This window comes from Benincasa hispida, chromosome 9, assembly GCF_027475165.1.
Source record: "Benincasa hispida cultivar pf3 chromosome 9, pf3_genome.v1.1, whole genome shotgun sequence".
Lineage (NCBI taxonomy): Eukaryota > Viridiplantae > Streptophyta > Magnoliopsida > Cucurbitales > Cucurbitaceae > Benincasa > Benincasa hispida.
Genome location: NC_143486.1, coordinates 25,810,513 through 25,882,601, shown reverse-complemented (window position 1 = coordinate 25,882,601; position 72,089 = coordinate 25,810,513). Strand labels below are relative to the sequence as shown.

The 72,089-nt window shown below is 32.6% G+C and overlaps 4 protein-coding genes across 8 annotated transcripts; 3 read left to right on the top strand and 1 right to left on the bottom strand.

Annotated features, from left to right (window-relative positions):
• Positions 1-2,106: 2,106 nt before the first annotated feature.
• Positions 2,107-9,074, top strand: NEK4 (NIMA-related kinase 4). The gene is made up of 15 exons (XM_039040639.2): positions 2,107-2,346; positions 3,080-3,232; positions 3,354-3,420; positions 3,603-3,668; positions 4,626-4,672; positions 4,991-5,036; positions 5,147-5,227; positions 5,353-5,395; positions 5,510-5,559; positions 5,704-5,785; positions 5,879-5,928; positions 6,033-6,106; positions 6,335-6,386; positions 6,513-6,974; positions 8,129-9,074. The coding sequence occupies exons 2-15, from the start codon at positions 3,147-3,149 to the stop codon at positions 8,765-8,767; spliced, it is 1,845 nt and encodes a 614-aa protein (XP_038896567.2). The 5' UTR covers positions 2,107-2,346; positions 3,080-3,146; the 3' UTR covers positions 8,768-9,074.
• Positions 9,075-33,238: 24,164 nt separating this feature from the next.
• Positions 33,239-39,104, top strand: LOC120085076 (Acyl-CoA N-acyltransferases (NAT) superfamily protein). Of its 2 annotated transcripts, none has more exons than XM_039040926.2 (6): positions 33,239-33,468; positions 33,546-33,698; positions 34,124-34,256; positions 34,444-34,513; positions 38,613-38,673; positions 38,760-39,104. In XM_039040926.2, exons 2-6 carry the CDS (start codon positions 33,563-33,565, stop codon positions 38,849-38,851), a joined length of 492 nt encoding a protein of 163 aa, XP_038896854.2. In that variant the 5' UTR covers positions 33,239-33,468; positions 33,546-33,562; the 3' UTR covers positions 38,852-39,104. The 2 variants fall into 2 exon arrangements, with proteins under 2 accessions (XP_038896854.2, XP_038896855.1); XM_039040927.2 differs by having other exon boundaries at positions 33,261-33,468; positions 33,608-33,698.
• Positions 39,105-42,293: 3,189 nt separating this feature from the next.
• On the top strand, positions 42,294-45,687 carry FAP1 (Chalcone-flavanone isomerase family protein). The gene is made up of 4 exons (XM_039041108.2): positions 42,294-42,915; positions 44,741-44,987; positions 45,090-45,181; positions 45,388-45,687. Exons 1-4 carry the CDS (start codon positions 42,531-42,533, stop codon positions 45,525-45,527), a joined length of 864 nt encoding a protein of 287 aa, XP_038897036.1. The 5' UTR covers positions 42,294-42,530; the 3' UTR covers positions 45,528-45,687.
• A 9,671-nt stretch (positions 45,688-55,358) lies between these two features.
• On the bottom strand, positions 55,359-61,355 carry LOC120085092 (protein TIME FOR COFFEE-like). Of its 4 annotated transcripts, none has more exons than XM_039040946.2 (12): positions 60,766-61,355; positions 60,316-60,675; positions 60,022-60,194; positions 59,630-59,939; positions 59,261-59,510; positions 59,130-59,181; positions 58,962-59,042; positions 58,648-58,864; positions 58,475-58,544; positions 58,284-58,350; positions 57,821-58,198; positions 55,359-57,716 (listed from the first exon to the last, which is right to left on the bottom strand). In XM_039040946.2, the coding sequence occupies exons 1-12, from the start codon at positions 60,869-60,871 to the stop codon at positions 56,001-56,003; spliced, it is 3,780 nt and encodes a 1,259-aa protein (XP_038896874.1). In that variant the 5' UTR covers positions 60,872-61,355; the 3' UTR covers positions 55,359-56,000. The 4 variants fall into 4 exon arrangements, with proteins under 4 accessions (XP_038896874.1, XP_038896875.1, XP_038896876.1 ...); XM_039040947.2 differs by having other exon boundaries at positions 55,359-57,713; XM_039040948.2 differs by having other exon boundaries at positions 60,022-60,158.
• Positions 61,356-72,089: the final 10,734 nt, after the last annotated feature.

Below are 72,089 nucleotides of genomic sequence, written 5' to 3'. Positions count from 1 at the left end.
ATTTAGGAGTTTAACTATTTCAGTTTATAAGTTCGACACGGTATTTTTGAGCGAAATATGAAGGGATGTTTCATAGACTTACGAAAATTCAAGATTTAAATTGATATAATTATTAGTTTGGGTTTATACAACCCAAAATTTAAAATTATAAACTGATATTTTAAACCAAAATAAGAATAGCTTTAAATGATTTATCCTATGCATTAGAGATCAAGACCCAAGGGTACTCTAATTTGAATTTTCTCCCAGATGTACTGACATAAAATAAAAGGAAAATGTTTACCGATAAAAGAAATGTCAAATTATTTACAGAAATAACAAAAAAAAAATGATTAACTTCTTTTATTAGTGATAGACTTCTATCAATTTCTAAAATTGATAGAAATAGACTTCTATCAATTTTTATCACGGATAGACTTCTATCCGTCTCTATAAAAAAAGATTAAAATTTTGCTGATAATTTTACTTATTTTTCTATTTTTAAAAATCTTTCGAAATAAAATGATATTTTCTTAAAATTTATGTATATTAATTAGAGAAATGAAAGGTGTAAAATGTAACGACGTCGTTTGAAGTGACGGCAGAAGAGCACCGTAAGACTTCGTACACAGCGGGGTACAGAATCGAATCCAGCCCTGGCCCTCCGTCCGTGCACTGGATTTCACTCACGCAACGTCCCTTTCAAGAATCCCAACAAAATCAAAATCTAAACATATACAAATAAAATAACAATTTTATTTTTTAATTAGAATTAGGTTATCATTATTGTTATTTTAACCAAAAAAATAATGAATTATTTTTGATCTCCCGATTTCACAATTTTAGTTTTTGTAATTTCAAATGTCTAACTCTAATTCATGTATGTTAAATAAATATTAAATTTAATCCTTTAAAATAAAAATATGATAAGTAGACATGTTTTCAAAATTTCAAGTCAAAATGCAATAACAATAAATAAAAAATAACATTAAACAAACTGTAAAAACTAAATTTAAGCTTTCTTGAAAATATAACAATTAAAATTGAATAAACTTAAAAAATACAAATATCAAAATGGTAATATAACCAAAATTTACTAAAAGTATGAAAAAATTTACTAAAAGTATGAAAAAATGTAGGAAGATAGATGGATGAAAATCCTAGGATTAAAATAACTTCTAACACTTATATAAACAAATAGATCTAAATTGATTCACTTATGATTATTTATAATTTAAATTGATATAATTATTAATTTCAAATTTTAATAGATACAATATAACTTTTTTTTCTTATTTTGCTAACTTTTTAATTTTATTTCGATGATTTCAATTTTCTTTATTTAGTTCTCATAGTATAAATATAAGTCAAAATGCCAAAATGCAAAAAAAAAAAAAAAAAGAAAAAAAAAGACATGTACTCTTTCTCTTTAGATAAATTTAAATCATCGTCCACTTGTTATACTTGAAAGAAAGGTAACTTCAATTTACCTTATTGTTTAAAAAGTTGTGATTTGATCTATATAGTTTCAATTTGATTCTTATACTTTAGTAGTAATTAAGTCTCACATATCTCTAAATTGTGTGTTACCTTATATAAAATTATACTCCTTTTTTATTTTTTTTACTTAACCTAAATTTTAATATAGGGAACTAACACAACTATTCAAATAGAAAATTATACCATGAAAAAAAAGTTGTTAAAATGATAACAATGCAAATAAACCGACAAAATTAGAAATAAATCCAAAACTAAATCCAAACCATATAAATGAAATCGTTTCAATTGGTGAAACTAAATTGAAATTCTTAAGATTAATAGATAGGACTTTTTAAAATATAGAAAAATAAATACAAATATTTATAAATATAACAAAATTTTATTGTCTATCCATCGTGATCGCAATCTATGATAGACAGGCGATAATATTTTACTATTATTTATAAATATTCTCAACAGCTCTGTTATTTAAAATAATATTCTTTAATAGATTATGATATCAAATCAAAACTCTTAGAATTATAAGGACTAAATTGAAATTTTGGATTTAAAGATCAAATTTGAAAATTTGCAAAAAGACCCCTGCCCTCCCCTCTCTCTACATCTCTTTCTCTCACTTGCAAATTTGAAACTTTGAATTTCTCTCTCTTTTGCTTTTTTCCAAATCCCCCTCTCTCTCTTTTCTCTCTCATTACAATAATGGATTTTACAATAAAAAATGGTTGAAGAGTGTCCATCCAACCCTCCTGTCAATTTCTCTCTGCATTTTTCCCACTCCAACCTTACTTCATATTCGCTTCTTCGCTTCTTCTTCTTCTTGTTCCATCGTTGTGTTGCTCGCCGGAGAATCGCTTCTCCTACCTCCAGGTTGCAACTCTCTCTGTACTTCATTTTTAGTTTCTTTCTGATTACGGAACTTGTTGGCGAAATTTTGATGCTATATGTCGTTTTTTTGCCCTAAACAGATAGCATAGTTCTTGTTTCTACTTGCATTTGGTTTCTTGTCTTGTTTCTGGTTGAAAAAGTCTCTCGTCGGTTGCGCGCTTCTTCTGATTTGCTGCGACTGTTTTCCTTCTTGCATTTGGTTAATCTGTGCTCCGAAATGTTTCTTATGCTTTACAAAACAGTTTATGTTGAGTGAATGGTGAGGATGAGTGAGAGGAGGACTAGAATGTTACTTCATTGTGACTTTGAGTTGAATGCTTTAGCGAAAGTGTAAAGGCTACGTTACGATCACGTGATTTTATGCCGTTTTGGTTCTGTGTTTAAATTCAAAACCACGTGCGTCCTGTTTGAATTTTTGGATCCAGTGGCACCGGATTTTCTCCGTAACCTAACCTAGTTTCCATTTGACAATCGAGCTCTGCCTAATTAATTTGAGCTTTAGGCATTTTAATTGTTAAGATGAATTTGGCTGCCGAAATATTTGAATTATGACATTTGGGTTGTGGGTGGCAAACCACGCTTTTCTTATCTTTATTGTCTTATGCCACCAAAAGTTTTATGCGCTTCAGTTGGAAATTTATGGATGTTTATAGTTCAGAGCCAAAGCGATGGTGATACTCTACATGTCTAATTTTATCTTTTTGATGAATGTCAGTTAGTGGCCTTGTTTTGGGTTCTCGCCTTTTTTGTTTATCAAAGGGCAACAGTGTAACGATATTAAAATGGAGCAGTATGAAATTCTAGAGCAAATTGGCAAGGGTTCGTTTGGCTCTGCTCTTCTTGTAAGGCATAGGCTTGAAAAGAAAAGGTATAATACTTCCCCGCTTATATGCAGTTTACGGATTATGGCTTTAGTTGAAATATAAGTAGGATGACAGAAATGGTTTAGTGACTATGGGAATTGTCATTTTACCTTTACATTTTCTTAGGTATGTTCTCAAGAAGATTCGTCTTGCTCGCCAAACTGATAGAACAAGAAGATCAGCTCATCAAGAGGTTTGTGGTAATCTAGCAGTATGGAAATTATTCTAGTTTTGGGAACCTATGTTTGAAAATGACGAACTTGATTAGTCTATTTAAAGCTTGTGTCTTCTAGTTGATGTTTACATGATTAATCTTGTAAAATACGTTATCAAATATCACATGGTTAGTGACATTTTTCTATTATTTTTCTTCAGATGGAGCTTATATCTAAAGCACGCAACCCTTTTATTGTGGAGTATAAAGATTCTTGGGTAGAAAAGGTTGTATATCTTAGATTACTGTATGCGTTTAAAACCATTTTATAATGTTGCTTCGGGGAGATTTATTTTAATGTCTATTTTCTTATGGGTCTTCTGAATCTGTGGTGTGGATTTGATTCCATTATCTTTAGAACTCATTTTTAAAATTTTAACATCCTTGCGGTATCTACGTATGAGATTTTAATAGAACCCAAACATTCGAGAGATAAAAGGTAACCAAACTACAAGATAAACCCAAATGTTAGCGGAGTTTTAAAAATCCCTCTCGGGCACGCAGTGCTTTGCTCACAAAACTAGGCATGCCTTTTTTGTGAATCTCCAAGTCTCCAAGCCCTAGGCCTCTAAGCCTCTAACCTTGGAGTTTCTTCATTATTTTTAAAAATTGTAATAATTAAGGTTTTTGCTTCATTATTAACTAAAAAAAATCAAATTTACTAAGCTAAATGCAAAATTTGTTTTTATTTTTGTTTTTTCCCCCATAATTTTCATTTGTTTTCTCTTCTTTATGTATCACTTTTATATATAATGTGCCTCACAAAAAAAAAAGTTTTTTTTTTGGGCGTCTTACGCGTAAACCTCATAAAACTATTACACTTTATTGCGCCTTGAGCTTTTCAAAACATTGAGTGTTAGAGATACTTGGACCCTCACAATCTTGAGAACACTCTCAAGTCCTAATTCATTTTTCAAAATATTGCTTGCCTATCTCCTTCTCCACTCCTTTTTTTTTTTATAACAAACAACCTATCAGATTTCAGTTACTCTGTTCATCATTGTCATTTTACTTGTAGCATTCCTCAGAATTGAATAATGTCAATTTTATTAACCTTGTTTCTCTTTTTCAGTTTTATTATTTGTTTCTATGTATGATATAGCCTTTTCTTTTCCTTCCTTTTTTTGGTTTTAAGGAGATCATTCTCTGCAGTGTGCCTGATTTGTTAAAAAATTCTCTTCCAGGGCTGTTTTGTGTGCATTGTGATAGGATATTGCGAAGGAGGAGACATGTAAGTTCTGCTGAAATTTATTCCATAATAGCTTATTTTTGTGGTAAGAACTAAGAAGCATCAATTTCATTGTTATCAAAAGAAATTTAGATGAGCTGTCCTCCTAGGCTGGCCAGAAGAATACAGAAAACCTTTCTGTAGTCATCTACTTGGATGGGGGAATAATTACAAAAAATTGTATCTAAACTCTGTAGAACCCTAAGAAGCTGTCTAAATTGAATTTAGTCACCAACTCTATGATATCTCGTTCAATTTCATCTTCAGTTTTATTCTTCTGTGGTATCTCTATAACTTCCCTGTATTCCTTATTTTTGACAGGGCTGAGGCCATAAAAAGAGCCAATGGTGTTTTTTTTCCTGAAGAGGTGCCCTTCTTGTTTGCCGGCTAGATTCTTCAGCTTCACCAATATTACTATTGTTTAACTGTTCAGCTGATCAACCTGGTTTGTTTAACAAATAACACTGTACTGTGCAGAAACTTTGTCGGTGGCTTGTTCAACTTCTTATGGCACTTGATTACCTTCATTGTAACCATATTCTTCACCGTGATGTCAAGGTTGATACCTCACTGCGTATGCCCTTGTTAGATGACATTATGCAATCCTTTGAGCTACTATATTTTTTAAAGTTTTTATTTATTTAATAATTAAATTGAATTAATTTTTTTCATGGTTGGTACAGTGTTCAAATATATTCTTGACAAAAGATCAAGACATACGCCTAGGTAACCCATATGCCTTAGTCTTGTTTCTCTCTATATAGTTTTTGTCTTGAACGTTCACACAATATTTTATTTTTAGTTTCAATAAATGAATATATGCCTGTATTGGCTGCGCAGGTGATTTTGGCCTTGCTAAAATGTTGACCTCGGATGACCTTGCTTCATCTGTGAGTACCATGGCTAAGAGTCTGGATACATTTATAGTGTGTTTTTTCAGCAATCATGTGTATCTTTTTCGTGTTTGGTGGTGTTGGTGTTAGCGAGCAAGAGAGATTGTTAGTTAGAGTTGTAATATTCTTGATGCACTGCAGGTTGTGGGTACTCCAAGTTACATGTGCCCTGAGCTTCTTGCTGACATACCTTATGGTTCAAAGTCAGATATATGGTCTCTTGGTAAACCACCTATTATTGATCCTTGTATTCCTATCTTATATCAGTTGTGATTTCTTGAATATCTATATGGCACCAACACCAACTTCTGTTCAGGATGTTGCATATATGAAATGGCTGCCCACAAGCCAGCATTTAAAGCCTTTGTAAGTTGCTTGTAGTTGCCATGCTTATCGATAGTCAAATTAGATAGCACAACAATGTGGTCCTGTTTTCTTGGGAAGACTAATTTGATATTTTTCCAAACCAGGATATGCAGTCCTTGATCAATAAAATTAACAAGTCGATTGTGGCTCCACTTCCAACCATTTATTCGGGTGCATTGTGAGTCCCAATTTAGTTTGTACAATTAACTAGTAGTTGCTGAAACCTTAACTTTCTTTTGTCTGATTTAAAACAATGATGTTATTTCCCCCCTTCCTGCATTTCCCTTAAGGACCAACCATTATTATAAATTATCAACTTATCCTATAATTTTATCATCATTTATCTAATATGGTCATTGAATATTGCACTCAAGTTTTCTGAAGTATTTCTTTGATCATTGTTCAGTCGAGGGCTCGTCAAAAGCATGCTGCGAAAAAATCCAGAGCTCCGACCAAGTGTATGTCTTTTCTTCATGTCTATATATTGTATAATATGCATGGAGTTCTATGGAGCATTGATAATTTTTTTTTTAATCATTTTGGTGGGTTTTTCTTGACGTTGCTCATTTGGTTTTACTTTGTAGGCTGCTGAATTACTCAATCATCCACATCTCCAGCCCTACATTCTTAAGGTTCACCTTAAGTTGAATAGCCCCAGGCGCAATACTTTTCCTCTTCAACGGTCTGATACAAACTATATCAAGAAAACAAGATTTGAAGAGCCAGGATCTGATAGCTCAAGAACTTTCAGAGAGAAGAGACTGTCTTTTAGCAACGACAGGGTAGTAAATCCAAGTGTCTCTGTAACCGAGGAAGAGTCGCAATGTTCCTCTCGAAGATCACTGCAGTTGCCTAGTTATTTGAATAAAAAGTTTGAGGAATTATCTGTTGGCAGTTGCGCTGAGAAAGAAAGTGATGTTAACCTGTCAAGAACCTCAAAGTTTCCAACAATTTCGAAAACGCCGAGGTTGACTAATGCTAAGGTTTCCGCTACACCCAAAAAGCAGACGATCTCATCAAAGTTTTCACCTGCAAACTTCAATCCTGTAAGTTTATAATAAATTTTGTGTATAGTGTTCCCGTTCCCCTGAGTCCCATCTGTTTGGGCATGTCTTTCTTTTTTTCCTTGACTGATTTATACCTTTATTTCTTGAAATGAGAAACAAAAGAATTTCATGGAAACAATGAAAAAAAGACTAATACTAAAAAATACAAAGCTCTGCCGGGGAGGAAAAAAACTATTCAAATAAAGTTAAACCTCCTCAAGAAAACCAACATAATAAACCAAACAAAACACCAAAAAAAAAAAAAAAAGGGCCAAGAATGTTGAGCTTTGGGCAAAAAGAGACACCGAAGGAAGCAGGAGCCAAAAGAAATGGAAGAACGGAGGACTTGGAAGTAAAAAAAATGCCCAACCGCAAAAAACTTCAGACTACCCAAATAAAAGGCTCCATAGATTTCCAAAAAAAGCTTCAACCGTAAAAACTTCGAATTTCAAAATGAAACTGAACAAGATATTTGAGACAATGCAAAAATAACAACCCCCAAAGCCTCTGAAATACCAAGAACTACACATTGCAGGACAATCATTACAGACTAGTGAATCACAATTAGATCTTAACTTATGGTGATTGAGGCATGATTTCTTTCATCGGTAGTAAACAAACCACAATTAAGAAATGAAATTTGGGAGGATTTAAAGGATGCTTAACTGCTGATGCTGCTGATTATGAAACTTCGACCAAATTCCTTGTATCCTCAACTGAAAAAAGACTTTTGAATGCTTCTGCAAAAGTATCTTTGTTAGGAGATTCATCCGTCTCTATATTTACTAAACGTGCTTTAGCTTCCCTAATATCATACTAACGTCAGATGTTTTATAGATCCTTAGTAGTAGAAGTGCTTAAGAAACCTTAGTATTATCAAAAGCAGTTTAGTGCCAACCGTTATCTTCATTAGGTTGAAGCTTCTAGATGAGTGGAGGATAATATCTCGTGAACCTGTGTTTAGCTCGCCTGTAGCAGAGATTTATTAGATGTTTTGCCATAACTGGCTAAGATACACTATTCAAGCTGAGCTTAAGTGTTTTCTAATATGTCTGATTCTTTTGTAATGTTTTAAAATTTATGCTTTTTAATCCTGAGGTCAAGTTAAACACCAACTATTGAAATTATTCATTTTCGGTCTGTTGATTTTGCAGATTCCAGCATCACATACTCCAGCTAGAAGATCTTCACATTCAAGTCGCCGAGCATCTCTTCCACTGTCAACAAAAGCTGCAGGCTTTGGCACCCCTTACAGGTCGAATACCGGGCTGCTTCACGGCATGAACTCTCCTGATATCTCTGTCAATGCCCCTAGAATCGATAAGATTGCAGAATTCCCCTTGGTTTCTTCCGAGGATCCTCTCCTTCACATCCGTGGAACATCATCAACATCTGCACAATGCTCTCTCAACTCACAAGATTTCACCAACTGCTCGATTACGAAGGACAAATGCACCGTCCAGGTTGTGGACAAAACCACGACAAAGAAAGCTGATCTTCTCAGTTCCAGCTTTAGAGTTCCTGGAAATGAAAGTGATTACTTTGATCACAATCCAGCAATCGCCTCTTCAAGCCGTTTATCCTTGGAGTCACGGCAGCGACGGTTCGACACCTCGTCGTACCAGCAACGAGCCGAGGCACTGGAAGGGCTTCTGGAGTTCAGCGCTAAATTACTACAGCAAGAGAGGTTTGAAGAGCTTGGGGTGTTGCTGAAGCCCTTTGGACCTGAGAAAGTTTCTCCCAGGGAAACTGCTATATGGTTGGCCAAGAGCTTCAAGGAGGCAACAGTGTAAGTTGAGTACTAATTCAAAGATCATTACCACTTGTACATTGCCTCAACTGTCACTCAACTTAATATAGGAGCTAGCTAGGCCTTTCTCTGCTTCATTTTTCCTTTTTTTTTTTTTTTTTTTTTTTTTTCTTTTCTTTTTGCCTCTCTTCTTCCTTTTAACATTTTCTGCAAATTTGAAGAAAAAGTTCTTCACCTGTTAGAATTTTAGGTTCAAGTAATTAACCAAAATGGGCTTGTGTGCAAGCCGTAAAAGGATGTTAGTTTTAGGTTGCTTTCAAATTATCAGATTAAAGTGTTGAAAGTTATTACGTCCCAACTGTTTTGAGTGTTCGGTAAGATAAATTGTGAATGAATTTGTGAAAATCATTTTTTTAACCACATGTTGAGTCTTTATTTTTAAAACTTTGTTCCCTTCAATTTTCAATTTTATTGTTTATAAATTTAAATTTATTTTGAATATTTAGTATATTTCATACCCAATTTCTATGTTCTAAAATTGCAAATTGATTAGTTGTGTTCAATCCCACCAATTTTTTCTTTAAATAACATCATACTTTTTAAAACAAAAAAATGCACTTATTTCTCGTATATTTAACAAGCATATATGATATAGCATTTTAAATAATTATTTAAAAATAAAAATTATCAACAAAAAAGTCGGACAAATTTAGACCGTGGGTCTATTTAGCCATTATTCTTAGTCATAACAATTTAACATTATTTATCCAACACTATAATTTACTTTTTTAGGTTTAAAGCTTAAAATTAACGAAACGTAATTTCTTTTATTTGCTAAATAATCTTTCTAAGAGCAAAGTTGCCGACAATCAATAAAGAGTTAGGCTTTGAAATGTTGTTATCGCTTTCATTATTTTGTTGGCGTTTTGTTATTAGCTTTCGATTGTTAGTAACATCGCTAGTACAGATTGAGGATCCATCCGAGTTCATTGAAGAGACCTTTGCTAGATAAATTTGAAAAATATGGTCTGTTAAATAAACACGGTAATTTTTAGTCGAATTTAAAAAATGAAAGTTTTTCTTTTAACTATTTTCTTTAGCTTTTAAAGATGGGTTTCGATTTTGAAAATACTCCTAAAATTTATACAACAAAAACACAAAAATCAATGGATGAAAATATACTTCTTTAAAAAATTAAAAATAAAAAATCACTCACATCGGAAAAGTTTAAGCAAATATGTGCTCCAAGCATTATAAGAGGAGCCTATGTCTTTGATTTCAAATCGTCCCAATTAGAAACATTTTTAAGTTTGAGTGTGTTAAGTTTAGTTAAACTTCCTTTTGTATTGTCTAGTTTAAGAGTGAAATTAAAGGTTACAAAAATTTTGAGAGAGTGCTTTTATAATTGAGGTGGTGAGAGAGAATTATTCTATGTGATTGTAGTAATTTTACACATAATGAATTTTTTTTTTGGTCCGTAGTTTTTTTCTCCACTTTGGAGTTTCTCCACGTTAATTCTCGTATTTCTAGTTTTATGCTTTCTTTTACTTTCTTTGTTATTTTTCTTTTTATCTTTACCTTAGTGGTGAGAGATGTTTTACAACAAGTGGCATCAGAACTTTAAATTCGTAGTTTCTCGAATTTATGAGTATGCTTTGTGGTTGAAACAGAAATTCCAAATCATAAAAGAATTTTTTAAATAGACTACGGTATTGTGAATAGTGTGGATTATTTATTATTTGCTGATTTCTAGGAAGTGAAGGAGATATGTCAAGTTTTACAAGTCCAATGAAATTTGATGTGAAAAAATTTGATGGAATTATCAATGTTGTGGCTATGCCAAATGCAAGTCAATGGTGTGTTAATATAATATGGATTACACAAGTGCAAGTTAAGCGGTGATGTGGTCCAGTAGAGTCTAGTGGCTGCTCTATCAAAGATTCTAAGAAGCAAATGTGGTCTTTCTCAGTAGGAGAGACGATGACTTCTTCTAAAGAAAACAAAATTCATCCTTTTGATATGTTCGTTTTAATATAATAAAGGATGTGATATTAATAATTCCACAAGTTTGCACAGGCATTGACGTGGCCGTTATTCAATATGTGTGGTGGAAGTTATGTTGTTGGCTGAAAAACTTCTAGGTGAGTTAAGTATGTGGAAGTTGCACCATAAATTTCAGCAAGGTTGATCAGTATGTGATGAAAAAGGAAATTGTGGATTCTTCACATATCTTGTCAAGACAATTTATTGAGTTATGACAAAATATTAGAAGTGCAGTTGTCTCACATTAAAGAAGTTCGAGGAAGTCATAGGCTCCAAACACTATAAAAGAATTTTAGTTTCAAATTGTTGAGTCAGAAACACTTTAAGTTTGGATTTGCTAACTCTATTTAAATTCTCTTTTATATTCTTTAGTTTGAGAGAGATTAAATGGTATTAGTAATACGAAATCTTTGAGTGCTCTTGTAATTGAGATTGAGGGAGAGAATTGTTCCGTGTTATTGTAATAACTTTCCACGTAGTGAAATTCTTTTGGTTTGTGATTCTTTTCTCCAGTTTGGAATTTTTTCAATTAATTCTTGTAGTTTTAGTGTTTTTTTTTCAATTTCTTTATAATTTTGTGATTGTTCCTACTATAGTATTTGGGAGGTTTTTCCCCAACAATATATGATTTGAGTTTATAAGATAAATGCTATATTTATTAAAGATTTTTCTCTTATCATTTTTCGTATAATTTCCTATTTTTACATTTTAATTTGGATTCATTAAAAATGTAAAGATGTTGATGATACAAAATTCAAAATACCCAAACACCAACACGTGATAACCAACTTTCTTTCAAATTCAAATTAGATAAACATAACCGTCAAAAGAATGTTTTAGATAATAGGTGGAATAGAAAAATCAATAATATTATTGTTGTTGTGAATTTGAGGAGTACGACGACGTACAATGAGAATAAAAATATAATTTAACAAAACAAAATAAATTAATAAAATATAAAATAAGAAAATTTTCTAAATTCTCCACTTTCTCCAATTTTTATGAACTTTACCTAATGTGTGTGTCTTCAAAAACCCACCAAATGGCACTATTTATAGACAATTTGGCAAGTAGAAGGTGGATTACATAGATACTAATAATGTGTAAGTTGAGACAATCCTCCACACCCTAGGATGATATAAGTTTTCCTCAGTGGGTTTTAACACATATAAGTTATATTCAAATTTAACAGAACATATTTGAACACTTCATTTATGTCAAAAGTAACTTTATACATATGTTCTAATAAACAGAAGACAAAGATTAAGTTCATTTTCATATTAGGGAAATAATATACATTTTTTTAGAAAAATGTAAGCTTCTCCAAAAAATAACTTGAGATCTCCCATTGCTTGAGCCGAAATGACTTTACCTGTTCCTACCTTAAAAGTCATCTCGTTCTCCATTCGCTGCCTCCAAGAACTAGTTTCTTGAAGGAAAGTGCAAATATGATTAGCGGCGCCTGAATCCATATCCAGGTTAAATGAGAACTTTCCACTAAACATGTTTCAATTATAAGTAAGTTAGATTTACCTGGGTTTTCTTTCTCAGCTTTCTTTTCTGCAAGATATTTTGGGCAATTTCGCTTCCAATGTCCATCTACGTTGCAGTGGAAACATTTTCCTTTTGCAACCTTCGTCTTGGTCTTTTTAGTGGAGCCTTCTTCTTTCCTTTTCTCTTTTTCTTCATTTGGACACCCTTATCATTTGAAGGACTAGACTTCTTTTCAAAAGGTTTCATGCCAGATATCGATCCTTTCTGAAACTTCTTTTAGGTAACAACATTTGCTTCCCCTTCTTGATTTTTATTTTTCATCAATGATTGGTAAGTCTGAAGTTCATCTAAAAGAGTTGTTAAATTATATTTGATTTTACTCATCACAAAATTTGTGCGAAAGATCAGAAAACTTTTCGGAAGAGATTCCAAGATCATATTGACTTGATTCTTTTCGTCTATGACAACACCATTTGCTTTTGCTATGTTGAAGTGGACCATCATATCCAAGACGTGTTCTCTAACAGGGGTCCATTCTTTCATGCGAGAATTATAAATATATTTAATAGCATCATGTCGTACTGATGAGGACGGTTGTCCAAACATCGTTTGTAACGACTTCATGATCTCCCTAGCGATGACCATGGTTTCATGCTTTTTAGTAAGCACGTCATATATGCTTGCTAAAATGTGGGCTTTGGCCTTTTTATTAGCCCTAACCCACCTGTCATAGGCATCTCGAATACTTTCGTTTGTATTTGAACTGGGAAGAGGAGGACATTCCTCTGTTAAAACGAACCTCATGTCATTAACAACTAATATCATATTTATGTTTGATTTCTAGCTTGAATAACCCTCGCCATTGAATTTATCGAAAGCTAAGAGTTGAATTATCGAGTTCAACATGTTGAAACATAAATAAATTCCATCAGAAAATTGTATCTAAATGAACGATCTCTTGACGAAGAGCATCCATAAGCGCGCTCGGATCTTTCCGATTTCATTGTGAACGAAATACATCATATACATTTTAATAGATGGTTATGCAAATTAACACTAATTAGCGACATGCTTTGATAAATAAAACACAAGGGAAAGAGTTCTCATACCAGTTGAAGACTCTCTTCAAACATCGAACTCAAAGCAGTGGAAGAACCTCTACACGAACTCTATCACCCAGCAAAACAGTCAGTTGCGATAGGACGATCGTCTACACGAACGATAACAAACACGAACAAGCACGAACAAGTAAGCAGCAGGGACGACACCACCAGTAGTAGCCCTTGGTATTGTCGGAGTGAGAATCCAAAGTGTGGTCTTTGGTGAATTTGGTAGAGGTAGGAGGAAAAGCTGATCGTGTAGACGATAAGTAAGTGGGAGAGATGAAGACAACTATCGCATAGCAGGGATGCTTATCATTTAGACAAAGCTACACGATCGTGTAGATTTTACTAAGCGATTATCTAGTAAAAAGTATACGATCATTTAGAAAACGCGGCACATTATGTGATCGTTTAGGGAAAGGCATGCGATCATTTAGACGCTGGTGTGCGATCATTTAGACGATGAGATACTATCGTATAGGCTCTAAAGCTAGGCGATCATTTACGTTTTCACACTGATTGCGAATTTTCGAACTTTGCAAAATGAAACCAATTTTCATTTTATTCATCGGTTACCATAACTGAATGCGACTGCTCCCACTAACGCACGATTGAGGAGAATAATACAGCCAATTATCTCATAATTAACCAATTTAATAAAAAATGAATATAATCATATTATAGTCTTACCCTATAGTTTAATATCACATATCTACTATAGTAATTTCTCCTCCATTGATATAAATCATATTTATATCTAATTTCCTTCAAAATATTGAATCTCATACATTTAGCCAATTATACCATATATATAATTAACCAATCCAATTATATCATATATAATCAAACTCACTCTTGTCAATTTGAACATTTCAAACTGACCCAAATACTGATTCTCGACTTTATCCAAGCTATCTAGGGGACCTAATGGACCTGTGGCTCGAAGCTCCAACGGTACGTGAATAGCTGACTAAACTCTTTAGCTACAAGATCCACCATCCGTTAACTGTCAGGTATTCCACTAAAGACCAACAGCTGAACTCTTCTTACCATAGATATATTTCTGTGTCCATCGTATATAACCAATCATGAGTACGATGACCTTTCATAGATGCTCGTAAGTGTAGTTGGGCCACTTTACTATTTTGCCCCTGTGGTTACATCTCACTCCTTAAGTACCATTGATTCCTCTAATGAAAAAAACAACATAGTCCAACTATGTGTGAACAACTCTCGGGCCAAGAGAAGGTGTGTGGCACCACATCGTTCAAGCCCTGGAATTAGTCTTTAAGGGACTTATCTATCTACTTACCCCTACTTCGGGGAAGGAGTGAATTCCTTCTTGTGTAGCTGAGCTCCTAGCTCCCAAATCAGACGAATCCCTAAAATGATAGGTTTGAATTGGCGACCTGGCCACTCGCAACCATACGAATCAAAGGACCGCCCTCAATTGCAGAAATTCCCAACTCACTCAGGATTGAGGTCATGTTACCTATGGTCATCTTAGTGAAGTGAAGTCTCTGTCATGAACGGTGATATATAATGAGACGTTAACACTTCGTGGTCAGGTCTTATACAAACTCTTTGTATAGGATGCCTCCGCTCGCATGTCCCCTACACGAATGATCAGGATCAGACCATCTATGACAAGTCACAACACTTGTGACCATTCCACAGGCCACATCCGTAGGGTTACCAGGATAAGGTTTCCCTCCTATATCCATATACAACAGACCATTTTGGTTATCACTTAAGACATGATCCACTTGTATGTGACCACATACATGCTTAAGTTACATACTAATAACCAGGGATTTTATATTTATTGGTTTTTGATAAAGAAAATAAAACATACAACTAAGCAAAATTAAGATGTGAAGTAAATATCATATATTCTACAACATGAGCGTTCGTACAAACAGTTTACAAACTACAAGACATGAGACTTTAGGGCATCAATCCCAACACTAAATCCAATTTTTAGCAAAAAAAAATAACGATGTACCCAAAATTCTTTATTTATTTGCAATGATACTTTAGTGAGTTAGAATAGATGCTATTGAGGGGCAGTCAAATTGTCACACCTCGTCCCAGACTACCCTCTGAGCCTAGGAAAGGACATGACTGCAACAGTTATCAACCCCTTTGTTGACACTTACTGCGTAATAACTCTTGCAAAAATAACTCTGATACTAATGAACTAATTTCAACAACCAACTGATTAAGTCAAGGAGCCAAACAACAATTGATTAAGTAGGCCCATTTTATACAACAACAATGAAACGTTTATACAACTCCACGACTTAACTACAAAGTTTACAACAATAACTGTAAAACCCTCCGGAAGTGTAACTGTGGTTTGTGGCAGACCTTGACCTTAGCAACACCCTGGAACTCCTCACCTTTCGCTACCTGGGAAGAAAACATGAAATAACAGAATGAGCTTCACAAAGCTTAGTGAGTGGTAAGCAACTTCTAGAGTCTATTTCAACTCATAAATAACAAGCATATCATAAATACGAGGTTACATTCAAACCTTCGCCTTGAGTGAGTCTGGTCTCAACTTTATCTACGCGCACGGTAGATAGCTAAACTGATAACTACTTAGAATGAGTATGTTGTCAACCTACACACACGGTAGATAGATAACTGTTACTAAATACAACGCTTACTTTTTACGTTTCTTTTGTCTCCTATGTCTCCTATGTGCACATAGCTCCCCACTCATGGGCTCAGAAGCTAGGCCCGTCAGCCCTCTGACCATCCCATACGAGGATCCTCCCACAGGTTCAGGAACTAGACCTCTCGGTCCCCTGACCATCCCGTGAGGTTTTGCTTATAGGCTCAGGAACTAGGTCTATTGACCCCCTAATCATCCCGATCACATAATCTCACTCTCATGCTAGGTACTCATTCATAACATAAGCATATACAATTTACTCTAAAAGATATACTTTAAGACTTAAAGGAAAGTACCACTCACCTTGGTCGTTTAGGAACCTTCCTCTCCAGAAGTTCCTTGATCATCTCGGACTCCCCTTGAACCCTAAATTCCAGATTCAATTTAAAGATCAGGTTACCCATAGTTCTAAGCTTTATCTCGAGTTTCTTCCTGGTACAAATATGCTCTAAAATGTCTCAGGAAGCTTATCTCAAAATCTTAGCTCATAATTACTCGTGGTTTGGCTGGAAACATCAAAACATCAAGACTGGCCCAGCTTACCCGACAGCTTGACCCCTCTATCTTGTCCTCACTTTCCAGCCTAATTCCTTGAATCTTCTTCTCCGGCAGCCCTACTCTGAAAACTAGACTTTCATAGCTTTCAGATGGCTTTGAAATCACTTCAAACGCATAAGTATTCTGAGAGAACTCCTTGTCCCAATTTGATGCTACTTTCTGTCCTTTCTGTCCGACAACATCTCCCCTCTTGGAACCTCTTAACCAACGCATGGTCTTGCTACCAACGCATAGTCTCCTCCCAATACACTCTTCTTTATGCACTTTGAAGAGAATTTGAGCTCTCATCTGAAGTCCTTGGCCCTATTTATAAACGTCCAAGAAATCTCTAAAGTCGATACCTCCTACTTGGTCGCATGTTCAAGTGTCTCTTCCCCAAACTATCAATACAATCTTACATCAGCGCAACCCAAGGTGTCTTGCTCCCCTTTTACCAACGCATAGCCCTCAACTTTGCATGTCTTCTTATGCATCCACTTCTTTTACTTAAGGCTTAAGAATTCCTTCTAACAAGCCACATGTCCGGATGATGTTCTTGAATGCGTCCATCCTTCATATGCATTCATCCAACTTCATATGCATTCAACTAGGATAATGACCAACACTCCTTCAACGCATACTACTAGTTTGTCCTATGCGCCCACATGCCCTTGGATGTCCAATGCATAACACATGTCCGACGCATAGCACATCACCAACGCATAGTGTAGCACTGCCGCATCGCGTCCACCGCATCCATCGCTACTTACCATCGCATAGCACTGCCGTGTCCATCGCGTCCATCGCAGCATACCATCGCATAGCACTGCCACTTCCAACGTCGCATGCCTCGCACCGCATCATAGCATGCCCTCCCTTCACCGCATGCCCTCTCATGCCTTCGGCTGCTTACCATCGCATCCATCGTGTCCAACGTATCCATCACACCTGCCTTCATCGCCGCATGACTCTATCCATCGCATCCATCGTGTCCAACGTCCGGCACCCTTGGATGCGCAACTTGAGGCTGCCGCATGCTTTGTTCTTACCTCTCATTGCATGTGTTTCTCTTCGCCACACTTCAGCCTTTCTCCATGCCCATGTAACCTCTCAAGAATTCATGGTCAACGCATGGCACCACATCAATGCATAGTCCAACACTTAGTCATTTTTCTCCTTGGCTTCCAACGCATGACAACTCTTGGCAATGCCTCTTGCCAATACTTCTGCCAATCATGCGTCCAACCTTACAAATGCATGGTTTCCTTCTCAACGTACGTGTTAATGTCTCCTAACTCTTAAAGCATGGGTCCTTTTTAACCTTACACCTAGCCAAATTTCATCAATTAAAGCTTAACTCACAACTACTCAAGGAAAATCTACTCAACACTTAGAAATTTTCTTCACTTCAACATAGGATTTAACTTTCACTTAGTTAATTCCTTTTAACACCTGCTTAAGTAGGAATAATGGAAATCCGGGTTTCATATAAATACTCCTTCACTGAAATAAAACATTCTTGACTAAATACTAATTTAAGAATAACTCTTTATTCTATTAGTTATTTAGCTATTGTTTTCGGTCAAGAACTTACTAACACTTGGTAACTCTCGTAAGTGTGACCCTCCTTTTTTAGATTTCAAAGAACAGTATCAACAACTCCTCCCCTCCAAATTGGAAAACAATGTTGAAAATGTTACTAAGAAACCCTATTCTCCCACTGAAGTGTTCTGATTGTTTGGGTATATGCTTTTACTTAGGTATATCCTAGCTAAAAATATCCTAAGTCTATGTGGATTACCCTAGTATAACATTTATATTTGGATTTTAATCTATGTTGTCTAAGTGATAAAATCGTTTTATTACCTCACATCGCTCACACATGCTCATAAAACTGGGTTAACAATGTTCAAATCTTTGGCTATAATCCCTAGGTAGTAGGTGGTCCGTAAACCATCAACTTAAGTACCTCTATCCTTATACAAGATTATAAAATTTGTTGAGTTTGTAACCTCAGTTTTACAAGATAACGACCTATTTCAACTATTAAAACAAGTTGTTATTTATTAACCCTAGGTGAGCATGCATCTTATCTTTGTTATAGAATTTAAATGTCTAATCCATTTTATAACTTTTTATAAAACTGTAGACATGTTATAACATACATCAAGCATTCCATACTTTAATATAACAATTATATTAAACTTATGAAACCCAAAACATGCATATTATACGTTATAACTATTTATATCATACTCTCAATGCATGATACATGCTTTCTTATGGTGGGTTTAAATTTACATGGCATACAATATGTACATACATGATTTAATTTAATTAAACATACATTCATAATGCATAAATAATTAAACACACACTAGAATGGACTGGTTTTGGCATCCTAAACAAGCAAACAAACTAATTAGTACATTAATAAATAAAAAAACAACTACCTAAAGCCTTTGGACTACTACAACTGAACCGAACCAGACTCTAACTGCCTAAACTGGACTTCCATGGCTTCAAAAAGGGTTGAACCGGTCAAAATCAAACTGAACCGACCTCCAAGACCTGAATCGGTCAAATCGATTCAGTTGAATCGTTGGACATTTGGTGCACGCGCGAACTGGGCTGTGATGAATAGCATCGCAATGCTTCATCCCAGTGTTACAATGCCTCAAGATTTCTTCTTCATTCTGGGTTGGTTGAAGAACAACGTTGCGACGCTGTGAGGGGAGCGTTGCAATGCTGTCTCACAGAGGCTTCAATTTTGAACATCTATTATTGAGCTTGTTCAAATTTCTTTCAATTACAACTTAATTGCAACTTTATTGACTCTAATAAATTTATAGACTCTTAATCACACATTAAGGCCCATAAACAAATAGTCGATTACAACAATTAATTGCAAATTGAACAAAAAATTTGATGCCAAAACCATTAAATATCCATTTCAACAACCATCTCATGTATCTTAAGAAATTCACCCACCATACTCAAATTAACGTAAATTGGGTGTTTAAATCATGCTTTAATATCAAATGATAGAGTTAGCATGCATAACACGGAAGCAAACAAAATCATTAAGCACTCTAATTCCATTTATTTAAGTAACATGCATGCATATTCATGGTTTCCAACAATAAGATTTCATGTTGAATACCTTTGATGATTTCTAATTGTTTCTTGCAATCTCCACGAAATTGACCTTCAACTTTTTGTAGTAGACTTCCACAAGTATCTTTCTACTAATCTCAGGCCTTAGATTGAGTGGTGGAACTTCAAATTGAAGGTGAATTTGGGATTGAATTAGAGAGAAAACAATCTTTCCTTTAGCAGAGTTCTTTTTCTTTTTAATTTCAATTTTTGCATGCCCTAATTCAAATGAATTATGAAGTATTCAATCATATTAAACATGCAAAAAGATTAATTGACAATTTGACACTTCAAATATCACTAATTTAGTGGATTAGGTATTCAAATTGGGAAAAATCCATTATGGATTAAAAAACAATTTTCAATTTCAATTTCAATTTTATTTTATTTAATTTTCAATTAAAATCAAATTAAATATAAACTAAATTCAATTTCTAAAATTTAATTTTAAGAAATTTAAAATTGATTTATTAATTTATTAAATAATTAATCAAATAATAATAATTAAATTAATAAAACACCTAATTCAAACATGAATCCCTATTCATGTAATCAATATTTAAACATATTGAACTCTCCAAATATGTTTAATTTCAATAAATTTAAACGTAATTATATCGAATATAATTATCCAAACCCTAATTTGAATTTGAACATTTCAAATTTACTCAATGTTCTAATTTAACTTTAATCCTTTTATGAGCTAGAAGAGGGACCTAATGAACCTATAGATCATGAGCTCCAACAATTTAAGATTAATTGGTCAAACTTCTTTAGCAAAATTAATTGATATTCCTTAACTACCGAGACACTCCACTAAAGCTCAGTAGTTACACTCTCCTCACTAAAGATATATTTATGTCCACTTGATTTAACCATAATCAGTAAGTCACACTTTCACAAGTCGTTCATATTTACAGCTAGGTCAAAGTTACCATTTTACCCTGTAATGCATCTTTCTCCTTAAGTCTCCACTGATCCACTAATGAACAATTGGTTTATGGTCCTACCAATAAACCGAGTCCCTCTCAGCCATGGAGAGGGTGGGGCCCATTTGTTCAAGGCTAGGAGTCAGTACTTAAGGGAACAACCTATCAACTATCCCTAAAGTGGGTAGGTTTGAATTCCATCTTACAGGACTATATCTCTAGCTATCTACCCTGTATTATCTCTGAAATGAAGCGCTTATTGAGCTGACGCTGTTAAGCTAACCCTCACCCATGCAAATCTAAGGATAATCCCAAATAAACAAGAGTTCATAGTTAGCACAGGATTGAGATCGAGTTACCTTAGGTCATTTAGTTAGAAAAAATCAGTTTTTAACAGTAAATGACGTTATAAAGAAAAAGTGATTATTTCATGATCCTGTCTTATGCAAACATATTTTGCATAGAATGCCTCCACTCGCTTGTTTCCACATGAACGATTTTGGGATCACATCATTTGTATCAATATACAAAGTGGGCAGCATCCAATAGTATCTCCAGAATAAGGTATCAAACCCTATCCATATACTTATACATGGTTTTGGCTATATACTCAAACTTGATCCTCTTTTATGTCTCTACATAAAGCTTGAGTATTCATTTTATAGCCATGAGTTCATTAGTTTATTGGATTTAATTAACTATCAATGCAATTTACAATATCAATAACAATTTTATTGAAATAATCTAAATAACATTAAGAATCCACAGGAATTCTGGGCTCTGTAATGATTTTGGGAAATGGAGAGTTTTCTAAGTGATGAGGAAATTTTTCTTACAAATCGTTCTTGGAAGTGCCTGAGATTATAGACCTTAACTATGTTCTCCTTCATCGCTATGCTACTACACTTCCTTTCATCTAACTAGGCGAATGGGGCAGACGCACATTGAGCTGTACAGAGGTTGCAAGGCAAAGCTGCCAATAAATAGTTGTATGTTCTCGCCTATTGATAGATAATAGGTTGCGTCCAAGCTCAAACCATTGTAAACGGAATTGTGACTTTCTTCTTGTTATTGAGAGAATGGTATTCTCTGCCCCTATCAAATCTAGTCTCTGCAAACTTTTAGGGAAGATGATAAATCATCCATAACCTCCCCTATCTCCCACGTATCTATTAAGAAAGATTTAAGTGGAGGGAGTCCTCCCTTAATTAATTATTTTCTAAAAAAAAATTAATATAATACATTTATATGATAACCAACTTATCAGATAATATGTATTATACTATATATTTTATCTAATATAATATATATATATATATAACCTAGTTTATATTATATCAAATATAATATAACTCATAGTTTGAAATTCTCTCATTATTCTAAGATATTTAATCTAGATCAAATTTTATTAAAATTTAATTATATGACTCTAATTCGAAAAGTGTTGTCTTCAAAGAAAAAATTCGAAAAATGTGAGACAGTTAGCTTAAATGAGGAATGCAGTGTTATATTGCAAAAGAAGCTACCGCAAAAATTGAAGGATCTTAGGAGTTTTATGATCCCCTACACTATAGGAAATCTGATGGTAAATAAGGCCTTATGTGATTTAGGAGCTTCAATTAATCTGATGCCTTTTTCTTTGTACAGGAAACTGGACATAGGAGAGATACAATCGACAACGATCTCATTGCAGTTGGCAGATCGTTCCCTCACTTACCCTCGTGGTGTAGTAGAGGATGTTTTGGTTAAAGTCGGCGATTTCATCTTTCCGGCAGATTTTTTGGTCCTAAACATGGAAGAAGATGCTAAAATTTTCATCATCCTTGGACAGCCATTCCTAGCAACAGGCAGAGCTTTGATTGATGTTCATGATGGCAAGCTTATACTTCGGGTGAACGATGAAAAGGTAAAATTCAACATCTTTCATTCTTCCAAACCTAATGAGCCTGTAAATTTGTACCAAGAGATCAACAAAGTAGATGGTAAACATTCTAAACAATCTCTTGGTAAAGGAATGGGAAAGGAAAAGGCAAGTTGTTTTAAACAATCTCCAAAGGAAGGTACATAAATTTTCTCGATTATATTCGTAAGGGAGATATTGAACTGGTGGACGAAGGGAGAGAAAATTATGCTTTTTCTAATAACTATTCTTCGACTAATTTTTTATGTGAAGGTCAGTGCGAGAAAAAATTATATATTTCAGGTGTTCCTATGCATGGAATGATGAAGCCACCTTAAAAGTCATCTGAACTAGAGACATGGTCTAGCTAAAGACGTTAAACTAAGCGCTTTTTAAGATGCAACTCAAGTGTTTTAGTTTTAATCCAGTTTTGATTTTATTTGTTATTTGACTTTTTTTTTAGGATAGAAAGCCACTTCATGATTATTTTGTTTTGATCCTCAGGTTGGAGATGATCCTCAAGTGTTTTCAAGCACCAATTCGCCATCCAGATTCGTGAATCCCTACTCGTTACCTAGCCTTGTATCACTCATCTGTTGTGTGAATGTTTTAGATGTTATGCATGGGGACAATGCATCTTTTTAAGTTTAGAGTGGGGGGCATACTTTGTGCTTGAATCTTATGCTTTTATGCATACTATTTTGAGTTGATTGTTTTATGCATGTTATTGTTGATTTAGAGGAAAAATTGAAAATTTTTGAAAATTTTGAAAAAGAGTTGATTTTGGTTACGAAGAATGTCGAGACTGATTGAATTGTGTTCTTTGGTCGCTTTCTTTTACTATGGTGGTTGATGAGTCACTCGTAATGTATGTCATGCTTTGAAGTAGAAATTGGATAACATAGTCATGTCTTGAGTGTTCTTTGTTCTGAATCCCTCTTTGTATCCTTTGTTGTCTTGAGCATGAACCATTTTAATTTAAAACCTCTAACTGATTAATTTAAGTCAATTTAGTTGTTACCTCGAATGGCCCCACTGGTTAGAGAGTGTCTTGCATGATGGTTGGTAATGTTAGACAAAGAGGAAAGAAAATAATATTGTTTTTACCTTAAAGAAAAAATAAATAAATAAAGAGAAAAGTATACTCATGCGCTTAAAAGAAATATCTTTTTCTTATTGTAAACTTGTAATGTGTATGCATGGATGGGGTAAAAAGAGTTACCTTTGCTATGATCAGTTAGGACACCTAAGAATTAACTAGGTATGGTTCCCTACAATGGATGTGTGGAAGCTAGTGCCCCTAGGTAAAATGATGCAAGTTGGGATCCAATTAAAATACGTAGTGCAGGCACCTTAGTGGACATATTACTTTCTTGAGTGTGGTGATGCTTGATGATTGGTGCTTGAGCTAGATTAGAGGGAAAACTGATAAAGCTTAATTAAATCTTAAGTCAGTTTTTTAGTTTTGAATTAAAGGAGGAGTCACACACATACAGAGGATAAAAATTTTTGGCTTTAGAAACTCTCAACGATTAGGATGTGTCTGAATTTTTCTATGGATGAGTGTTGTATATGTTGAGAAGCTGATGAAACCAAAATAAGAGAATGTATGCCTTGAACCTTTTCATTTCAGTATTCATTATTTCTCCTAATTTGTGTTTCTTTCTTTTCTTTGCTTGGAACTAGTAAAGTTTTAAGTTTAGGGTGGTGAAAACCATCTAAAAAGTGCTTTTATTACCTTCAAATTTAGAACTAATATTGCTAGTTTTGTTTAGTTTGATGTGGTTTATCGAGCAATTTCAAGAAACTAAGCATCATGAGCAATTTATACAAAAATGATAAAAAAAAAAAAAAAAAACCAGGGCAAAACTCCAATTTTGAGCAATTACGCGTTGGCCATGGAATTAGGAAGAAACCAAGGACACAAGATCAAGAAAAGAGGAAAATTTGGAAGGCAATTTGGGGGAGCCAGCATTGGAAGAGCGTTGTAATGCTACTCCCTGATGCTGCAGACCCGAGAGCAATTTGGAACAGAGTAGTGTTGCAACGCTACGACTTCTACACGCGACTGGCATGACGGCATCATTTAAACTCTACGAGCATATTATAAATAATAGTGTTGCGCCGCTAGGTCTGAGGAGGAAGAGAGAGCGCCAACTTTGATAGATTTTACCTAAATTATAGTCCGTACAAGAGCCAAAACAGAGCAATTCTGATAATTTTTGGTTGAAGACTCGAGATTTTGATTGAGAGTTGATCTGAGAGAATTTTTGGATTGATCTTGATGGGAAGATTGATCGTGATCGTGCAGTTTTGTTGAAGAATAGTCTGGTATTTATGGCGAGAGTCAAGAAGATCGTGATTGGGATTCGAACCTATTGAGGGAAGATCGTTCTTCTTTGTTAATTTATTTTCTACCATAATGATTGTTTGTTTATTGAATTGTTATCAGAATCACGTGTGGTTAAACTCTGTTTCTAGGATGTTTGTGGATTTTAGGGATGTAACTTTGAATATTGAATTTACAATTGATTAATTTTTCATGGATGTCTAAATTATTTGTGTTTAATGCTTTTGTTTAATTAGCCATTAATTGAATGAACCTAAGTTAATTAGATGTCTCGAGAGAAAATTTAATTTGCTGGACCCAATAATTTAGATTGTTATTCGAAATTACATGAGAGTGAATTTAGAATAATAAGGTGTGCAATTGAAGGGTCCTAATGCTTTAACTATTCAAGCAATAGAAGAGATTCAGGTCGATGGGTAGTTATTAGGATGGTTTGAGCTCGAGAGAGGATTTCCTGATTTTAGAACTTCTAGCCTCAATCTATCAATTTCAATCAACTGCATGTCATATTCATTGTATTCCCTAAATGAAACAACATCTTGGAATTGTTTTGCTCTCAATTGTTCTTGTGTGACTAAATTTTTGTTATCCGTAGTTATAGATAAAAATCATCTTTTGGTTGCCTGGATAAAATTGACGAAGAATTGTGATAACTAAGTTAGAAAAATTTTTCTCATGCTGGTCCCTGAAGACGATACCCTATTTGGGATTTATTACTTTGATTGCATGCACTTATGCATACCGTCAGAAGCACATAGAGCAAAAGTATCACTTAATACGAGATATTGTGCATCGAGGGGATGTGATCGTCACGTAGATAGCTTCAGTGCACAACGACGTTGATTCGTTTACAAAGGCCCTCACGGCTAAGGTGTTTGAGGGTCACCTGCAGAATATGGGTCTACGGGATATGACACATTTTGTCTAGGGAAAGTGGGAGATTTTGTACTTGGCATATACTGTATGCCCTAATTTCTTGTTTTATGTGTACTTTTGTAATAGTTTGACTTTTATGATGTACACCCTACTAGCTTTAGGACAAGTGATAGATTGTTGGGGTTGATGTCCTAAATCTCGTGGATCCTGTAGTTTGTAATTGTAATGTACAAACAATTTATTTATTTAATAAAATAAGTAGTATTTTATTTGACATTTAGTAGAATTAACCCACAAAACCAATAAACTAAGATCCAACATTGTCTTCTGTAACTTAAACATGTACGTGAAGACATATAGATGGATCATGTTTAAGAGACAACTTAAATGGTTTATAGTAGATGTATAAGATTGAGTACCTTATCCCAGTGACACTACGAATGTGACCCGCTTTATAGATGTTACAATTGTTGTAAAATGCTATAAATGACTGATCCTAATCATTCATATGGAGAAACATGAGCGGGAATATTCTATCACAAAGAGTTTGTATAAGACCGAACCACGAAATGACTAGTCTCACTATATAACACTATTGATAGAAGAGACTTGCATTTTACCAGGATGACCATAGGTGACATGACCTGAACATGAGTGAGTTGTGAACTTCTACCTATGAAGACTGTCCTTTTATTTGCATGGGCGAGGTCAGTGTCGCCAACTTAATATGCCTACCATTTTGGGGATTCGTCTGATTAGGGAGTTGGGAATGCAACTACACAAGAAGGAATTCACTCATTCTTTATAATTAGAGAAAGTAAAGAAATTGCTCCCTTAAGGGCTGATTCCAAGGCTTAAACAATGTAGCGCCACACCCTCTCTTGGTCCGAAAGGGGTTTGGTCATAGTTAAACCATGACTTATTGTTCATTAGAGGGATTAGTGGTACTTAAGGAGTTGATGTAACTAAGGGACAAAACGGTAATTTTTGTCCAGTTATACTTATAACTTATGAGCAACAACGTACCATTGATTGGTTATAACCAACGGACACAAAAATATATTTATATTGCGAAGAGTGCAACTCTCGATCTTTAGTAGAGTGACCGGCAGTTAATGGAAGTTGGGTAATTTAATTAAAGAGTTTAATTAATTATCCAAGTACCATTGGGAGCCTCAATCTATAGGTCCATAAGCTCCCTTCGGTAGCTCAATTGGGGATTATTGAGAATCAAATTAATTTTGGGTTAATTTGAATTGTTTAAATTAATTGAGGGAATTAACTATATATGCTATAATTAATACAATGTATTTGATACATTATAATATAAATTTAATTTGAGAGGAAATAAATATTTGAATGTGATTCTAATATTAATTAAATGAATTTGATTCATATAAAAACTATAAGTTAAATTTAATATGAATTTGATTTATATTAAATAACTATATGTTTATTGAGAAAATTTCAAACTATAGAGTATATTATATTTGATATAATATAAACTATAGGATATGTTATATTAGATGTAACATATAGTATAATATATACTATATAATAAGTTAGTTATCATATAATTATATTATATTAAATTAATTTAAAAAAGTTGTTGCTTAAATTTTATTTTTGAATTAATTTAAAAAGGGGAATTATGAAAAAAATTCCCCCTGAATTATCTCAATTAAATCGTGGGAGTAGGGTGGTTTTTCAATTAGTGGTCTTCTTCCCTAAAACAAAAAAGGTCTGTGATTTTCTCCTACGACTTCCAAAATCAATCTCTGAGCAAAAGCTTCCTCTAAAAAAACTCTCTATCCATCTCCTAAAAATTAATCACAGAGCCCATGAACTCTTGTGGATTCTCACCCTAAAGGAGAATACAGAAGTTTCCGATTGGTGTTGTCCGTTTCTGGGTGGTCGTTGTTTTTGGTGCAATTCGAAGGAGGCGAATTATGAAGAACTTTGTGACTTCAAGGGTAAGTTTTCTTTAAAAATACTAATTTTCTCTCTATTATCTTTTCTTTAAGCATAAGTTTTTTGTTGAATGCATAACATTTTTCATCTCTATAATTTTATGTTTATGTGAAAAAATAAAATTGGATTCAATCTCGCTTCTGAACGATTTTCACAAATCTTCAAAAGTGACTTGATTTGCCATCTCAACAAGTCTACCATTTTGGGGATTGTTTCAAATAGAGAGCTGGGAACATAGTTACAAAAGATAGGAAAAGATGGAATTCACTCATTCTCATCTTTAGGGTAAGTAGATGAATTGCTCCCTTAAGAGCCTATTCTAGGTCTTGAACAATGAGGTCTCACCTTTTACTGGCTTGAGAGAAATTTTATTTATAGTTAGACTATAAACTGATTGTTCATTAGAAAGATCAGTGGTACTTAAGGAGTATGAGGTAAGTATAAGGGTAAATAGTAATTTGACCAAACTATAGTTACGAGCAATTCAGAAGGATTGATGTACTGTTGATTAAATCCATGGACACAAAAAAATATTTTACAGTGCGAAGAGAGCAGTTGTTAGTCTTTGGTGGAGTTACCCACAACTAATGAATATTGATTAATTTAACTAAAGAGTTTAATTAATTAATCTCGAATCAATGGAGCCTTTAATATGTATGTCCATTAGGTCCCCCTACTAGCTCACTAAGGAAAAAACAGGGAATATTTAGTTTTGGAAGACTTTGAATTGTTTAAATTATAAGGGAATTTAAATTAATCGTACATGATACAATTAATATATTGTATATGATACAATTAATATAATGTATATACATACATTATATTATAAATTTAATTATGAATGAGATTCAAAATTAATGTAACGACCCGAGTTTATGAGGGGTACATGAATGAACCGAGATTACATCTGAATGAGAAGGATCCTAAGGACCTGAAAGTAGGGTTGAAAAAGCTTAAAAGGATTGAAAGTTACTACCTATATTAACAAGGTGCACCTTCCTTTTCGGTGGCTCAATCATAGGAACTCTAAAGTTAAGCGTGGTTAGCTTGGAGTAATCCTATATGGGGTGACCTTTTAGAAATTTCCTAAGATGCATGTGAGTAAGGACAAAGCATGCTGAAAGGACAATTGTTGGGATTGGTGTCTTAATTCTCTCGGTGGTCTCGTAGTTTATAAACATTTTGTACACATATTGTTATTAATAAAATAAATGTTATTTTATAAGCATTTACTCAAATCCAATAAACTAAGATTCATGGTTATTTCATGTAACTTAAGCATGTATGTGGAGACATACAAGTGGATCATGCCTCAAGTAATAACCTAAATGGTCTGTTGTAGATGGATAAGGAGGGATACCTTATCCTGATGACACTACGAATACGACCCATTTTGTAGATGTCATAAGTGTTGTAAAGTGCTACAAATGGTCTGATCCTGACCATTTATGTGGAGACATGCGAGCGGAATACGACCCGCTTTGTAGATGTTACAAGTGTTGTAAAGTGCTACAAATGGTCTGATCCTGACCATTTATGTGGAGACATGTGAGCGGGGGTATCCTATACAAAGAGTTTGTATAAGACCGGACTACGAAATGATTAGTCTCTTTATATAACGCTGTTAATAATTGAGACAAAATGACCATAGGTGACTGACCTTAATCCTGAGTGAGTTGGGAACTTCTGCTCACAAGGGCTGTTCTTTGATTTGATTGCCAACTCAACAAGCCTACCATTTTGGGGATTCCTCTGATTGGGGAGCTGGCAACTTAGTTACATAAGACATAATTCACTCATTCCCCGTATTAAGAATAAGTAGATAAATTGCTCCCTTAAGAGCTGATTCTGAGTCTTGAACATAGTGGCCACACCCTCTCCTAGCCCAAGAGAACTTAGTCATAGTAGGACTATGACTTATTATTCATTAGAGGAATCAGTGGTACTTAAGGAGTTAGATGTAACTACACGGGGCAAAAAGTTGAATTGACCCAGTTGTACTTACGAGCGATTTGTGAAGGGTCATCGCACCGTTGATTGGTCATATGGACACAAAAATATATATGTAGTGTAAAGAATGCAACTGTAGGTCTTTAGTGGAGTGACCAACAATTAACAGATGGTGGATCTCGTGATTAAAGAGTTTAATTAGTTATTCACGTACTGTTGGAGCTTCAAGCTACAGGTCCATGAGGTCCCCTTGGTAGCTTAATGGGTTCAAGTTGAGAATCAGATTTTGGGTAATTTGAAGTGTTCAAATTAACAAGAAGAAATTCAATTATATGTGATATAATTGATTCAATGTATTTGACACAATATCATTGGAGGAATTAATATAAATATGATTTATATTAAATACCATAAAATATAAAAAGAACTATAGTTTATATGTTTCATATGATGAAATTTTAAAACTATAGGTTATAAATATAATATGATAAGTTGGTTATTATATTTATTTATAGCATATTAATTATATGATAATTAATTATTCTTTTTCTCTAATAACTGAATTGAGTGGGAGGTTATTGGAAGTTTTATTGTAATTATGAGATAAAAGAAAATTTGTTTTCCAAATAAAAAAATTGATGATTCATTCGGAATAGTCTCACAAAAGAGTTTTATTAAACGATAGCATAGAGAGCATACATGATCGAGTTACGAGTTTACTATATGATAGTTACTCGCTTACTCGTTGCTACACAATCGAGTAGCAAAGTCTATACGATAGGCTTTATCTTTCTAAACGATCGAGTATTTTGTCTATACGATTGACAACATTCATCTCCCACTTACTCGATCGTCTACCTCCTACTTTCCTCAATCCAAAATCATACAAAGTCCACAACTCTTGGATTCTCACACCAAGAATACCAAGGTAACCATTGTGGTGGTGTTCTAGTTCCATTTGAGAATCGAGTTGGACTTAATTAGGATCAAGGTTCATTCAGACGTTCGTTGAGATCGAGTTCCGATCGTTGCATTTGAGTTCGTGTTGTTTAACCAGTTGCTGAACGATCAAGGGATACTTGAAGAAGAGTTGGTTTGCATACTCTATCCCTATTTATTCCTTTAAAGTAGCATGTTGTAATTTCTGATTATGCATAATCGGTTCCGTTTAGACTGTAATTGTTTTGTGTTCTTTCTCAATGGGATTTGGAACGATCAACTTCCACTTATAGGATGTCTATTTAGATTTCCTTTAAGTTTATGGGGATGGTCTTTAGTCTTGGAAGCATAAGAGGACAACGTGTCAGATTGTAGAGGATGCAGGAAAATGTCGGAGCAAATAAGGTATCAAATTCGAATTCCAAATCCTAGGCTTGGGGCGTTACAATTAAGCTATATAATATGAGAGAAAATATATTCGAATAAAATGCAAATATTAAATCATATGAATGAGATTCAGTTATAAGTTTCTCTGTGGATTTCTTCCCTTGTTCGTAATCGACGAAGAATTATTGAAATCATGTTCACAACGAGGATTTGGAGAAAATTGAGGAAGTAGTCTTTAAAGGTAACCTCTTTTCCTTGAATTAATTTACTGTTTAAAGCATGTTTGATTAGAATGTGTTCGTGTCCTCTGTAATTTCATGTAAATTCGAAACATTAATTGAAAACACATGTGTTTACGAGTTTCCATTGTGGGATTTGATTCCTTCAATCATGATTTAGTCTCTATTTGTAAAAAAAAAAATATTATTAAGATTGAATAAAATTTCTTAGACACATACAATGATAACTTAATTACCTATCAAATTTGTTTATAAACTAGCAAGACCGAGTCATTACATGATTAAAATTGATAGTTCATTCTGATGAAATTTATCACGATAAATGTTAAAGCAGCCCATTAGTCATTATGTTAAGGTGGCCTAAGTGTTTTTTGTTTTGATCTGTATTGAGCAAGCCCAAAGCCCATTGTTTAAGGGCTTTTCTCTTATCATTGTTATTTTGTTGTGTGATTCCATTCTATAAACAATTATGAGTTATTATCGAGGCATTAATTCATATAATGAAAAATATAAGGTTTTCTCTCGCACTCTTGATCTCTTCTTTTATTCTCCCGCTATGTTATTGGCTCTGATATCACCATAAGATAGAAGAAGAATAAATGAAGAGATCAATAGTGCAAGAGAAAACTCTTTATTTTCTCATTGTATGAATGGGAAGAAGGACAACGATTATATAAGAAAAAAATGGGAAGAAAAACTCTTGTAAGAACAAAACACATCGACATTGAATCAATACCCTAATAACAACTTAGAATTGTTTCTACAAGGGAATCACGAAGAGCCCTTAAACAATGAGCTTGGGTCTGCTTAATACATATCAAAATAAAAAAACATTTGGGCCGCCTTGACATAATGACTAAGGGGTTGCCTTGATATAAGCTTGTTCTTGAGTTTCATCTTTCATTCTTATTATCTAGTGTGACAATTTGAGTGCTGCTCATTTCAGTGTGAATCCGATTTTACATTCTAAAACTAAACATACTGAATTTGATATTTATTATGTTCGAGATCTTGTGTTTAAGAAACAAGTTAGCGTGCAACATCTTTTAGCTTTAGAGCATATCGTCAATGTTCTTACCAAACCTATGTCAACATCTACCTTTATGGAACTTAAGAACAAGTTTAATGTGGTTGCAGCTACCGCCATCGGTTTGTAAGGGGTGTTAAGACAACCCATTAATTATTATGTAAAGGCAGCCCAAATGTTTTTTTATTTTGATCTGTATTGAGCAGGCCCAAAGTCTATTGTTTAAGGGCTCTTCTTTGATCATTGTTATTTCGCTGTGTGATTCCCTTCTAGAAACAATTATAAGTTGTTATTAGGGTATCGATTAAGTATGAGTGCGTTTAACTTTTGCAAGAGTTTTTCTTTCCTAGTTTTTTCTTATATAATGGTTGTTCTTCCCATTCATATAATGAAATATAGGATTTTCTCTTCCACTCTCGATCTCTTCTTTTACTATCCTAATATGTTATGAATAAAGACTAATATTTTTAATTAAAAAAATATAGAGATTATATTGTTAACTAAAGTCCTGTTTGGTAACCTTTTGGTTATTGGTTATTTGTTTTTGAAAATTAAGCCTATAAACACTACTTTCACCTCTAAATTTCTCCAAATTTCTTCATTTGTTATCTACTTTTTACTAATGTTTAAAAACCAAGCTAAATTTTGAAAACTAAAAAAAAAATAGCTTTTAAAAATTTATTTTTGTTTTTATAATTTGGCCAAAAATTCATTGTACTTAAGAAATATGCAAATCATTATTAGAAATATGGAGGAAAGAAACTTAATTTTCAAAAATAAAAAACAAAAATTGAAATAGTTATCAGTTTAAATTATCAAAAATAAATAAATAAAATATTAGAAACTATAAATTTCATAAACTAAATTGTTGTTTTTAAAAAGTAATGGAGCAAAATGTTTTTTTTAACCTTTGAGGGACCAAAAGGGAATTTCACGTCCAAAATTGGACCCTCCTATTTTAAACAAAGTACACTGCAAAAAAAAAAAAATTAAAAAAAAAAAAAAAAAAAAAACCCTCTCTTCACTTGTAAAGAAGAAGGCAAGCCAAGACAGAGCATACAACACACAGAGCAAGAGAAAAAGCTATGACGACGTTGCGCAGATTTTGCTGCAATGATCTGCTTCGTTTCACTTCCGTCAATCTCGATCACCTCACGGAAACCGTAAATTTATCTGTTTCAACTCTAGTTCTGATTTCAAATTGGTTTTCCGGTTTTTAAATGCGCTCTGAATTTTGTAGGTGTCGATTCGGTGTTGATGACAATCTCCTTCGGGCTTTTTTTTTTTTTTTTTTTTTTGCAGTTCAACATGTCTTTCTATATGACCTACTTAGCCAGATGGCCTGATTACTTCCATGTCGCGGAGGCCCCTGGGAACCACATAATGGGCTACAGTGAGTCTCGCTATTAGTTTGTTTTGCTAATTCTTTTCTCGTATTGTCTTTTGGATTGGCTGAATGTTTTGTGTTTCTCTTTCTTCTTGCTTGGATTAATTTCGTTGCCTGGAACTTTAATTTTGAGCTGTGGGTGTGTAATTTATGAATTGAATGGTTAGAGACACGCATTTACACAGCTACTTCTAATTTGTATGGGATTGTCAATTCTGTTGAACTTTAGAGCTAAAGAATTATTAAACTATTTGAATTTCAGAAAGCCGGTTAATTTTAGTTAAGTTTTCATGTTCATTCTCATCACTGAGCTGCCAATCTGAATAGGAACCAAATTATTAGAAAACTGAAGTGAGTTCGTTCAGAATATTGTTGACCTTTATTTCATGATGTTTCTAATTATTTGGTTTTTGTCTGATTTGCAATTGCAGTCATGGGAAAAGTTGAGGGGCAAGGCGAGTCATGGCACGGTCATGTAACTGCTGTAACTGTTGCTCCAGAATATCGCAGGCAACAATTAGCTAAGAAGCTTATGAACTTGCTTGAGGATATTAGCGATAAAGTGTAAGATCAATGTGATTATGGTTATATGTCTGAGAAACATTATTGTATGCACAACAAGATGTAAGATGGTAATATAATAAGACCTTGAAAAAAGATTATTTCTGGTTTAAGGTTTAATGTTTAATTTAGCTTTTCTCTTCGCCTTGAGCCTTGTATTTAATGAGAGGCTTTTTTCCCTTTCTGGCAGTGATAAAGCTTATTTTGTTGATCTCTTTGTGAGGGCATCAAACACCCCTGCAATCAAGATGTATGAAAAGGTAGATTTCCTGCAAACCATCAAGTCCTCTAAATTTTTAATTAGTGTAGTTCTATCTTTGATGCTTCATTTTTTAAGAAATGTGCCAGTGCTGCATGCTACTCATATTATGATAGTTTAGTTTCTTAAGTCCTTATTAATACTTCAGTTCTATCAAAGTTGTATAGCGTCGAAGATTCAAAGTAATGAAATATTCAGGGATACAAAGCCTCCAGGTGGCATAAGTGAAAAAGAGAACGTAGTTAGAAAAAAAGAAGAGGAAGGCAGTAAGCTTCCAAATAATATCTCTTTCCTCCCCCTGGACCCAAATGTCATGTCCAATCACTCTACTATTGTTCACCCAAATGGTTTTAGCCTTCCTTTCCAGGACTTAGGAGACAAACACAAAGCATCAAAGAACTAAAGTCGTGAAGCAACCTAGGAGTTACCATATTTAGGCTGAAGATTGTTAAAAGTTTGATTGGGCTCCAAAAGATTAAAGGATTAATAGTCTCATCTGCCTTTATATGCAGGCTACACCAATTTCGGAAGAAGGAAGTTAATTTTTTTTGTTTGAACTTTGTTCTAAGAACTGATGGCTGTTAGTGCTAACAAAATACTCCATGTCTAGACCTTGGCCTTCTTTAGGTGATTATGCTTCCTTATGATATAATCTGACATAATTCTGAAGGAATACCAGCCTTGGATTTCACTGAATAGAGTCAAAGAGCTTGATAGGTGAAAGTAAGGCCGAGGAATCACTTCCAAGTTCCAAACTTTGATGCCTTGCTGGTAAGTAATTCAACAATTTTCCAACTTTTATCTCCCTTTCCAATGGGAACCCCTGCAGCCATCTAATAAGGAGGTTCACATTTTTTTCTTCAATTTCCAATGCCTAGCTCCATATTTTTCTTGGTAAGGTAGCAACATTCCACCTAACCAAGTGAGAATCTCTATTCAAGTTAGGACCTTAAAAAATTTGTAAACATTTTTCCAAAATTAGGATACCAAAGTGACATTTGACATTAGAAAGATAAGGGGACGATATTCTTTGGGCAAAATAGCAAAATATTCCACCTGTCCAAGTGAGAATTTGTACCCAAGTTTGGTATGTACTTAAAAAGATTCATAAACGTTTTACAAGATCTACATTATAATGGTTGCAACATCAAAAATATAATAAATAAGGAGACCAGAAGAAAAGCTTGTAGAAGACTATGTTAGCCTATCGCATCAAAACAAAGGAGTATATCTGACGATGAATTCCATAAACTTTTAGGGGGCGTTTGACGCGCATAGTTGAATTGAGTTGAGTTGTTTATTGTAGGAGAGTAATTGGGAGAGCTAATGCGATCAACGAGGTGAGAAATGTGAGTTAACGCGAATAACAAGGTAATAAACCTCTTTAATAATTGGTGAACCAAACGGTGGGTGGGTTTTTTTACCCACCCAACCCAACCCAACTTGGGGGGCCAAACGCCCCCTTAGAGTCTTAGTTACTATGATGGGGAAGCCTTAGACAAAGTAGCGGCCAACCTTAAATACTAAGCCAAACAAACCTGCCACCAATAGAACTTCTTCATAGAACAGTTCCTACCCAACATGGAAGATTCAGATAGATATACCTTAACCCACAACCTTCATTTCATACATCGATGAATATTGAGACATAAAATTTGATTATGGAGAGAATGAAATATGCTTATTTCTTCAAAAAGAGGGGGGGGGGAAAAAACTTTTACAAACTTGTTCAAAATCCTCAATTTTATTGAATAATTTTTGTTCTGTTGATGGCCAAAAGGGGGAGAATGTTAGCGACAACAGTAAGACGGATGAAAGGAGGGTAAGGATGGGAAAATTATCTAGTAGTAAGAAGAGAGATCATTAATTTCACTTCACAGGAAAATGTTGGAAGCCATCCATACCCTCTTTCAAATCTATTCATTGTTTTAGAGATTAACCAGTTGAGGTAGTTAGCTGAAACACAAATTAGAAGGGGAGAAGTGGGTCCTTTCTTGCCTAACCCCTGAAGCAATAATTTAACCTCTAGATCTCTCATAATTGGTACTTGAAACACAACCGTGAAACCCTTTCTCCCATTTATTTCCAAAACTTAACTTTTAGGATAGCAACCGAAAAGCTCCAGTTGACCTTATCATGAGCCCTCCTCTTCTCAAGCTTGAAGACCCATCCTTCTTTTTCTTCTTTTATGACCATCAACAATGAAAGCCACAAGGATGGATTATATGATTTGCTTCTACCAATAATAGCTGATTGGAAGTTAGAACTTAGAAATACTGGACTTATGCTCAATGCACGCTTTTAAGTTGTTTGGCAAGGGCTTTCAGTGTCAAAATCAGCACTAGTAAATTTAAAGTGTAATATTTACCATTTAATTGTCTTCGCTCTATCTTCTAGTATGTATTCATTCGAAGCTAAAATTGCTATTCCGTTTCAACTTTCTGCAAGTGGTATCAAGTTTATTCCAGTTTTACGGTGACCTCTTTGTGGAGTTCTTTGAATGTTATGTAGTTTCTAAGCCCTAATTTCTCATAGTATAATAAGTAATTTAAAAATATATATATATTTTTCCTGCTCAATTTAAGACTTTTATAATCCCTCCTGGGATTAAGTGAAGATTTCTCAGCCCTTTATGAGATCTTGCTCCCGGCCCAAGTTTTTGGCTTTTCTGCAAATGGATTATATGGTCATGCCTGCTTTAGTAGCTTTTCTACTTAGAAATTCATTACTATCTCGCCTAGTTGTTATTTGTTCTGTGGAGATGGTTGAGAATGGATGGAAAGATATTGAAAATTGCGATAATACTTCATTGATTAGGAGGCAATTATAGATGATGCTCGTGTCTGCCGGACAGGTTGCAGTGTTATGGTCTTTACCAATATTATCATATACCTGTAACTGTGGATTGTCTTAGGATTGGTAGTTATTATAGGTGTTCATTTAATTATTGGAATCTTCACCCAAGAATTCTTCATTAGTTTCATATATTTGTAATCAAATAGCCAGCCTTAATGTAGCTCAACTAGTTTAGGCACGGGTTTAAATCCCCCACCCCAAATGATGTTATAATTGTAATAAAAATATATATTGTATTATATGCCTAATGGAAATTTACTATCTAAAATTAAAACTCTGGAAATGCTAGTTTGAGAGAAGTATTCTATAGAAAAGTAGAGAAAAACGCAAAAAAGTCCCCGAGTGGTTTAGTATTATTTATGGCAACCTGTTAGGCTACCTCCTCCTAACAAAAACACTCAAGAGCAACAAAGAACACAAGAATACTAAAAGATAGAAATATATATTGTTATATTAATGAAGAAACTATGATATACTATAGCCTTTCGGGAGGGCTGCTCTCCCCCAAATTCTTCAAAGAAAATTGTTAGGATACCACCTAACAAGGAAATTCTCAAGAACACAAAAACAAATAAGAACCGTAAAAGATAGATTTATATTGCAATATCAATAATGAAATTACAATATGCCATAACCTTTCGAGAGGACTACTCTCTCTTTTGGGGAATTCTCCAAAGGAAATTCCCATAAAATTTTTCATGCCTTTCTCCAACCCTTCTCCTATTTATAGTAAAAATACCTAACCCACTTACTAACTATTTACTAATTTGCCCCTTCTAATACCCATACTAATATTTCACTAATTATCCCCAGGTAATCCTAACCAAGGGGTCTTACAGAAATCCTACAAAATTCTTCACACCTTCCTCTCAACCCCTCTCCTCTATCTCCTAACAAACTTACTAACTATTTACTAATATGCCTCTTCTAATAACTATACTAATATTTTATTAGTAATCCTACTGTTTCTCTAACTAGGATTCTCAAACAACCTCAAAGAACAATTCGAAGAGGTTCCAGTTAGAACATGTGTTATTGGTCATATTTCTTCTTATAAGTTACATAGGGAAAAAAAAAAAGTATATATTACTTGCGTTACTGAACCTTTTGTTTTGAATTTAATGCTCAGTTGTGTATTTATAAGTTCCCTTGTTGGAATGATTTTTCTATCCTCATATTGAGGAAGGTGATAGTGATACTTACCTTGGACATTTTCTTGTTGTTTCTTTCTTTCCCTCAACCAGCTTGGCTATGTTATCTATCGGCGTGTGCTGCGTTATTATTCCGGGGAGGAAGATGGATTAGGTAAGTCTACCCTACTCCAGAGAACTAAAGTTCCCCTCCTCTCTTAGGTTAATCTCTTAATTTACTTTATTATGGTTTATGTTCAGATATGAGGAAAGCATTATCCCGGGATGTCGATAAGAAGTCCGTCATCCCCCTGAAAAGGCCAGTGACTCCCGACGAACTAGAATATGATTAACGTAAGAGAAATGGAGTTTGATCATTGATGGAGAAGAAACATCATGTACTCAATGAGTTGAGGATAGCGAGGTTAGCTATTGTCATCTTGAAAACGTGTTGTACGTGTATCCTAAACATGTTTATTTAACTTGTATTATCCTAATGAATAATCAAGCTAAACATTTTACTTCAACTATGTAATAGCCTGTACTTAAACTTGAAACTGTTATTTCATCTAATTCTTTTTCAATGTCACTAATGTTTTTGGAATACTCTATTTCTGGACCTTTTTTGTTTTAAGGTGAAGAACCTCAATATCCTCACAAGCTGCTGCCCTTGTATATCTTAATGTGCTCAAGGATTTCCAAGCATTTACCTAAATTATTTTGGAAGGGTTTTCCCTTTTTGCAATTAAGGGCTACATTTAGTCAAAATATTCAATTGGAGAGGTTTTTGTTTTCCCCCCTTCTTCGAATGAGTTTTCTCCCTTCAATGGAATTGTTTTCTATACGCACCCAAAAAAGGGGGGGAAAAAACCAATATTCATGAATGAAATTAAAGATCTTCTATATTGTTCATTGGAGAAATGAATTATACAATAATTTCAAAAATTATAAAAACAAACAACAACCAAATTCTGTTTTGTCATCAATGTAATGGCATTATGTTAAAATAACTTTTTAAAAATATTTTTTTCAAGTTAGTCCAAACATAAACGTGTATCATGGCAAAAAGATTATAAACTGGAGTTTGAGAGGTAAAAGGAAGTTGTCGAATATATCTCATATATCTCAGATAGAAGATTTGGATAGACGTTTATGTAACTCTTTTGTGTAGGTGAACTTGGTCATCTGTTGGCACATATCACATATATTTTTTTACATCATATAACTAGTCCGAAAAATGTGACTTTTGTTACATTTTTCTTTTTCTACCAATGATGTAACATGACATTAATAGGGTCATTATAGTACAATTACATTTTGAGGATATTTCACTTACAATATAAATCCAAACTTGTTATGTTCCATGAATCGAATATATTTTATCCAACTTAACTAGAAATGCTACATGCACAAATTTATAAAATGATTACTTAAATTTTTTTTTAAAAAAAAATGCATGATGCAAAGTAAATCATAAACTTTATTTCCTATACTCCCAGCGTGTACCTTAAAAAGAACAATAAATCAAAATATAATCCATAGTTTGTTAAGAAAAATATGTAAAATTATTGTTAAAAAGTTTTCAAACAAAAATAATCACCATAAAAACAGTTTATTTATATTTGAAAAAATTATACTAGATACCCTTGGCCTTTAAACTCAACTCAACACCATAAACACCTAAAACACTAATATATGAACTCCACAAACATATGAACATCCGACACTATATCTCATCTCAATGTCTAAAACAACCCTTACACATATTTTGATGATAAAGTATTTTCAAAATAATTAAAAGGAAAAATCAATATTCGCAAAGAATCATAGATAATGCCAAGATTAAACAGTCTAGAAAACAAATACAACGACGTTAGTCAAGTGAAAAATAAGGACGATAGTTAACTTAATTCACCACGAGTTATTCTCTAATAAATACATAAATACTATGGAGATGTTTTAAAAGAAGAAAAAAAATAATAATAGTGGGTGGAACTTGAATTATCGATATTTGAGATGGTAATTTATACTTTAAATATGAGTTATGCTCAAATTGACTTAGGAAGACAATTATATATTTACTAGAATGACAAGTTACTTTAGTTATTATCCTATTAATACATGCTAATTTATCAAATTAAAATCCTACTTGATATTTTTAAAGTTTAGAAGAATATTAGATATACGATTATGAAAATAAGCAGGGCTAATTTGTAATTTGCATGAAAATTTTCTTTTGATATCGAGGTTCAAATCTTCATACTCGAGGTCTATTATACTAGAAGGAAAACATGCAAAGTTCATAAATTATAATGAACTTTAATAGACATTTCTTTTTTCTTTTTAAGAAGTAGCACTTTTCTAGTGAAAATTCCTTAATGCCAAAATGGGTTAGGCTAGTTAAATCTGGGCCTGGGCTATTGACATTGATCTTCTCCAATATAAAAAGCCCATATGAACTCAACACCCTGTGTACCACGTGGATCATTTGAAAATTTACGTAATTACTATTACCATTTATAATTCGACACATCATTAAGTGGTCGATACTACTATTGTTTTTATCTTTTTCTGAGATGAAGGATTAGATTCACAGACCTCTTGTTCGTTAACATATATTATATGTCAATTGAGTTATCCTCGTTTTACTACAAATCTTCTATGATGCACCAAATGCTCAAGGTATGGTCTACAAAATAAATTAATATATCATTTAATGACATGTCAAATTACGAACGAGAGTAGTGTGAAAAATATTCCATACTGTAAGAATTATATGGAATCTACCAAATAAAGGAATAATAAATGAATATATATGCGTCAAAGTAATGATAATAGTAGATACTATTGTAGTATTAAAAAGATTTCGTACTTAATAAAAATAAAATAATTTTTCATTAAATGAAATGTCATATGTTCAATAGAAGAATGTGTACCATGAGTTTTGACACTGCAGTTGTGTTAAATTATGAAAACAATAAATACTAACATCCTGGCTACATCATATATCACTTAGGTCTTATTCCCTAGTTTCTCTGTGTCTCTTGCTCGTGCTCTTCGCTTCTAGCTTTCTTTCAACGAGTAAGGGTGATAGCCAATTCGGTTTTGTTAGTTTTCAGGCCAAACAAGAACCAAACCAAACCAATATTTTTACAAATAAATGATCCAAACCAATGTCCAACAAAAAAACAAAATCAATGAATTGGTTTTTATTTAGTTCAGTTTGCTATCAGTTTGGTTCTCCAATTTTGATATTTTCTTTCTTTTTTTTTTCCTTCCAAATTTTTATTTTTATTTCCATTTTTTTTTTTGAATTAGTTATTTTTGCTAGTTTTAAACCAAAATTGAGTCTATTTCTTTTTCTTTTTTTTTTTTTTGCATAGAGTTAAATGTGATATTTTTGTTCTTTTCTTGATTTTTTAAAATAAAAAGTATACAAATGCCATAATAAATAGCATTTTTGCAAATATATATATATATATATACATCATAATAATTAAAATACTAAAAGATATCTAATAATAGAGTATATATATATATACATCATAATAATTAAAATACTAAAAGATATCTAATAATAGAGTATATATACCATCAGTTCGGTTCAGTTTTGATTGATTTTTCACATAAAAATTGATATGAACCAATACTTTTTTGTTTTATCTAAATACAAATCAATATGTCTAATTTTATGCTTAAAATCCAATCTAAACCATTAGATCTATTTGGATTAGTTTGATTTTTTAGTTTTTTGGTTCTTTATTACACTCGTAGTCACGAGCACAATAACATCTTGTGTTTGAAGAGAGATATTAAGTGGTTTGTAGCATAAGCAAAATATTAGTTTTATTGTTTTTAAAATTTAGATCATTTGATATCTGTATAATTAAATTTGTGTCATTCGTACAAATATATTTGGGAGTTGTATTAGGATATTTCTCGGCTTTAGTTCCTTCTGAATTTTTTTATTATAATTTTCTTTCAACTAAAAAAAGGACACTTTTCCGAATCGAACCGCCAAAAAAAAAAAAAATGGTATCTCTCCGCTTCCCATTCTCGTTTCCTCAGCCACCAAAGCCCCCTCGCCATAGCTTTCTCCGCCCCTCCTACGCCGTCGCCGCCGCCGCTGTAGCCGGCGGCGCTGCGGTGGCAGTCGGATTTATCGCTGCAACTAAAAATTGGACGAACCCACACAGCCCATTTCTTGAAAGCGCATTGAATTCGCTCTTCTCAAATCATTCATCGCCCTTGTGGGCTTCTCTATCTCTGGCGGACAATTCGGCCGCCTCTTCAGTTGTTGACTCGAAGACTGGATTTTCGTTTCCGTCTGTAATTGGAGATTCTCAGCAGCTTCTCGGAATTGGGTTGCGGAGAAAAGCCATTTTGGGACTGAAGAACATCAATGTTTATGCATTTGGTATGTTATCTCACCTTTTTACTTTTGAGGAGCTTTGTAATTTAATTTTGAATGTTGAATTTGTGCTGATTGAGCAAATGGGTATTTGTCATTTTCACAGGATTAAGAAGATTTTATTACTTTCGAAAATAGCATTGATCCGTAATCATCTAGGGCTTTTGGTGACTGTTTTTAGAGTTTTTCCTTCTCTAATCTGTTTTTAATAGTGGCACTGGATGACCCATACATATTTTGTTTGTGTTATTTTCCACTTGAAATCATGATTTGAGTTTGAAAGGTGTGTGTAAGTGTAACATCTTCAGTTAATTCTCAAAACAGATAACTGAAGAGAACAAAAGAAAACAAAAAAGAATCATTTAAAGAAGATAGGAAAGCAAAAGAAGATAACTGGTACAGGACAGTGACTCAAATATACTTTCGCTGATTTTTTGTTTTGGATAAAATGAAAGATTGTTTTGAAAACCATTTCTGAAGCAAACCACAAGATTCGTCTCAACTTCCAAGGTCAAAGGTTTGAATCTCTCGTCTTGTATATTATTATTGAACTAAAAAAACCACGAGATTCACCATTGTTAGATAATAGATTAGATATTTTATGCACCGTTTGATAACCATTTAGGTTAGGGTTTGTGGTTATTGAAAATTAAGGTTATAAAGACTACTTCCATTGATTTTATAGTTTTATTATCTACTTTGTAGAGTGTTTTAAAAATTAAACCAAGTTAAGTTTTGAAAACTAAAACTCCCGTTTGGTAACCATTTTGTTTTTTGTTTTTGGTTTATGTAAATTAAGTCTATTTTCTCTCAATTTCTCACAATTTGTTACAATTTTCTTTAGTAAAAGAGTTGAGTTCTTAGCCGAATTCAAAAAACAAAAGCAAGTTCTTAAAACTACTTTTTTTATTTACAAAACTAGAGTTGGTTTTTGAAAACAATGATAAAAAGTAGATCACAAAGCAAGAAATTTAGAGGTGAAAGGGGTGTTTATAGGTTTAATTTTCGAAACTAAAAATAAAATACCAAATGGTTACCAAACTTATTGTTGTTTTTGAAATTTGAATTCAAGTGTTTAGTTAGAAAAGATGAAAACCATGGTAAAGAAGTAAGAAAACAAGTATAATTTTCAAAAACCAAAAACCATATACTTATCAAACGGAGGCTTAGTTATTTCCCCCTCATATCAAACGGAAACTACTGTGTTGGGCTTTACTGAAGGGATAACTGAAGCTACTGTAGTATTTATCTTTTACAAAAGTGGTTCACCGGTAATGGGGTATTTCCGGTTCAATCAGATAATCTTTTTGATGATTTAGATAATAAGCTTTGGCTTGACTGTTTCTAACTCTGTGGGATTCATTTCGGCTTCAATAGAAGTCAGAAATGAACTGATTTACGACCTTATTTGAACATGATCTTTAGGTCGTACAACTCTCTCTTTGAATTCTAAAGAAATCAACCAAGCTTAGACTTCAAATCTGTGCCCACCTTCACTTTAACATTCTATACTTCTAGCTCTGCATCAAGTTTCTTTGTTGAACTGTCATCTACCATGGTGTCCGTAGGAGTTTCACACATTTTAAATCGTTTGGAAAAAAAAAATGGAATGAACTTCAATTGAGCAGAAGATGATGGAAAGGTGAGTGGTCGAGATTCGGCAAGATTCACGAGTTACAATATTTGTTATGAGAGGAATTTTCCTGATCCACCAATATGTATGATATCTAGAAATCCTTTATGGCATTGTCAATATGCTTTTCTGTTTTTGTGATATTGAAAATTTTTTCATCCTAAGTTGTCTGTTATTCAAATGAGTGACTGCGTGTAGGTGTTTATGCTGACAATGATGACATAAAGGAATCACTGAGTGAGAAGTATGGGAAACTCACTGTATCTGAACTACAAGAAAAGGACTTTGACAAAGATGTCATGGAAGGTGATATATGCATGACTGTTAGACTTCAAATAGTCTATGGAAAACTGAGCATCCGATCGGTTCGAAGTGCATTTGAAGAGTCGGTTGGAAACCGACTCCAGAAGTTTGGGGGTTCAGACAACAAAGAATTGCTTCACAAGTGAGTCATTCTATGACTTGAAGTCATCGTCTTAGAAACGAATGTCATCAAAATGCGACTCTATACCCTACTTTTGTGTCCTTATAGCTTGTTTCTTTGCAGATTCACTTCCCAATTCAAAGACGAGTATAAAATACCTCGAGGATCTGTGATTGATCTCTCGAGAGAACGAGGGCATGTCCTCCGTACAATAAGTGAGATTTTGGTCCTTATTAGTGCAGCTATGAATGATCTTATACATTGTTTTTGGAGAAAGAAAAGAAAATCTTGGATTGCATTCTATGAAGAATTTTACTCATGCATTTGCTTGGTTGAGTTTTGTTGTTGAAATGTTACTGACAAACATTTACTTATCTTCTGAATATGGAATGTAACCATTTTTTCTTAATCTCTTTTGTAGTTGATGGGAAGGAAGTGGGAAGCATCCAGAGTCAATTACTGTGTAGAGCTATTTTAGATCTCTATATTGGTGAAGATCCATTTGATAGACAAGCCAAAGAAGACATCAGACAAGCTTTAACTTCCATTCTTCAGAAGTAAGAGGGGAAAAAGGAAAACAAAAGAAAGGCAATTTTAGGGCAAAATAAAAGAGAGAGGAAAAAAGAGGAGAGGTTGATGCTTCCTTTTTGTTTTGAAATTGCTGATATTTAAAATGATTTTTCTTTTTTTTTAGCGGTTGAATTTAGATTTTTCTGGTCAATCTGCATTTTTGTGCTCTTTTAACCCTAATTTCAATTTTTTTTAACCATTCGTGGGTGAGGAATCAAACTTTTGACTTCAATAGAGATGTCTATAGGGATGGAAAAGCCTTTTCCGTTCTCATCTTCACCCCCTATTTCAATCCCCATCCCTATAAAAAGTCTTCGTAGAGATCGGGGTGAGGATTTTCCATGTGAAATTTGCGGGGATCGGATTCCTTGTGAAGAAGAAATTTTCCGTTTGTATTTTTTAAATTCATTCATTATTTAAAGTTGTAATTTTATTCTCAACTTTGATAAGATTTTATATATTAAATAGGTTATTTTCAATAATTTTTTATTAAAATAATACTAATTATTTTAATAAAACAATAATATTTTATATTAAAAATATAATTAAAATATTTAATTCTATAATTTCAGAAAGGTATAAACTTTAAATATTACAAGTTTAATCCTTCGGCTTGAATATTATAACATTTATGGTCTTAAAAATAATAAAAATTATATATGTGTATACAAAATTAAGATGGAAATTAGAAAAACAATTGGGAACGAATATGAAATTCTTATAAATAAATAAAAAATCTGAAAATATTTACACTTTATAACAGCGCTTTATATTTTTTTAATTTTTTTACACAAAACTAATTGTTGGAGCATGTGAGTTAAAGAATGTGAGTAATATATATATATAGTAATTATAAGAAAATAATATATATGTATATAATTTTTACTATGGGATGGGAAATGTAATCTCCGTCCCGTTTAGTCAATAGAGAGAAATTTCTTTCTATTCTCCGTCCATTTGGGAATTCCTTGGCTCTTTCAGGACGGACCCCTATGGGATCCTATTCTATGGAAGAAAAAAAAAAAAGACATAAAGTCTATGGTATAAGCTTTCAATTGAATAGTTAATTATGTTTATGTCTACACCTTAATTTCAATTGAAATTAAGTTTCTATATTATGTTGGACATTTCAATTATTTGTAGTTTATATGTGCAGTCATAGTAACTCAATTGACATCATAAAGTGTGTTAATTATAATCCTTTAAGATAAATTTAATATTCAAGTTACATGTTAAAATTGTCATTTGTTGTGAATTTGAGGAGCATAACGGAAACATAGAGATAGAGAAAATATAACATAATAATATATTTATATAATAATATTAAATATATAAAATAAAATAATTAAAATTATAATATTGGATAATATGAAAATTAGTGGAATTTTGAAGTGGAATTCTATGTATGTGTGATTTTAAGATCTACCAAATGCCACTATTTATAGGCAAAGTGACAAATAGGATGTGGACTTACATTGACACAAAGTATGAATAATTATAAGGTACATCGACAACATGAAGAGTAACACATGGCTTTGGGACACTAAACAATGGGTATCTATTTATTATCATAATATTCATAATACTCCCCCTTAGATGCTCATATATATATATATGAAATATGTCTCGTTAAAACCTTATGGGAAAATACCCTAGTGAATGAAAAAGAGTACATATTTCATATAATATATACTCCTAAAAGAATACAATATATTTACTCCCCCTCATGAAAACATCACTTAAGATCTCTGAGTCGCCGCATTCCAATGTTGTGCACCAATTTTTCAAAAGTTGTGGTTAGTAATGCGTTTGTAAATAAGTTTATCAGGTTATCATTCGAACAAATTTGTTGTACAGTGATGTCGCCACTTTCTTCAAGATCATGAGTATAGTAAAGCTTCGGTGAAATATGCTTTGTTCTATCTTCTTTAATATATCCTCCTTTGATTTGGGCTATGCAAGCTATATTGTCTTCGAATAATATTACTGGAAGCTTTTTATTAGAAGACAAGCCACACGTTTCACGAATGTGCTGAGTCATTGACCTTAGCCATACACATTCTCGATTAACCTCGAGAATTTCAAGAATTTCAACATGATTTAAGGAAGTGGCAGTTATAGTATATTTCACCGATCGCCATGATATAGTAGTTCCTTCACATGTGAATAGATAACCTATTTGAGATCTAGCTTTGTGTGGATCAGATAAATATCCAGAATTTGCATAACCAACTAGATCAAATTTTGATTTATTTGAATAAAACAAACTCATATCGATTGTTTCTCAGAGATAACGTAGTATATGCTTAATTCTGTTCCAATGTCTTTTTGTAAGAGAAAACTATATCTAGCTAATAAATTTACTAAAAATGCAATATCTGGTCTTGTATTATTAGCAAGACACATAAGTATACCAATTGCACTAAGATATGGTACTTCAGGACCAAAAAGTTCATCATCTTCTCGAAGTCGAAATGTATATTTCTTTATATCCAATGAATGGACTTCCATTGGAATATTTAATGGATGTGTTTTGTCCATATAAAATCTTTTAAAAAATTTTCCAGTATAATTTGACTGGTGAATAAATATTCCAACTGGTAAATGTTCAATTTGCAAACCAAGACAAAATTTTATTTTTCCAAGATCTTTCATCTCAAATTCTTTTTAAAGATATTCTATTACCTTTTAAAGCTTTTTAGGAGTTTTAATTATATTTAAGTCATCAACATATACAGTTATAAAAGTAAATCCGAATTATGATTTTTTATAAAAACACACGGACATATTGGATTATTTTGATATTTTTCTTTCAATAAATATCCACTCAAGCGATTGTACCACATCCGTCTTGATTGGTTCAATTCATATAGTGACCTCTGTAACTTTATTGAATATCATTCCTGAGAATTTGATGTATATGTTTCAAGTACCTTAAATACTTCTGGAATTCTCACATAAATATCATTATCAAAAGATTCATATAAATATCTGTGATTAATACAGACTTTTATACACAGTCAAGCCAATTAAGTATCTTAATGTAATTGCATATACCATCGGAGAATATGTCTCCTCAAAATCAATATCAGGTCTTTTGTGAAAAACCTTGTGCAACTAGTCTTGCTTATATCTTGTGACCTCATTATTTTCATTTCTTTTCTTCACAAATACCCATTTGTATCCCATAATTTTAACACCTTTTAGTGTTTGGACTACTAGTCCAAAAACTAACGTTTTGAAAGTGAGTTTAATTCTGTCTCGATTGCTTCTTTCCACTGAAGCCAATTTTTTCTATGTCAACATTCTTCAACAGATTTTGGTTCAGGATCCTCATTTTTAGATATAATATCAAGAGCAACATTATACGCAAAAATGTTGTCAATAATTACATCAGTTCAATTCCATCCTTTTCCTGTCATGAAATAGTTTATTGAAATCTCATTATTATCTTTAGGTATTTCACCTTCCTCACTAGTCATATCGAGGATTTCTTTATGGGTATTTACATCATCAACCAAGTCTTTTGGAACCCATTGGTCTACCACGCTTCTGGCGTGTTCCAACCTCATTAATGACAACTTGTTGTATTTGGATATCAATTTTTTATGGAACATTTGCAGCTGATTTATGTGACTTAGTTACTTTCTTTGCATCCGTAAATGCATCTTGTAATTAATTTGCTATATTTTGCAAATGAATTGTTTTTTGAACTTCAAGTTCACATTGATCTGTACGAGGATATAAATGAGACAATACCGATGCATTTCATGTAATTCCTTTTTCCAACTTCTTAATTCCTTTCCTTAATATTGAAAAATTTATCTCATTAAAATGACAATCAGCAAATCGTGCAGTAAATACATCACCCGTCAGGCTCAAGATATTTAATAATTGATAGGGAATCATATCCAACATATAGTCCTAACATCCTTTGAGGACCCATCTTAGTGAACACATCCAAAAATTCTCAGATGGAAAATATTTGCCTCATGACCATAAGCTAATTGTAATGGCGAGTACTTATGATAAGCTACTGGCCTAATGCGTACAAGTAATGTTGCATGTAAAATAGCACATCTCCATACAGATGAAGGAAGCTTAGCTCTCATAAGCAATGATCTTACAATTAATTGCAAACGTTTGATAAATGATTCTGTTAAACCATTTTATGTATGAACATGAACTACATGATGTTTAACACTTATCCTAATTGACATACAATAATTATCAAAAGCTTGGGATGTAAATTCACCAGCATTATCAAGATGATTGGTCTTAATTGTATAATCAGGAAATTGTACTCTTAATTTGAGCAAGTAATCTTACAAATGCAAGATCTCGACTTGATAATAAACACATGTGTGACCATCTGCTGGATGCATCTATTAATACCATAAAATATCTAAATAGTCCACTTGATGGGTTCATGGGTCCACATATATCACCATGAATTCATTCTAAAAATGTAGGTAATTACGTCCCCACTTTAGCTAGTAATAGTCTAATTATCAATTTTCTTTGAGAGCAAGTATCACATGATAATTCATTAGATTGAAGAATCTTCTGGTTGTTCAATAGATGTCCATTTGAATTCTCAATAATTCTCTTCATCATTATAGATCCTGGATGACTCAATCGGTCGTGCCAAATTGTAAATATGTCTGGAACCATGAACTTCAGCTTCATTGTTGCATATGTTTCAATTACTCATATATGAGTATAATACATTCTAGAAGGTAAAGCAGGCAACTCTTCTAATATACGTTTTTTATTTAAGACAGCGGATATGATATATAGATATTCCACATTATTCTTACTATCAGTCTCAATATGATAACCATTGCAACGTATTTCTTTAAAACTTAGAAGATTTTTCTTTGATTGACTAGAGAACAATGCTTTGTCAATTGTAAATTTTGTTCCTCTAGGCAAAATAATATTTGCTTTTCCAAACCTTCGATCAAGTTTGCAAAATCTGATATTGTATTTACTTTTGCTTTCGGTATTATCAATTTGGAAAAGTATTTTTTTTATTTGTAAGTATTATGTGTAGTTGCACTATCTGCCGGACATAGATCTTCTTTGCTATTTCTGAAACACCCAACATATGAGAATGATCCATGTTTATTCATTAAAAAAAAATAATTACAATAAGAAAAACAACACTTAAAATATACAAAAGTTACAAAAAAAATGAAGATAGATAAAAAATAATAATAATAATAATATTAAGTCTAGATATTCTCAAAATCAAAAGAAATATTTGATGTTCCATCAATTGTGCCAATCTTCTTTTCAGGAGATTCAAAAAAGTCCACCACATCCAAATTTGTCATATGGGTCAAATATGTCATTATCCTAGTATGCAAAATTTGCTTCCACCTTTTTCTTTTCTTTTTTTTTTTTTCAGTGAGGCTTGATAGAGGTCAATTAAGTGTTTGACGTACCATAAGTATGTGACCAATGCCCAGGCATTCCACATCTTTTTGAATTCTTATCTTATGGAGTTTTTTTTTTTCTTTTCTGTGATCATCATTTTGTGTGGTTCTTTTGAAATTTGAATGATTAAAACGACCATCATGAAAATGATCATTATTTCTTCCTCTACTATGGTCACGACCATGACCTCAACCACGATTATTATTAAAATTCACAGCATTTACCTCAAGGAATGGTGTCGTTCCGATTGGTCGAGATTTATGATTTTTCATCAATAGCTCGTTATTTTCTTTGGCCACGAGAAGACATGAAATTAATTCATAATACTGTTAAAAACCTTTCTCTCGATATTGCTGCTGTAAGAGCATATTCGAGACATGAAATATAGAAAATGTCTTCTCTAACATATCGACATCAGTAATTTTCTCTCCGCATAATAACAATTTTGAACTGGATTTAAATATTGCGGAGTTGTAAACATTTACTGATTTGAAATCTTGTAGTCTCAAGTGCATCCACTCATAACGAGCTTAAGGAAAAAATAACTTTTTTTATGATCATACCTCTCTTTTAAATTTTTCCACAAGATACGAGGATCTTTTATGGTAAGATACCTCATTTTCAATCCCTTGTGGAGATAATGACAAAGGAAAATCATAGCTTTTGCTTTGTCCTGACTGGATGTCGTATTTTCTTCTTTAATAGCCTCCCTAAAATTCATAGCATCCAGTGGATTTCGGCATCAAGTATCCATGACAAATAATTATTTTCTTTAATATCAAGGGTGAAAAATTCTAATTTTGTGAGATTTGTCATGGCACCATTATCAAAAAAAATATATTGTATTTATGTTAGAAATTTAATATATATTGAATATGAAAAATAACATTAAATTTGTTAATTATAACGAAGAAGGAAAAACGGACATACCTTTAGTGAAGGGACTCTTAAACATGAGTATCTATGAGCGGATGCGGATCTTTCCGATTTTATTGTGACAGAATTATTATACATGCATTCTAACAAATAGATATGCATTGTTATACTAATTACAGGCATGCTTTAACAAAAAAATTATACAAAATACTGAGTAAATGTACTAGTTGAAGACAATCTTCACTCGAACACAGTCCAGCAGAAGCGAACTCCTCTATGATCCTTATCGCCCAGCAAACAGTCCCCTAACAATACCATGGTTGTCTACACGATCGGTAATGCACGAACCACCAGCAACCGAGAACGACACCACCACTCAAAGCCCTCGGTATTCTCGGAGTGAGAATCCAAAGGGTGGACTTTGATGGAATTGGTAGAGAGAGAAGGAAAAGACGATCGTATAGTACGAACAAGCAAGTGGGAGATAGTAGATGACTATCGTATAGTCGAGTGCTTGTCGTTTAGGAAAAGGTGCACGATCGTATAGGTTTTGCTAAGCGATTGTCTATCAAATAGTAAGCCATCATTTAGGTTTACTTGGCGCGCTAAGCGATCGTTTAGAAAAGGTAAGCAGTCGTTTAGAAATCGCATGTGATCGTTTAGTGCGTGGGTGTGCGATCGTTTAGGACGATGGGCAGTATCGCATAGGCTCTCAATGCTAAGCGATCGTAAACTTTTCACACCGTGAGCGAATTTTCAAATCTCTTACAAAATGAAAACAATTTTCATTTTATTCTTCAGTTACAAGAACCGAATTCAATCTTTCTACTTTCGCACAATTCCGGAGAAAGTCTCGGCCAGTTATTTCATAACCGCTTAATTAATTAAATAATGAATATAATCATATTATATTTTTAACATATAGTTTGATATGATATACATCTACTATAGTAATTTCTCTTCTACTTGATATAAATTATATTTATATCCAATTTCTTAAAAAAATGTATCTCATACATTTAGTCAATTATATCATATATAATTAACTAGTTCAATTATATCATATATAATCGAACTCTCTCTTGTCAATTTGAACATTTCAAATTGACCCAAAAACTTATTCTCAACTATATCCAAGTTACTAAGGGGACCTTATGGATCGAAGCTCCAACAGTACGTGAATAGCCGACTAAACTCTTTAGCCACGAGATCCACCATCCATTAACTACCATGCGTTCCACTAAAGACCAACAGCTGAACTCTTCTTACCACAGATATATTTTTATGTCCATTGGATATAACCAATCATGAGTATGATGACCCTTCACAGATGCTCGTAAGTACAGGTGGGCCAATTTACCGTTTTGCCTCTGTAGTTACATCTCACTCCTTAAGTACCATTGATTCCTCTAATGAACAATACAACATAGTCCAACTATGTGTGAACACCTCTCGGGCCAAGAGAAGGTGTGTGGCGCCACATCTTTCAAGCCTTAGAATCAACCCTTAAGGGAGCTATCTATTTACTTGCCCCTGCTTTGGAGAATGAGTGAATTTCATCTTGTGTAGCTGAGTTCTCAGCTTCCAAATCAGACGAATCACCAAAGTGGTAGGTTTGAGTCGGCGACTTGGCCATTCGCACCCATGCAAATCAAAGGACCGCCCTCAATGACAGGAGTTCTCAACTCACTCAGGTTTGAGGTCATGTTATCTATGATCATCCTAGTGAAGTGAAGTCTCTGTCATGAACGGTGTTATATAACGAGATATTAACACTTCATGGTGAGGTCTTATACAAACTCTTTGTATAGGATGCCCCCACTCGCATGTCCCCTACACGAATGATCAGGATCAAACCATCTGAGACAAGTCACAACACTTGTGACTATTCCACAAAGTGGACCGCATTCGTAGCATTACCAAGATAAGGTTTTCCTCCTATATCCATATACTACAAACCATTTTGGTTATCACTTAAAACATGATCCACTTGTATGCCACCACATACATGCTTAAGTTATATCCAGATAACCAGTGATTTTAGGTTTATTGGTTTGTGGTAAAGCAAATAAAACATTCAACTGAGCAAAAACAAGAAGTTAAGTAAAACATCATATATTATACATCACAAGCGTTCGTATAAACTGTTTACAAACTACAGGACACGAGACTTTAGGGCATCAACCCCAACAATTAGGACCTACCTTTAGCGAGAAAAATGACAGGAGCTCGTGCTGATAACGTATATTGAATTTGAGGAGCACAACGGGAACATAAATATAGATAAAATATAATATAATAATATTAAATATATAAAATAAAATAACTAAAATCATAAAATTGGATAATATGAAAATTATTAGAATTTTGAAGTGATGTATGTGTGATTTTAAGATCCACCAAATACCACTATTTATAGGCAAAGTGGCAAGTAGGATGTGAACTTATATGAACACTAATAATTACCAGGCACATGGACAACATGAAGGGTGACACATGGCTTTGGGACACTAAGCAATAACATCTATTTATTATTATAATATTCATAATATCATCTTATTTTTTTCATAAGGACAATTTTTTGTTATTTTATTTAAGGAGGATAAAGTTGAAAAATAAAATTTTGGTTTTTAAATGTCTGATATGAATTTCGATTTTTTTTTCTTTTTTCAAATTTGTTTTTACTTTTATCCAAGAAATTTTAAAATATTTATTTTAGTCCTCAAACTTTTTTATTATTTGAGTCTTTATATTGATTTTACTTTCAACAAATTAATAGCATAGCCTTAAATATGTGTATTAGCATGTTGATATGAGTGTATTTAAGCTATAGAGATTGGAGAAAAAAAATTGACAAGTGAATATTAGACGACTAAATTATATACCAAGATGGTTAGGTTTTTTGGGAAAAAAAAAAAGAAAAAGTTAGAGATTAAAATATACATTATGAAGGTTCATAATTAAATAAAAGAAATTTAAAAATTCAGATAATAGACTAAAATCAAATAAATTTGAAACAAAGTAAATCACATGTTAAATGATAAATTTGGTACCTATAATTTGGAGAAAGAATTTAATCCCTATAGTTTATAATTAAAATTTAGTTTTTATAAGTTTCATAAAATCTTCGTAAATAGTCTCTAACATATGAACTATTTATGAAAATTTTATCAGACTATAAAGACTATATGAACTAAATTTTAACGCTCCCCCGATTACAATTAAAACCCATAGTACGAGAAATGAAATTTATTGCTATTACTTCATTCATCTAAAAAGCTAATAAAGTGCACAAATTTAAAACAAAACAGATGGTTGTCAAATCAACTTCCACATTTATTGATATTTATTAGTTGTCATTTTGCTATCAAATAATTAGATCATACCCATCTGATTACCCAAATAAAAGTAGACAAGAAGTCGTCACTTTTCCAACAGAAAAATGAAAATTTTCAACTCTATAAATCTCCTTTCTTCCATGTGCTTTCCCCAATAATTTCCTTCTTTTTTCAGTGCATCAAACTGTATTATTTATTATTTTTCACCACTGAAAATGACAGAAAATTAGAATATCATAGTGGAAAAGTTTGACAGCCCTTCCCAATAATGCTTACCTATCTTCCAAGATTCTCCTCGTTCTTCCCTTTTTTCTCCCTCCAGATATTTATTAATCTTCTTTCCCTGTTGCATACCAGAAATTCAGAATGAAGTAATAAAATTACCTAATCAAAAAATGAATACACTGTTTTTTTTTCCCCCAAGTATAATATCATATTCACAGGTCTGTCTAGCAATAAACAATATATAACCAAAAAATTGGCCCTACTAATATGCAATGACTTACAATATACATAGCCTAACCCAACCAAAATATAATCTCACTAGAGTTAAACTTGGAAGTTTCAACAAAAATCCATGCCCCGTCCGTCGTTATGCTCCTCGTCGTGCTTCTGGTGAATCATGTATCAAAATGTGTTGTTGGTTGTAAACTTCTCGAGCCTTCAATTCCCCAAAATGCCTCGCGCTTCATCAAATTGATTCTTGATTGTCCTTTCACGAGGAAACCAAAACATCTAATGGGGAGGAGCTGGAATTAATTGAACTTGATGTTAGTGTTTTCTATAACTGCTGGAGCAAAAAAGGAGTCTAGTATTTAAGTTCTGATAGATGACTGGGGCACGTGTTCAAGATTGAAGGCACATTTCTACCGCACACAGGAGACGATTTCTGGCCAGCTCCGGTCGATGAGCTTTCATCCTGCTTCGGTTGCGTGGGAGTAACTGAGGGACTGGTTTTACTGCTGATGTTGTTTCTTAATTTTCCACTGCTAGATGGGGAGTGACCGCTAGTTGGAATGTGTTGCATCTGTGTATAAGCTGGCTTGAAATCTCCTCCCCCAAACGATATCTGGGTCTGACCTTGAGTATTACTTCCTTTTTGCTGAATGGAATTCTTATGGACTGCAGCAGAGGAAGCAAGATGGAGAGATGTCATAGGGACGACCGAGGCCACTAATCTTCCCGAGTTTTTCTGCGCAGGAGACTGGATAGAATTGTCACATTGTATCAAAGGTTGTGAGAAACCAGGAGGAGCATTACAAGGAAACTTGGTTGTAGCTGATGAGGGCAAAGTATTATTAGTTGGTACTTTAGTACGAGGAGCCATACGAGATGCCATGGTTGCTTGTTGCTGTTGGTTACCTGAAGAACTGCCAGCGGGTCGGTTTGTTGTTGATGCAGCAGATTTGGTGGAGTGAGAGGGCCAGTTTACAGGGACAGAAGATGTCATGAAGTTGAGAGTCCTTGAAGAATTACCAAAAACTAGGGTCTGCCCTGAAGTTGCAGTGGAAGGCTTTGTAGAAGAATTTCCAGTGTTCCTATCACTGGTACCGGATAGAATGACTCCGTTCCTCCCTTCTGAAGTTTGGTGATTCTTCTGCTTTGTAGCTTGAGGTGTAGGTGCTACCTGAAACCCTGTCCGCTGTATATCAGGAAGATTCTGATAGACCGTTGTGTTTTGCGCTATCGGTGTGAAGTTGAGGTTAGATGGTGTACCATTTCCATTATATGAAGCAAAGGACATTGTGAGTCCCTGAGATGGAACTAAGGCAACTGTGCTCTTCAAATTTTGTGAATGAGACTGTTTCTTCTCACCATGATATCCACCATTGCCATTATTCATTGTTGCAGATGGCATCAAGGTGAAACCCAATGCCTGAACAGGCAAAATGTAGTTTTGTCCATAAGCATTTTTCTGAACTGAAGCTGCTCGCTTGTCGGAAAGGGATGTAGTGTCCTCTCCACTGGTTTCATTCTCATGCTTGCGAGATTGATTAGACAGTGGCAAATGCTGTTCTGTCGACTGCTTTACTTGCATACCATTTGATGGCAGTACATTGTTCCCAGGTACATGCACACTCCATTGCTGCTGCTGAGTTTGTGGTTGTTTATGGGAGCCACTTGGTTGGTGATGAGTTTGAGTTTGTGCTGGCTGAATTTGGGATGGATGGAACAGCTGAGATGGATAGAAAGATCCATTGAAAAGAGGCAAGGGTTGTGCATTGCTTGCTCTATATGTTGCGCTCGTCCCCGCAGGAGTAGAGAAGGTGAATGGATAGCCATTGCTCTGAAGTTTCGCCAAGTATGGAGCTTCTACTGAAACCACATTGGGGTGACTGTAGCTCATGTTGGTAGATACTGGAGGAAATGCTGGAAAGCTCACAAGTGTGCCAGCTTCTGGATTATTGAACAGAGATGTTGATTGGTTATTGGGAGATTTGGCGGACCCAGATTGATTTGCAGTGGCTGCGGCTATCGGTGCTTGATGCTGACCGATAGGGAATATGAATCCAGAACCAGGCTGCTGTAGAAAGAAAATAAATTATTTGATGTTATATACCGATCAACCAAATGAAAGTAAATAAATTACAGAAACTCAATGCAGAAAAATAGTCAAGAAGATCATACCATTGAGTTACCAAAAGGCGCTCCCGGTCTCTGCTGAAATACAAGCTGCTTGCTTTTAGCAATATCGGCAAAGTTAGCAGCCTCAGGACTTTTATCATTTACAACATTACCAGGAAAATCACCTTCAGCTTGCTCTCTCTGTTGCACAGAATTAAGGTTCACATCCAAATGATTTCCGGTCAATGGGTTACTCAAAAGCATGCCTTCTTTTGAGGACATGTTTTTGAGTTTGGCCTCTGCAAGAGATGCAGAAGCATCACCTGCTGGGTGGAAATAGTTCGTCTTTGTAAATTGCTGGTGTAAGTAAATGTTTCGAGCAACGTCGTAATGGGTTAAGCATCTCTTTGGTCGAGGGTACGAGAGAATAAAATTCGGATGCTGCATGATTATGGACATACAATGTCAAAAAATTCAGTGATGAATCCACAGATGGACTCAAATTCAGAAAAATCCTGAAAGGTACCTGTAGTTTAGTGGATGATTTGTCAACACTATCCACGGGTAGCACTGTCCGGAAGGGTGGCATGTACCTGTATTACAAAGGGGAAAAACGAACACGTTTCACTTTGGGTTGAATAGGAAAATTCTTACAACAAAATACATATAACCCAGTCGTTGGCTTAAGTATATAGTTCTAAAGAAATGATTTCTAACCCGACAGAAGGAATTTCGGTAGTTGGCCAGCCACCCAGGATAATGGGCAAGCGCACTGAAGTGGATGGTTCTGAGGGAAAAACAGTTATCATAACAGTTGAGAAGACAGTTTAGCATATAATCGTATTTTAATCAACATAATGAACAGAGTTTCAAGATGAAATGATGGGTACCATTTTTTTCAACTGTGCTGGCGGCTCCTTTAGGTTGCTGTTTTTGACTCTGCTCTTGCATTGCGATGCTATTGCTATCTAATTGTGGTTTCTCCAAATCCAGTTTAAAGAATTCAAACTTTGTCCCACTTGTCACTATCTTATCTTCATCGATCACCTTTTCTTTTTCCTTAAATCCTTCTACTTCATTTTCAACCTTATTTGAAGTCTCTTTCCCCTACACCAGATTTATGAGAAAAAACATATCTATTAATCAAAAGTTTGAAAAAATGAAAACCAGGTATATGGCTAAAAGTGAAAAAAATCTTGTTCACCATTTCTATTCCCAAACTCAAAGGCTTAGCATCCGGTACCATATCAGTCAAGCCATCCCTTTCTGGAGATGTTGGAGGAGCCTGTTCAAACGAAGGCACTTTTTAGAATCTTCACACTTGGAAAACGGGAGGAAATCAAAATTGAAATGTAAAACTGCAGACCCTGACCATTAAGTCAAATTTGAATTTCTCTTCTTTCTGGTTCACAGCCTCTGGAATCCTAAGAACGCACACAAAATTATATTGAAATTAATTGTTTCAAGAACTAAAGATGAAAATGAAGATCTTATATCGCTTACGATCTTGTTCGTAGTGAATCTTCAGGATCAACATCCCCTTTTGCGCATGAATTTGCATCTTCTGGCGCCAACCCAGTTCTCTTGCTTCCCTTATTTTCATCTCCACCAGTGCAAACTTCCTTTGCCGGTTTACTTTCCTCAGATGCTACTTCCAACTTTGAGGGGTAAATTTCAACCTCTGCAGGTTTCTCGGATTCCCCTTTAGCTGTACCATCCAATGACGAACTATCAACCTTTTTCTTCTCCCCAGCTATAATGGAAAACAGAGCGAAAATGAACGTTATCAATAGAGGATAATCGGAATAGAGAAGGGTAATTAAATTTCCAATTGGAAATGTTTGCTATAGCTCAAGGATTTAGAATACCCACCAACATTAAGTGACAAATCAGAGATAGCACAATTCTTTTGAAGCGAAGCAGATTTTTGGAAGGCGGTTGGCGAAGAGTTTGCCGTTGTAGATGTTACTGAAGACTTGGAAGCGTCACGAAGAACACTGGAATTCTCTGTTTCTTGCTTCGATGATTGTTTCACGTTAACTTCTTGCTTTTTGGAGCACTGTGGTTGTTTCTTTAGTCCGAAAAGAACCTCAGCGATCTCAATCTCAATATCCCCTTCCTTGGCAGACCGAGAAGAATCCTTCGAAGTCTTCATTGATCGAGTCTTTGGTCCAGTTGATTTCTAAAAAATTCATGGAAAAAAAATCACACTAATATTTCAAAAATATATGTATTGAACAATGATTACAAGGGAGGAAACTAACCATCTTCTTCTTAGCCGAAATAATGGAAGTCGACGGCGAAACAACCTCAGCAGACGACCGCGCCGGCGAATCGGATTGATTCCGATGACTGTGGTCGTCCGCAATGTCTTCTCCGGCTCCTCCAACACCACTATTTCCTGAAACCGTGCAATCATGTGATCTTTTGACAGAAGCTGTACAAAAAGAATTAAAAACAATCTTCACCATCATGAAACAGAGCATGATTCCATAAAACACAAAAAAAAGAAACCAATCGTTCTATTTCATTTTTACTTTCTTCGCTTTACACTATACCTGAGCGAGCCTTTCTCGGAACCGGAACACCAATCATCGCGTCATCAACAACCTTCCATTGTTGCTTCGCAACTCTCGGCGGAAGAGAGTTTCTCTTCTGGTTCTGATTTGAAACCGAAGAAGCCGTAGTAGAAGAAGAAAGAATCCGAGAAACTCCTCCACCGTCTTCAACCTCATAACTATCTCCATCGGCAACAATATCTTCAGCACTAGTATCTCCTCCTTCTTCCTCCACCTCTTCTTCTCTATTTCCTCCTCCCCTCCTCCGCTTACTCCGACTCGCAAACTCTCGATCTCGATCCCTCTTCCCTCCTCTATCCCTTAACCGGACCGTCTCCTGCAACTCCACTTGACCTTCCTCTGCAACAAAAAACAACCACCGTCAATAAAGAATCAAACACAACAAAAGTAAACAAAAGGCAAAGAAACAACGAAAATCGAAGTTCAAACCAGGTAAATCTCTGAAGGCCGTAGCTCTACTACGTCGCCTTGAGGATCCATTCGCAGCCACTATACTCGACGAACTCCTCGCTTCTCTGTTCTTCTCCATGATCATGCGTCTCAATCATGAAATCAAACTCTCTCTCCGGAAATGAATCGAGATTCCTCTTCACCGTCTTGAAGTTTAATCAAATCCACCCTCGCCGGAAACCAACCATAAACTCCGGCGAACCTCCGATGACAAAATGCACAGCAAAATGCTCTCTCTCTCTCTCTAGCTTCCTGGTGTTTATTTTGTGTGCTTTTATGTGCTTTTAATCTAATCACTTTCTCTTACTTTTTTTTTTAATTTTATTTTTTGAAAAAATCATTTAGGGGAATTTGACACTTTCACGCAAAACCTGCTTTGGAAGGGGGAAGAATGGACGGTTGAGATTGCAGGAAGAGGGCTGCCTAACTAAGTAAAATCATTGGAATGGAAAATGAATCGGACGGTTGTGATTGGCCGGCGCCAGCAAGGCAAAGAGAAAGAGAGTCGTTTTTCGATGGAATATTGCCACTTTGCACACATAAGCCACGTGTAACTTTTTTTATTTTAATGTATTTTTTAGTTATCCGTATCGAAATATATTTTTCTCTTCTTTTTTTTTTTTTTTTTTCGTTTCACTTCCACTTAACTCGCCACGCGCTTTATAACGCGTGAGGAATAATCTCTCCTCCTTTCTCAATTCTCCAATTCGGTCAGAGGACGGTTCTACAGTTGCTGACGTGGATCTCAATTAACGACACCACCACCCATTTTCCTTTGTTTTATTTTAATATTTGTCTCTTTTTTTTTTAATGCAATATTTGTTACATTTAAAATCATATTTTACTAATTTAACTCAAGATAATTTTATTTATTTAGTCATCTAAACAATTGTCCACCTGAACATTGTTTAATAAATAAAATATTTGTGATCCACTTTTAAAAAAATTCGATTATATCTCTAAAATTTTAGACCACATTAAAAACTAATTGATTTTTAGTTTTTTATTGCAAATTCCCTTTACTTATAATTATTTTTTTGTTATTTACATTAATAAGAAACAAACTAAAGGTGAAAACGAAACTGTCTTGGTTTTCTTATCTAATAAATTGTTTGAAGTTTAAATTGATACAATTGTCAGAATTCAGAGTATAAATTGATACAATTATTAGTTTATAATTTAATTTGATACGGCACCGAAAGTTAGATATAAATTGATATTTTCCCAAAAATTAGTTATGTGACAACTAAAGAGGATGCATGCTACATTTTCTTTTATTTTGTTAAAATACCATTTTAATTGTTGATATGTTTGACTTGTTCTATTATCATCCTTTTAGTTTTAAATTCAAATTTAGCCTTTATATTTTCCAATAAATCCTACAATTAGTCATCATCAATAATTTTATGTTTAACTTTTGCTAAAAGAATAAAGCAATTTCTATAAGAGATTTAACAAATATATTTGTATGATTTTTTAATAAAATTTATTATGAATTTTTACTGGCTCGACAAAATTAATGACAAATTTACGATGAAAATTAAATTTAAGATTTATTGAAATAATGAAATAACATATCACTTAACAATGCGTCAATTTATGAATATAAGAAGTATAGTTAGTATAAGAAAATTTTCCTCACATATCATAATTTAATTAGTATTACATATCAACATCAATATTATTAACCATGGAATTTTCTATAGATAAATGTACAATTCAAATATGTAATTAAAATTTTATATGTGTGTGTATATATAGGGTTTGAATTTTCTTAATATTTAAAAGTTTAAGAAAATTTAATAAGTATTAAAGTTTTGAGAGTTTCAAAACTGAAATATTTAATTAGTATTTAATTAATAATACTTAAATATTAATTAATAAAGACAATACTCCTTTATACATTATATTAAATGGTGTCTCTCTCACTCTTTCTCTCTTTTTTTTTTTAAAAAAAAAAAAAAACTTAATTGTTAATTTAAGTCCATTTTGTTTATTGTTTTTACTTTGAAAATGAGTTCATGGTACTACTTCCACTTCTACTTCCAAATTTCTTCCTATTACATTTACTTCTTATCAATTGTTTAGAAAATCAAGCTAAAATTTGATAATTAAATAAAGTATTTTTCAAAAAGTTGTTTTGTTTTTAGAATTTGATTAATAATTCAACAATTGTACTTAAGAAATATGTAAACCATTGTAAAAAATGTGGAGGAAATAAGTTTAATTTTCAAAAACAAAAACAAAAAACATAATGGCTATCAAACGGAACCTTAACTTTTGAATGACATTTTAAATGTTAAGTAAATTAATTACGAAATGAAAATATATAGCTACAGCACCATTTAGTAATCATTTCGTTTTTGTTTTTGTTTTGGAAAATTACGCCTATTTTCTTGTCATTTTTTCCATTGATTTCTATCTTTTCTAAGTACGATGGTTGAATTTTTAGCCAAATTTTTAAAAACAAAAACAAAATTTCAAAAACTATTTTTTTAGTTTTCAAATTTTGACTTGATTTTTTAAACCATTGGTAAAAGGTAGATAGCAAATGAAAAAATTTGGAAGTATAAATAGTGTCTATAGACTTCGTTTTAAAACAACGAAAAAAAAAAAAAGTGATTATCAAACATATGTAAATAATTAAACAACTCTTAGTGGCTAATCACATTAGAATGTATAGGAATTAGGAAATTGTTTTTGGTACCACATGAAACACTCATCGTGCCTATCTACATTTAGATTATTACACAAAACTATATACACTTTAGGTTTCATTCTTATATTATAGTTGTTTAAAAGTTATGATAATGATTTCGTTTAATAGACACAAGTCCCATATCTTGTTTTATAATGATTTCGTTTTTAATTTTATGGTTTCATCTTAAATTCTACATAATGGGTTTCACCTATCTTAAAAAATACGTAACACGATAAAATTTGTAATACTTTTTATGATGTAATAATAATGTTAGAAGAATCAGTAAAACGATAGGTTTTTCTTGCAGATCTAATAAATAAAGGACAAATAAGAGATTAATGCATATTTCTCTCTTGTAAACAACATATTCTTTCATGGCTAAGCATATAAAGCTTGAAAAATACCATATGTTGTTCATGGTGAGTAGGGGTGTTCAAAAAATCCGATGACTCGAAAAAAACCGATCAACCCAACCCAATTCGTGCGATTTGAGTTGGATTATCAACTTATTTGAGTTGAGTTGTGTTCAAATAAATGAAAAATTTATGAGATGGGTTGGTTTATGGGTTCACTTAATATAACCCAAATCAACCCGAATTTATTATTAACTTTAAAATATATTTTTTTATTACTTATAACACAATTATTTATACATATATTGATTTTAATTTTATTTAATTCCAATATTTTTTAATAATTTATTATTCAACAATTCTTAAAAGTAGTTTCTTTGCACTTTTTTTCACTATATAAATTGAAATTGAGTTATTAATCTTAATTCAATATACGAAAATAATTAAATTAGATTTTGACATATTTATGTTTGGCTTTTTTTTAGAACAGAATTTTAAGTAAATGACCCGATTAACCTGAACAACCCAACTCAAATATTTAATGGTTGGGTTGGGTTCATTTTTTTAATAAGGGTTATTTGGGTTAAATTTATAACCTGAATAATTGGGTTAGTTCTAAAAAGTCTTTCAACCAAACCCATGAACACCCCTAAGGTGAGACAAGTCTATATAAACATTTAATTCTTTTCCCTCTATATTTTTGCTTCTTTAATGTGACCATTACATTCGCAATAGTTACAACCCTTGTTTAGAGGACAATAAAAGAAAACGCAAAATTAAGATACATTTTTATTATTTACTTATAAGTTTAAATGTCATGATCATGTAGTATATAGTAGCCAAGTTGAATATCTAAGTCAAAATACACAGATTGGTTAAGATCAAAGCTATCATGGTACGTTTTAAAAGAGTTAAAATTTAGGTACCAAAAATATATATCCTCAATCAAAAATTAAAAGTTTGAATTCTCATTTGTTGATGTTGTTGTACTCTAAAAAAAAGAGTAATAATAAAAGTATATTCACATGTCACGAGATGGTCAATTAACCATTTAAAACAAACTAATCTCACTCTTAATAATTGTACTCAACAATTGAATAAGAATAATTCATTCAATGACTTATGTAAGAAAAAAAAAATACTTGTGGGAAAACAAACATAAATTTGAAAAACCAAAGATCAAAAGCTAAATGGTTATCATACTTTAATTACAATGGTAACTCCTAAATTTATGGGTTTGTCTCAATTTGGTCTCTAGAATTTAATAATTATCTAATATCCTTGAATAATTTCGTGTCTAATAAAATTATAAATTTTATAAAGGTAAAACACTCCCTCAACTTTTAATTTTTGTCTAATTAGTCACTGACATATAAAAAAAATTAAAACTTAATTTATATATTAAATGTAAAATTCATTTTTACATTGATTGAAATATCAAATTTTAAATTTCGTGCTTATTAAATCCGTAACTTAAAGAAAAAATATTGAATGTCATAATCTATTAGACACAAAATTAAAAATGTAATGACCTATTAAATACAGATCGTAAGCTTAATACATATTTTAAATTTTACGAATCTATATAAAATAATGAATTCACTTAATTGTTCCAGGACTAAAATTATAAATTAACTTTTAATTAACCAGATTAACAACTGTGGGTAGTTCATACAATATACATAAAATAACCCAATCACAAAAATATTCCAATTCTCTGGTACGGATTTTTTATTCTCTTTTTTAAACAAATGAAATGAAAATAAAATTGGATTTTCATGAAAATGATATTTATTTATTTTTTTCCCCCACATTCGTGACGTGAAATTCAACAGTCCAACAAATATCTCAACATCGGAAACAGGCGTAGCCGGTAGCTGGTCACCAGTACGATCAAACTCCAAAACTTTTCACAAGCTACTCGGAGACAATCAAGTGGGCCCAGCTGACCGTTCCACCCGGTCAATTCCATTCTCAAAATCTCCACACGGGCCCACTCGGCACAAGTATTAATTACATGCACCTGGGACCACCGGTTAACTACTAAACCAACGGACGACATCGCTTATTTCAATCAAAAGCAGTTACAAACCGTAAGATTAGAATCCGACGTGGCAATATCTAAAATATTTGTAAAAATTAAAAAGGTCTCTGAACTGGCAGCCATAACCACCTGCCTCCTCAGTGAATCAAATTAAAAATTGTGGGCCCGGGTTGGTCGCCTACCTAGCCGTCTACTCCTTGTTTTCACGCGCCTTAAAAAGCTGACGTGGGCGCGTGGAGGATGGTAATAGTAAGTTACGGGTGGGAGCATCTTAGAGTCATGGACATTCGTTGACTTTTTACAAGTCAATACTATCGGACGGTTGAGATTAGAAGTGACGTGTCGCGGAAATGGAAGAGATCGCCACGTGGGAAAATGTGGCGTCAAACACGACGTGTCGCTTTGACAGCATGGAAGCTGGTTGAGTGATGGAAGTGTGTATGTAGAAAGAAATTTTTTTATTGTTTTATTAATTTTGCTATCTGCACCCCCCACTTTTGTATTATTTATTTATTATTATTTTTTCTCCTCAAACTTCATTTTTTTAATGGATATATTTCAACATTCATTTAATTCAACCGCTCCTTTTTCTTTTGTCTTATTACTATTCTTAAAAATTGGCCAATTACGACTTGCCACGTCACAATTCCAAAGCATCCTTTCTTTTTGTGTATTAATTAAATCTTAATTGTGGAATTTTATATTCCCCATTCAAAGAATTTGAGTTACATACTCGTGTCCCTATATTTTCTTATTTGATTTACTTTTACAAGAATCGATTAGATTTCCAATATTTATTATTTAATAATTTTAAATTCCTTTCATTTAAGAATTGTACTTGTTTTTCTTATAAAAATTTTCATCTATACTTTTGGTGATTTTCAAAGACCATCTTAATAAAATGGTTTAACTAATTCATAAAAATTTAGAAATTTAATTAAAATAATTATAAGTCATTTTTTTTTTTTAACGAGGCATGAAGAAAACGGTAAATTAATTATGATACAATTTTAATAGTTTTGTGTTTGAATTGTTAATATTATTAGTTCTGATTTTTAAATGTTAGAACTCCAACATTTAGAGGTGTAGATAGATATACTAGTTTTTTGGAATTAATCTTGAAATTATTATTATCTCAGAAGGGTTTTTTTTTTAAAAACTAATTTATTATTTAAAAAATCTTTTACCAATTATTTCAAATACAACATTTGTTATGTTTTTAGAATTTTATTAAGAATATAAATATTTTATTCAATATTAAAAAAACAATTGATGTGACATGAATGTTAGTAAACTAGCTCGGTTGATTAAAATGTTATATTATTGATCAAAAGGATAGATATTTAAATCTCTACTCCCACGTATCGTTGTATAATAAGAAAAAAAATGTAGAAACTATCAAGAGCAACATATTATAGCCGTTAAAAATGAAATTAGTTTACAAATTTAGTATTTAAATTTTAAATTTTGTATTTAATGAGTCTATGAACTTAAAAAATGTATAATCAATCTTAAAACTTTTTTAAATTTCAACATTCTATTACGTACGATATTAAAATTTAAAGAATTACTAGACACTTTTGAACTTCAATAATTTAATATAGCTTAAACAATATCTAAAAACTAACTACAAAGACGTATAAATATACCTTATTATGTATTATTAATATTTATAATTATTCATGTATTTATCCGAAGGATACTTATTTATTTTTATGTATTATGATAAATAAATCTGATCATCCCTCCTAAAATAAAAATATATAATTTATCAAAAAAACAATATATTTAATTACACGATCCTAAAGTCAAAATGAACTTAGTTTAGTGATAATCGACATATACGTTTTTTTGAATTCAAAGGTTCATCCTTATTGTTATACTAAAAAAATTATTTTCTCTCGGAGTCGTATAATATTTTCTTTAAAAATAATTATATATTAATATGATGTTTATGATAAGTTTTATATTAATCTAATGAATATAAAATAAATTAATAACTATTCAAGCTATTTAAATAGTAAAAAGATGAACATATAAATGGTATGATATTTATTTATATGAAATATTTTCTAGCTATACCATATTAAATACTGAACTCCTAATTTCTCTTTTACTTCTCTTATTTAATTCTAAAAGAAAAAAAAATTAATTAAAAGGTGATTGAATTTAATAAAAATAAACTATTTTCATTCATTCTTTTTATTTAAATCAAGAAATAAGTAATGGCAAAAAAGTAATAAATAATTGGCTAGAGATTTTCGAATCGGTCAAAAATGATTACCTAAAAATAAAAACAATTTAATAATTAAAAAAAGAAAGGAACTTGTTTGTTACCCTCAAAATATGCCTCGGAGAAAACAAAGTCATGGTTACAAAAAAATAATATTAATAAAATAAAGTATAAAAAATATATTTTAGAATATTAAAGTTTCAATAATTTAATAAGATTAAAAAAATAATAAAAAGAAAGATTAGCTTTGACAATTTGTTTACTATTACAATAATATTATATTTTTTTCCTTTGTCTTTTGGGCAATAAAAGATGATGACCAAAGAGACATTATTTTATTGCTAGTATTTAAAAAATCATTATTTTATTGATTAATTAATATTAAAAGTACAAACATTATCTTTTCTCTTACCATGTTTCCTCTCACTAAAAAACTAATATTTTTTTTTAATTAAAAAAAGGAAAAGAAAACAACATCCCATCAGGCTTTTTGCTAATTTTTAATATTAAGTAACAAGACACTAGGCAAAAGAATCCATCTCCTCTACCACTTGCCCAATTTTCAAACATACTTTATTATAATCATAATTATTATTTTAATAAAAAAAAAGATTCATATATATATATATATATTCCTTCTAGCTAGTTCAACCATTATAAGACTAAAAATTCAATTATTAACTTTAAGGATGGTAGTAAATATTTTATCATTTTTTTAATAAATAAACAAATCATTATGCTAAACAACACTCATAACATCTCCTATCAAAAGATATGTGGTTTGAATTTGCCTACTGTATTAAAAAAGACAAACAAACCATATGCATCCTAAATAACACCCACAACGTCCCTATCGATCAGGGCAAAAATCAATACAAAATATTGTTATCCCAATTTTTCAAAGTTGTTACCAAAGCCGCCATATTGACAATGTCATTAGGCACATCATTTTGTAGTTGTTTGATGTGCCAGGAACTACAAACCCTATGTGATTGAACCAAACAAAACACCACTCATACTACTAAGAATTTAACGATTGAGATCATTCCAATGCAGAAGATAAATCATCTCTAAGCAATCAAATTCGATGATGATGGATTACAATTCATTAATAGATAGCCACAATCGATAATGCCTTTAGAATCGCAACCTATTTCAGCTTGAAACATAAAATGAACTAGTCATAAACCAACATCCAACACACTAAAACGACTATTTTATTTTAAAAAATGTGTATATAATTGATTCATAGATTTTCATGTTTACTGTATTTTGGTCTAAAAGAATCAATTAAAATCTTTATACTTTGTCTCAAAATAATCAATTAAAATCTAATATCGACGTATTTTCTTTTTATTTCGAATATCTAATCAATATTTAAAAACAGCACATAATATGTGTGAGATTCTTAAATAACTTTTTATTTTAAACAAAATTTGGAAATGAAAACGAGATATTTAAACTTTAATAAAATAAAATAAATTATTTGAAAGTTTAGAGAATAAAATAACATACATATCAACATATACATAGATATCAAAATAGGATTTGAACAAATATTTAAACATAATTATCCTTAATTTATTATTATTATTAGTAAAGTAGCTTACGCGCATCTTGATCAGATTTTTAATATTTAAACATTAGATTTCAACTCATATAAACGTGATTATTTACAAAGGCCACTGCGTTTTTATCTTCCTTTTTTGCTTTTTTAAATAATGTAATCATTTCAATTATTTTATTTTGACCTAAGTTTGGTTTTGTATATTATTTTAATAGATATATAGGACTGGAAGGGAGTTTAAATATTTTTATATATTAGTGGATGGAGACAAATTCACCATTATCATATAATATTCATAAGGAAATATTAAAATAATTTAAACTATAGAATAGTTTATTCAATTCTTATAATATTATAAATTGGACCTTAGGTTTGTTTTTTTAGCAAGTTGTCTTGTTTGTTACCACATATCCATGGAGTATTATAATAATAAGTTCAAATTTTATTTTTATTGAAATGAAATTTCCATTCCCATATTCAGTTAATTTTATAGCTAACTAGATTGCTCAATTTTATCTAGCTTGAAATTTGGATTAATATAGTTTTGTTAAATTTAATCACGACTAATATAAAAACTACTAATCATACGTTAACGTTAACGTTTCAAGCATCATGTTTATTAATCTATTCAACCATCTACTATGTTAGACTAATTTAATTTAAAATTGTAAATATAATAGACATGCTAACTCAGTGTTATAAAAATGTTATTAAGAAACGTAATCCAAAATTAAGGGCTATAATTGAAACTTTATAATACCTGAGTAATTAGGTCACTATCCATTAAAAATGAAACTTCAATGAAATATATATATATATATATATATATATATATATATTTTAAGTTTTCATTTTTTCGAGTGAGAAATATCTTTTTGGTTCTTAGATTTTTAAATATGATTTTCGTTTGATTAATAGCTTTTGAAATGTTACATTTTTAAGCTTTTAAATTTGATTTCAATCTGATCTATAAGTTTTGAAGTGTTATATTTCATGTTTGATCTTTGAATTTTATTTCAATTTGGTTCTTAGGTTTCAAGACTTACACTTTTAACCTCAATTTTGATATTCGCTTCAGTTTTTCACATTAATGTTTATTACTTGATTTAAAATAATTAGAAAGTGAAAATTTAAAATTAATTTTAATAGTGATTAAAAAAATAATGAAACTTAATTAATTATAAAATTTTCAAATTAATTAATAAACATCAATACTAAAGACTGAAAACTGCATATTTAGTGAAAATTTGAGGTTAAAAGTATAAACTATAAAACCTAAGGACCAAAATGATACAAAAGTTCAAACCTCAAAAGTAAAATTGTAACATTTTGAAACTTAGATATTAAATTGAAATCAAAGGAGATTTTTGTACGGATGACCCTTCCCAGCCCTTTAAATGATTAATGACCCACCCCTCGCAAACATATGAAACCTAATCTTATGCTTAAGTCAAAATTCCCTACCACGTATTTATAATGTATTGCATTAGGGATGTCATGTCTATCATAGTCTTAACGCAATATTCATTTCTATCGCGATCTTAATTTTTCTCCAGTCTACTACAATATTCAGGGAGAAAACACAACTAGAAAAATAACAATTGCATTAGGGCTACGTTATGATAGGATCTAGCATACAACGGAAGCGAATATAATCAATAAGCACTCTAATTATATTTGAGTTCTAAAAGCATGTTTAAACATAAACTTCAGAATAGGGTTTTTAAACTACATATATATGGTGAATTCTCCCAATTCCAAGCTGCGACTCCAACTCAAATTCAATAGTGAACCACCAAAAGAACTTTTTTACTATTCTCAACCTTGAATTTGAGTGGTGGAACTCAAATTAGAGTGAATTTTTCAAGGGAAAACGAGTTTTTAGATGATGAACAAGCTTTATGTAGAAAATCTATTTCCAGCAACAAGCCTCTCTTTTCATAAGCAAAAATGGAGTGTTTTATACATTACCCACATGCAGGTACTCAAGTTCAATAACCTTGACACTTCGATTTGCTGAAGAAAGTGGAAAATGTGTGTGATTCATGGAGGAACACCTATCCTTCAACCAATAAGTGGGAAATTTTCACTTTCATATAATTTTCATTTTATTTTATTTGTTTTTAATTTCAATTAATTCAAAAATTAATTAAAATCAAAATCAAAATATCAAATATCAAATTCTCACATTTGAAAAAAAAATGAGAAATTAATTAAACATATTTAATTAATGAAATAATAATTTAATATCAAATATTAAATTAATCACACACCTAATTTAAGACATGAATCCTATTCATATAATCAATATTTAAATATTATAAAGTCATCCAATTTCGTTTAATTTCGATAAACCATACATTGATTGATTATATCAAATATAATTGTACAAACCCTAATTTGAA

Excerpts from the sequence above, each read along its gene's own strand:
- FAP1 (XM_039041108.2), top strand. The coding sequence starts at position 42,531 with ATGGTATCTCTCCGCTTCCCATTCTCGTTTCCTCAGCCACCAAAGCCC. Across the intron at positions 42,916-44,740 it reads CATCAATGTTTATGCATTTG|GTGTTTATGCTGACAATGAT; the intron begins GTATGTTATCTC and ends GACTGCGTGTAG. Across the intron at positions 44,988-45,089 it reads AACAAAGAATTGCTTCACAA|ATTCACTTCCCAATTCAAAG; the intron begins GTGAGTCATTCT and ends GTTTCTTTGCAG.
- NEK4 (XM_039040639.2), top strand. The coding sequence starts at position 3,147 with ATGGAGCAGTATGAAATTCTAGAGCAAATTGGCAAGGGTTCGTTTGGC. Across the intron at positions 4,673-4,990 it reads TATTGCGAAGGAGGAGACAT|GGCTGAGGCCATAAAAAGAG; the intron begins GTAAGTTCTGCT and ends TATTTTTGACAG. Across the intron at positions 5,037-5,146 it reads GTGTTTTTTTTCCTGAAGAG|AAACTTTGTCGGTGGCTTGT; the intron begins GTGCCCTTCTTG and ends TGTACTGTGCAG.
- LOC120085092 (XM_039040946.2), bottom strand. The coding sequence starts at position 60,871 with ATGATCATGGAGAAGAACAGAGAAGCGAGGAGTTCGTCGAGTATAGTG. Across the intron at positions 60,195-60,315 it reads TCCGAGAAAGGCTCGCTCAG|CTTCTGTCAAAAGATCACAT; the intron begins GTATAGTGTAAA and ends CTTTTTGTACAG. Across the intron at positions 57,717-57,820 it reads CGCCTTTTGGTAACTCAATG|CAGCCTGGTTCTGGATTCAT; the intron begins GTATGATCTTCT and ends TTCTTTCTACAG.
- LOC120085076 (XM_039040927.2), top strand. The coding sequence starts at position 33,391 with ATGACGACGTTGCGCAGATTTTGCTGCAATGATCTGCTTCGTTTCACT. Across the intron at positions 33,469-33,607 it reads TCGATCACCTCACGGAAACC|TTCAACATGTCTTTCTATAT; the intron begins GTAAATTTATCT and ends TTTTTTTTGCAG. Across the intron at positions 38,674-38,759 it reads CGGGGAGGAAGATGGATTAG|ATATGAGGAAAGCATTATCC; the intron begins GTAAGTCTACCC and ends GTTTATGTTCAG.